The sequence below is a fragment of the Thalia democratica genome, chromosome 4 (genome assembly GCF_965202585.1).
Source record: "Thalia democratica chromosome 4, ktThaDemo2.hap1.1, whole genome shotgun sequence".
NCBI classification, from domain to species: domain Eukaryota; kingdom Metazoa; phylum Chordata; class Thaliacea; order Salpida; family Salpidae; genus Thalia; species Thalia democratica.
The window spans coordinates 61,174,312-61,246,400 of record NC_139168.1 but is presented as its reverse complement, the minus strand read 5'-3'; the positions used below and the strand labels follow the sequence as shown (position 1 = coordinate 61,246,400).

The 72,089-nt window shown below is 25.7% G+C and overlaps 4 protein-coding genes across 4 annotated transcripts in view; 2 read left to right on the top strand and 2 right to left on the bottom strand.

Annotated features, from left to right (window-relative positions):
* Positions 1 to 8,537, bottom strand: part of LOC145834475 (uncharacterized) — an 18,966-nt gene extending 10,429 nt beyond the window's left edge. The window contains exons 1-7 of the mRNA XM_082941913.1: positions 8,492 to 8,537; positions 6,614 to 6,800; positions 5,768 to 5,872; positions 4,503 to 4,647; positions 4,004 to 4,164; positions 2,711 to 2,802; positions 1,662 to 1,755 (exon numbers count right to left, since the gene is read on the bottom strand). Of these exons, the coding sequence (XP_082798039.1) occupies positions 1,662 to 1,755; positions 2,711 to 2,802; positions 4,004 to 4,164; positions 4,503 to 4,647; positions 5,768 to 5,872; positions 6,614 to 6,800; positions 8,492 to 8,509 (802 nt within the window). The 5' untranslated portion in view covers positions 8,510 to 8,537. The remainder of the gene's footprint in view (positions 1 to 1,661; positions 1,756 to 2,710; positions 2,803 to 4,003; positions 4,165 to 4,502; positions 4,648 to 5,767; positions 5,873 to 6,613; positions 6,801 to 8,491) is intronic.
* Positions 8,538 to 26,019: 17,482 nt separating this feature from the next.
* LOC145834564 (putative hydrolase LipZ) lies at positions 26,020 to 27,150 on the bottom strand. Its single transcript, XM_082942018.1, has one exon. The coding sequence runs from the start codon at positions 27,132 to 27,134 to the stop codon at positions 26,073 to 26,075; it is 1,062 nt and encodes a 353-aa protein (XP_082798144.1). The 5' UTR covers positions 27,135 to 27,150; the 3' UTR covers positions 26,020 to 26,072.
* Positions 27,151 to 34,415: 7,265 nt separating this feature from the next.
* On the top strand, positions 34,416 to 36,731 carry LOC145833740 (uncharacterized). The gene is made up of 2 exons (XM_082940899.1): positions 34,416 to 34,501; positions 34,996 to 36,731. The coding sequence occupies exon 2, from the start codon at positions 35,012 to 35,014 to the stop codon at positions 36,080 to 36,082; it is 1,071 nt and encodes a 356-aa protein (XP_082797025.1). The 5' UTR covers positions 34,416 to 34,501; positions 34,996 to 35,011; the 3' UTR covers positions 36,083 to 36,731.
* A 5,089-nt stretch (positions 36,732 to 41,820) lies between these two features.
* On the top strand, positions 41,821 to 65,307 carry LOC145833494 (uncharacterized). Its single transcript, XM_082940667.1, has 14 exons — positions 41,821 to 42,896; positions 50,744 to 50,943; positions 51,820 to 51,941; positions 52,283 to 52,387; positions 52,937 to 53,047; positions 53,717 to 53,926; positions 54,708 to 54,830; positions 57,093 to 57,218; positions 59,751 to 59,894; positions 61,791 to 61,950; positions 63,395 to 63,528; positions 64,129 to 64,289; positions 64,659 to 64,776; positions 65,049 to 65,307. The coding sequence occupies exons 1-14, from the start codon at positions 41,821 to 41,823 to the stop codon at positions 65,184 to 65,186; spliced, it is 2,928 nt and encodes a 975-aa protein (XP_082796793.1). The 3' UTR covers positions 65,187 to 65,307.
* Positions 65,308 to 72,089: the final 6,782 nt, after the last annotated feature.

Here is a 72,089-nt window from a genome sequence, read left to right as displayed (position 1 = left end):
TGTATTTAATTATACTAAGACTATTACTTAAATTTCAATAAATAAATTAAATTCATTTTGTAACGGAATATTACAAAGTTTTTGTTATAGTTGTTTCAAAAATAATACTAAATAGTTTATATTAGTAAAGTTATTTACTGTTAATATATGAGTTAAATATATTTTAGCTTGTTTTGTATTTATTTTATTCTTAAAAAGAGCTCTTGTAGTTCAAAATTTTAGTACATTTCTTTTGTGTTTGTTTAAGTGATTTATCTTGTTATACTTAAATATATTGGTATATGCATATATTTGCAGTTGCATATATAATAGTTAAAAATAAATAAAACAAATATTTTTTATTCTGGAAGCATGTAGATCTTAACTACTCTTAGAATTGGAAACAAATAAGTAAAGCTAAGTTAATTGTTCTAAGCAAAAGTTTATTCTATAACATCAAAACTGTTTATTTTTTCCTGTTAAATGTCATAGAGTATGTTGTTTTTATTTTAATGTTTGCTTTTTTTTTAATGTATTTAATTCAAAAAGTAGTAAAAAATTTTAATATTAAATAAGATATTTTTTGTTTTATAGCACCAAATAGACGAAGTAAATAACTGAAGTGTAACTAGATGACCAGAAGGTCTTTCTATACACCAGGTCCTTCGACCAAAACTTTTAAGCTTCGATTTTTTTATAGTGATAAATGCTTTTTATATATCACACAGTAGTACCAGTTATTTTAGAAACAGATTAATAGCTTATAATAACAAAACTTTAAACAAAAACAATAATACCAATGTAACTAAACAGTTATGCAACTTCCGAAAGGAAACAAGCAAAATAAACAACCAATGTGTACAACCACAATTGATTTTCTACTATGTATAGTGCACTATAAACCAAAACTAAATAAGACAGAATAATATCTAGTGTGACATTTTATAATATATTTTAAGAATTATGAACATTTAATATGCTACTTTTCTAGGTTCAATAAAGCTTATATAGTAAACTTTACTTTATGTAACAAAATTAAATGTTATTGAAAATAAATTGAAATATATTATGTCATGCAAATTAATTTTGTGAAATATTTTTAAGAACTTAAAAAAACATGTTAAATTTAAAAGAGTAATAAACTAAGTAGTACTCGCTACAAAGCAAACATCTTTACCTTGAATTTTTTTAATGAATTTTTATATGTGATTTGATATGGTAAAAAGAAAAGCTAAACTAAGGGAGAGACAAGTTATTAAGACGTATAAAAGATTATAAAGTTTTTTTTTGCAAGATTGTAAAATTATCTAAAAGTATTGATCGAATATCGCTTTTAATGTGTTTACTTAAGTTTTATCTAAATAAATTACTTAATTCAAATTAGTATTTATGAAGTAGGTCAACTCTATATACTATATAAAATTAAAAGTTTATAAAATAATAAGAGTTTTTTGTAATTATTTTTTAATACTATTAATATTAAACAAATATTTCTTAAGTTAAACACTTAAAAATTTATAGCTTTTACAAAGTATTTAATAAAAAAAGTTTGTATAATTTTCTATGATAAATTTTTAAATCAATTAGAAATATAATGATTATAAAAAAATCTTATACAAAATAATTAAAACTAAAAATGTGAAATATACTACTCCAATCAATATTTAAACTATTTAACTTACATTTTTGAACAATTGAATAAGCTGTTGACAAGAAAATACTTGGATAGTGTTCAAGCATTTTCAATGAATAAAGAAGAACTTTTATACGTGGTTTCTGTATTTAAAAGAATGGTAGTTTACAGAATATATTTCTGTTTTAGTTATATGTTTAACAAAACAACATAAAACTAAAAAATAAATTGAAAAACTGATTATTTATTGAGTTATAAAAAAAAAATTTAAAAACTTAACAAGCATTAACTGAGTTTGCAAAAATTTTAAGATTTCTAGTTTTGCAGCAAAAATTCAAATTAATGTTTAGTGTTAGACTAGGGGTTGTCAAAGTGCTGTTCGCAGTCCAAATATCACCCGAACAGTAAAAAAAAATCTGGCTAGAGACTTGCGTTATAGCTAAAAAAAAATTAACAGAAGCAGTAATTCTTATGATAAATGCTTACAAGTATGCGTTTTTTGCCTATGATTAAGCTATGTAGCCTTTTTTATGTCTATTTCATTACACAATCGCTTTTTAATGCACATTATGTAAACTTGATTGTATTATTTTGACAAATACTTGGGTCTACGAAATGTTTGTTAAATATGGCTTCTTCTTACAAAAAAATTGTCTACTCCTGAGTTAAACTTTAAGTTTATTTGTTATATTTAAAGTAAATGAAAAGTAATTTAATGATTTTTTTTGTTTATTTTTTAATACGTGACTTATACATAAGTTCTACATTTTAACTTTAAAATGAATACTGAAGGACATAAACTGCTACTCAGCATAAAAATTTTACTTATTAATTTAGTAGATATTAAAATTATCCATTTATAGCTATATACAATTAGTATTTTAGTTTATTTGAAGGGACTTAAACCATTTTTTTGTTTGAAATTGCTAATAGTTTTATAGCCTACTTAATAGTAATGATACATAACTGAATTTCGTGAAAATGCGTTCAAAATGTTTTAAAGTAAAAGTACAAAACATTAATATATTTTTAGGAGTTTTAATAACACCAAGATTAAACAAGATTTGAAAAAAAAACTTTTACAATATATAAACAAACCAAGTCTATGGACTGAATTAGTTCAGGAAAATTTTGACAGTGAAAGCTTAAATTTATGAGAATTTGGGAGAATCTCTCTGCTTTCTTATTTCCTGGTTATAAAATAAAAATACAACTCTTAATTAGTAGTAAAGCAATTATCGGTAAAAATATCAAATTTTAGTTGTTAACTGATTTAATAATTAATTTTGAACACTAATAAGGTGCTAGAAAAAAAAAATTACAATCTAAAATTTTGAAAACAAAGTAGTATAAAAACTCTTGTGATTTGATTGTTTCTTATAAAATCTACAATAACTTCTATTAAAATACAAAGGAATAAAAGCTTATAACAGGATTGCCAAAGGTTTTTGTAAGATTCTTTCAGGTTTTTAAAAAAACAAGTTTTTAGGTCCATTTTAAGTATGAAATGAAACTGTTCTAAATAGTATAACAAAATTGAAAAGATAATGTAACGTTACTCTAAATGTGTTTTTTATTGTAATAAATTTAAAAATATTAGATTTTTTAATATTTATGATATTATTTTTGTTTCAAATCGAAATTTCGTTACTATATATGTAAAATTGTTTAAAATATCAGATTTTTCCAGGATTTTTAAAGATTTTTGTTCGAAAACCCAGGCTTTTCCATGATTTCAGATTCTTTGTCAACTTCATGTTAAATTTGCAACGCTATAATTTAAAATTGAAATATTTACTATAAGTTGTTTTTATACATACTACTAATTATTAAGTATGATTACATATACAAGGTTCCCACTAAAAATAAAAAAAATAGTGAAATCCATAAAATATAGCAAATCTATTGAGAAATTATCAAAAAAAAAAAACAATTAACTTTAAAGGTTACGAAGATAATTTAAGGTACAAAAAGTAAAATATGTCATTAACTGTTTCAAGCACATTCATAGTATGAAATTTACGAAATTAGAGGGTTTTTGAGCTCTAAATTTAGTTAAAAAAGCAAATTTTAGATAAGTAACGTTTAATCTAGTAAAAAATATCCGCTAGGTGGCGTCATTGAATCACATTTTTATACTGTGATTGCAAACGTTTTGATTAAATAAAGATTATTAATGTTTTTAAGTGTTTTTTCACCATGTGGTGTCGCTGTTTAGGCTTTCTAATTTCAATCACCAAGCAAAAAAACGTAATTTCTAGGGATTTTTCATAATATTGCAAATTTAAAGGGATTTATATTGAAGTGGGAACCCTGCCTGATATAAGAATGAGTTAAAATTCATGAATTTAAACTTAATATTAGTAGAATTAAATAAGAAATTTATGAAACCTTCTACAAAGCTAAAAATTTCAAAACTGGCTTTAACGATCTTTTTCACAATTTTAGCTTCAGGAAAGTTTAAACCAATTTCTACAATGAGCCAATCAAAATAAGGGGGTTTAGTCTCAAACAGCTTAATAATATCATAGTCTTGATTATTGTCCTTTAACCTAAAAATAATTTATCAGTGTATCATTGAAATAAACTGTTTTAAAATATAATTTTATGAATAATTACTAAGTTAATGTTTAGCTCATTTTTATGTGAGTTTATCTTTTGTCAAAAAGTTAAATAACAAAACTAATTACCACAAAAATAGTAAAACATTAGATAACTAGAATTTAGATTTTGTAAATAGAAACTTACAGCTCATACTTTATGCTACATAAAATTGTTAGCTTTTGTACGAACATTGCTTGATACTCACTACTTTCTTTAATAAGATATACTATAACGTAAATTGATTTTTAATCTACGAAAAAAATATTCGGTTAAAAATAAAACTAACATTTTACCGACAATATTCATAAAAGTAGGTAACATAAGCATTTGTACAGCTTGTATATTGGTATAAAAAGCTTTGGCAGCTTGAATATGCTTCAACTTGTTTTCTAAGTCACTATTGCTTGAAGTTATAGACTCTACTATCGCTCCTTAACAAAAAAATTGACATAAATATTTCATTTATAAAAGGTGTTTTATATAATAAGTGCTGTAAGGACTTACTTTAATTATATTGTATTAAAACCAATATAAAAATTGAATACACAGTATAAGTTAAGTATTGAAAACCATCGCAAAAAATTATATAAATCAGAATACATATATGTAAAATTTTTTCAGAACAAAATTTTTAGAAATGTACTAATTATATATGTTTATATCTTTTTAATAACTTTTAGTTTTTTAAACAACGTAAAATCTATGAAAGGAATTCAGTTTTTAGGCTAAAGTCAAAAATTACTATTTTGTAGGGTTGCCAAAGGTTCTTGAGAAATTTATTTTAGCTTTTAAGAAGAACAAGTTTTTGGGTCTATTTTTAGCATAAAATTAAGTTTAAGGTAAAAAGTGTCTTAAATAGTATAACAAAATTGAAAAGATATTGTAAAGCTACCTAAAATGATTTATTTATATAAAAAATTGATAATAACAAAAAAATTTCACCCTCATGATAATTTTTTGTGTCAAATCGAAATTTCATTACTTAACATGTACGAAATTTTCAAAATTCCATTATTTTTCAGGATTCCAGGTTTTTGGCAACCCTGATACTAGTAGTACCTAAATCTTAAAAATAAAGATACAATTAATTACACTAAATATAAAAGCATATTAAAAGTTGACCACCTTAATATATATACAGGGTTGCCACTTGTTTTTTTAAATTTTTTTTCAGGTTTTCCAAATTTCTTCCAGGTTTTTAAAAATACACATTTTTGGGTCTATTTTTAGTTTTAAGTTAATTTCTATTTAAGAAACTGTGTTAAATAGTAAAAAAATATTGAAAAGATACTGTAAAGTTACTTTAAATGTGTTTTTTAATAAAAAAACTTTTGATGATGACAAAAAATCTTAATTATATGATAGATTTTTTGTGTCAAATCAAAATTTTACAACTAAAAATGTTGAAATTATTAAAAATTCCAGGTTTTTTGATCAAAATTCTAGGTTTTTCCAGGTTATTTTAGCCTAAATTGTCAAATTCCAGGTTTTTCCAGGTTTCCAGGTAAAGTGGCAACCCTGTATATATTTAAAATAGTTAATATAAACAACCAAGGGTGTCTAAGATCCATTCATGCAGAATTGCAAGCCATTTGCTATTTCCTCTTTTAATCAAGTCTAAAAACACCTTGTATACTTTTATGCTGATTTCATTATCTGGTCAGCAAAATATATAGATTTAATTTATATTTATATGAAAATTCACTACAAGTATCACAATATTGTTTAGTAAAAAGCATTCTAAACGAACTATACTTGGTTAATGTAAAGATTTTATCAGTTTAATTCAATACTTTTGAGAATTTTTAGGAAAACGACAAAAATCCCAAACAAAAAGTAAAGATGTAAATTTCAACAGAATAGTATACTTTCTTGTATACAACTAAATACACAATATTTAAAAATTAAGATATATGTAAAAAGTATAAAAAAACAGTAATATGTTTTATTAGGGTTAGAAAACTTAAGTTATTAGATAGTAACGCTAAATTCTTCCTTAAGTTTTCTAATGAACTATTAAGATATAAAGGTTTGTGTTTATACATAGTTTTTAAACGTCTTAAAAATGCCATCAAAACAAAATCAATTCATTTTAACTTATATTGTACTTTATTATTTTGGTTTGAAACTTTTACTATTTATTGGAAATAAAAAAATAGAATAAAAATATTAGAAACTTAATGATTAAATTATCTATAATAAATACAACTGTATAGATGTAAATACTTTTAAAAGTTAAAAGCAACTTTATATGATTTTAGATGCATTCAACTTTTTAATAGATTAATAAAATTTAGATAAAAAAAAAAAAATTAACAAATTGTAACAAATAGAAAATAAAATTTAGTAAAACAACACCAAGCTTATCTTAATTAGTTAAAAAAATTATTCACATACTTATTCTGTTTGTTTCATTGCTGCTGTTTTGATTGAACTCAAAAGCTAAATTCACAATTTCCACCATTACTTGTTTCAAGTGACAAAGGGAAACGTCAATGGCTGAAGGAACTGCTAAACATTCTAGAATTAGGTCGATATTATTTCTTCTGTTTCTTATTTTAAGAGAAAGTAACTTTTCCAACTTCTGAAATTGTTAAACATTTTAATGATTTTAAGCTTCTTAAATTAACATTAGTAAAGTTATTCTTTATGGTCAAAACAATAATTTAATCTAAATAAAAGTTCATCATTTTAAAAATACATCAAGTAAAATTTTAAGTAAAAATATGTTGTTATGTATTGCTCAAAAAAAAAAAACATAAATGCTTTGGCAGTAGACTTTTGAAAACTATTATTAGATAATTTTTTACTTATAAAAAATCTTATTAATAAATAAGCATACTACTGGTCAATACTTATGATTAGAATTGAAACATGGAATCTCAGATTCACAAGTATACAAAACAAAAGAGAATATGAATATTAATACATAAAGTTATAAAGTTATGCAATTTTGGAATACATCTAAACATTAAAGTAATTAATTTTTTTATGTAAGTAATAAATTTTATTTTTTTAAAATTTTTTATCTTAATTTTATTTTATTATTATTGTTATTACTATTTTGTTAGAACCCATTTAATAAAAACTGCTAAACTTTAATTCGTATTGAGCTTTAAATAACTAAAATTGAACAAATATTTAACCATAAAATTTATTTTCACACATAAAACTTTTAAAAATAATAACTGTGTACTTTTAAAATAATATTATAGCAAGTTGTAGAATTTTTTTTTAATCAAACTTATTAAAAGATAATTAAATCATTCTAAAAAAAATACTAGGTCTGTTTAAATTTATTTATATCCCTTTTCTAGAATAAAAAACTATTTTAAGTTCAAACTGTTATTGTTTAAAACTAATTATATTTAGAATATATGTTTGATAAATTGTCTGAAATGTATGCCTAAACCTTTTTTTAAATAGATTTATTATTCAAGCACAAAAAGTCTTTATAACTTCTAATTAATGTTTGTACTAATTACGCTTACTTTTTATCAAACTGCAACTAAGTAGTTTTTAACCTTAATTAAAGTTATTGAGTTTTTGACCCATGAACTAAGAATAAAATCCAGAAATTAATTAAAAAATTGAGCAAAAAAAAACTATTGATAACTGATAAAAGCTTAAGGTATAAGTTTTTTACAACATAAAGTGCATAGTAATTCTTTCGTGTTGGATACAAAATTTTTGGTTACATGACAATTCAAATTCCAACAATTAAAATTCTTAAAAAAATATTTAAAAGACTATATTTCAATAAGTAATACAAATTTGAAAAAATTAAAAAAATATATATGTAGATCTTACTTATATCTACAAGCTACCTTTTTATTTTTTGCAAAATCTGAAATACTTTTCATGATAGTTTAAAATTACTAACAATAACTATGTTTTTCACTATATTAAAGCCATATCTCAAAATATATTTAACGTTCTGCAAAACGAAAAAAAAAGGCTTGTAGATATAAACAGGACCTACATATGTATTTTTTATATTTGACAAATATGCATTACTTTTTTAGTTATGGCCCTTTTAATTTTTTTAAAGAATTTGAACTGTCAGAATTTTAATTGTCCAAATTTGAATAGTCGTGCACCCAAAAATTTCTAAAGTGTTTAGTTCTATTAGTTTAAAGTATATGCTACTAACTTTTTTTATATTTATGGGAATGAATAATTTTAGCTTACATAGTAGTTTATTTTCCAAGCAACCATGAATGAACAAATTAAGGCCAACAAATTAATCTGTTAAAGAATTAAATATCTACTTACCTCAACTTCATAGTCCATTTTTGATTGTTTATTTATTTAATATTAATCTAGAGTAGAAATTAATAAAAAAAAAATTAGAAAAAAATAAACAAAAGATATACAAGTTAAAACTTATTTATAAAAACCTAAGATATGTTAATTGATTTTATAGTGTAAGATAGATAATTTATGTATAAACTTATAGTTTGTACACAATGTTATTAAGTATAAATATATATTTTCAACTTTAATATAGCTCAGAGTGGGTCTAAATATGGGAAAAACTATATTATTTTTTTAAATAGTAATCAGAAAACCAAGATTCTAATGAATTAATAGATTAAAAATGTTTACAACTGAAGTTATGCCAGTTGTTGTGCAGCTATTTAAAAAGTTTTTGCCTCAAACAAAGTTTAAATATCTATAAAATAACAAAGTTAATCAAAAAGTAAAAAATAAGTTTACCTAAACATAGATTTTTTTTTGTTTTGAAAAATATACTTCAAAGATTTGCAAATGTTAATTAGCAATCTAACAACTTTCTATAGTTTTTCCTAATACAGTAAACAAATTTATTTATTTACACCTGGTTAATTTTAAAAAACTGTTAAAATTCAGACCTGTGAACAATGTAAAGTTGTATATTTATGAACTTTGATTTTAAAAATTCTAAAAGTATTAAACAGAAAATTGTCTGATGCACATATTTTTTATTGTAGTAATGTTTTTGTATTTCATGTCCAGCATTCTTTGAAAACACCCTAGAGAATTTTTATGTCAATAAGTTTCTGAGAAAAGTAAAGCAAGTTTTAACTCATTATCAAAACCTTATATTTAACATAAGATCTACAAGCGTTTACAACACGAAAATAACTATGATATTAGTTTAACTTGAAAAATTGTTAAGTTTCAAATATGCAATTTTCAAATATAGAAAAACCATAAAACAAATACAGAAACAAAGCATTTTAAGTCTAATAACTTGTGTTCTAAAAGGTTTTTTTTTTCATTTAGTTTAAAAAGATAATCTAAAATAATCTTTAGCTACATTTAGTTTTAAAAAGATCAAAAATATTTACAAAAAAATAGATAAACTTTTAAGTCCACATTTCTAGTTCAGTGTCAGTTGGGTCCATGGTGAAGGTTTCACTGAGTTTTATTTTTTTACCGCATATTGTGTTATTTTCCACTCTTAACACACAAAAAAAAGAGAGATAATAATTAATAATTATCCTTTTTATAGAAGAGTAAAAACAAAGTAAAAAACTGAAGAACTATATACAAGTTGAAAAATGTTTTTTTTATTTTATTTAAAGATAAGCGTAAATTAATAAATGTAGAACTATCATTTTAGTTTTAGGGTAATTAAGTTTTAGTTAATATTTTACAATTATACCTTTTAGTTGTTAAAATAATTTTTTTTTTCAAGTCAAAGTTCAATGATGTATTAAAATTTAAAGTAACACTTTTTTGTTAAACTCTTACTATATAAATCTTCTGATAAAACATTTAAAATTTTTGGAAACTGAAGAAAATTAAAAATAAAAATTCCTAAACTTTACTTTGAGTTAAAACCAAAAGAATACAGCTTATTAATAAAAAAACAATTATTGCAGTTTCCTTTCATCAAATCAAAAAAGTCAATCTGAGTGACTGAAAACTAACCTGAACTATATCAAACTAACCAGGTTAGTAACCTGAATCATGCTGAGTTTTTGAAAAACTTTGAAAAAGAAAATAAAAGAGGGTTGCCACTCTTTGAATCAAAAAATTATCCTGAGTGACTAAAAACTGTCCAGAGTCATCCTGAGTTTTTAAAAATACTTAATTTTTTTTTAGTTTTCCAAAACTAATAAAAATCAAGTTTTTAAACAAAATCAGCTATAAAATAACAAAAATTTGAAACTAAATCTCTTTCAAAGTTTAGAAAAAATCAGTTCTGAAATATTTAAAAAAATTAAATAACTATACTGAGTTTTTTAAAATAAAAAAACAAAACTGTCCTAGTTAGCCTGAGATTCAAAAAAAGGATTCAAAATATCCTTAGTAGTCCTGAGATTTTAAAAATATCTTGAGTTACCCTGAGTGTGTAGCAACCTGATTAATATCTAAAATTTAAACTGTAGTAACATCAAAATTTAAATATCTTTATAAAAGAAGTAAAAAAACACAATTTACACAAAAAATTTTAAAGTGATAAAAATAATAGGAGATATGAAAAAAACTATAAAATTTGCATAAGTTTTGCAAAAAGACTTTAAAGAGTCAGCTGAATTAAAAAAAGTTCATACTAGCCTGACTTGACTAGAGTTTTCAAAAACTTCTAATTAGCCTGAGTAGGTAGCAATCCTGAATTGTACTAATGCATTAAACTAAATATTAACTAGATACTACATAGTGAGAAAAATGTAGCCGTAGTTACTTTATCCAGAATTACTTTATATACTGAGTTTATAAAAAAATATAAAAACAAAATGAAAACCCAAAAACTGAAAAAAGTACAAAGTTGACTAAGATTAAGTACCTAAAAATATTATTATAAAAACAAAAACGCTTTACATCTAGAAAAAAATACATAATTAAAATTGATAAAAATAACTTGAATTTTAAGAAAAAATACAAACTAGCCTGAACTTTGCAAAACAACTTTAAACAACATAAGTCAGCATGAGTTTGAAAAAAACCTCAAAAGGTTTAAACTAGTCTGATATTGTGGCAAATATGTAAAAAATAAACTTAAGTTTAATTTTTCATATAATATTAATGTACTATTTTAGTTTAAAATGAAGATAGTAATAAAATTATAAAAGAAATAATCTTTATTAATTATCATTTTCAGAAAAATAAGTTAAATCAAAACATTAAATAAAAATTGGAATTATCAAAAAATTGAAAACAGTGTAGTGTTACTAAGAAGTATTAATTAACTAATATAAGAAACTACAATTCACAAATAATATACCATTTTATATGTATGTAAGTATAAAATTATAACTTAAAATTCAATTTATTACTTAAATGTTCTACTGAAAGTATTTTTCAAGTATGGTTGTAACAAAAGTAGTTTAAAAAAAGTAGAGTATTTAAATTTTCTGAGAGAGGTAACTTTTTTTACAAGTGTAATATTGTTATTAGTTAAATTAACATTTTAATATAGTAGCTTTTATACTTTTTTGTATATATGTCAGCAAGGGGTTTTAATCTTGCAAGGTTCAACTTAGAGAGTTTTAAAACCTGTCATAAGGACCCCTAAGCAATCAGGCCACCCTTAATTTAGCAACAAACTAAAGCACAATGACCCAATTAAAAAATATATATACTACAAGTTAAGATTTTCCATTTGTTTTGGGATACCATAATTTTCCATAGTTATTTATGATTACCAACATAATAATTTATGAAATAACAGAACTAGAACTTTTCTAACCTATTTTCTAGAAATTATATCAAGTTAATATTTCAGAGCTTTTATTTTCAAAATATTTATTGTTTATTGAACGACAAAACGCGCTCAAAAATGTTGATCTAAGGACCTAGGGTACAAAGTTTTGGTACGAACTGTATCAATTATAGTTCATTTTACATTTTCAATTTTAGACCCTTACCCAAATTATTACACAAATATCAACTCATAAACTAGTCTTAAAATTCACTCAAAGTGCATTCTAACTGCATTCTTAGAAGTGGCTTATATTCTGAAATAACCTAATTAGAATTTTTCTAACCTATTTTTTAGAAATTATATCAAGTAAATATTTCAGAGTTTTTATTTTCAAAATATTTATCGTTTATTGAACGACAAAAAGCGCTCAAAAATGTTGATCTAAGGACCTAGGGTTTGAAATTTTGGTTATCAAGTCATACACCAAAGATACAGTTTAATGGCATGTCCAGGACTAGGCTGATTTATAACAAGTTTGTTTTTTCAAAACTCTTATTGATTTGTGTATTTAATTTTGTATGATTAATATAACTTAACTTTTTGATTTCTTCTCACCAGGTTTAATGATGATATTTAGGATAGTTCATGTAAGGTGTTAAAAAAACTACAATAATAAAACTAGATATTCAAAAATATTTATCCGATGTAAGTAGTAGGTTTGGTTATTTCCCTCTTGTAAAAATAAAATTTATTGTGTTAACTCAAAATCAGCAGCCCCCAAATCAAAAAATATATTTAGTTTGCTTAAGAAAAAATTAAAAAGTAAATATTTAGTTTCGTTAAGTATACTTGCTTAGATAAAAATTAGTTATAAACTTGTTCAAATGTCTTATTAAGAACAAAATACATTGAAAATTAAGAACTGGCATAAAACAGAAAATTAAATACAGTTGCCTAAAAGTCCAACAACCTGTCACAAACTTAGCATACATTAAATAACAGAAAAATAGTGACTTTAATAATAAATAAACATAGAGTTTAGTAAAGCTGTTTACTATTGTTTTGAATCAACAAAATTAATTGAACATCTAAAATATTATCACCACTTTATCACTTTTTTGTGAACCAATCATTAAGGTTACTTTGCTTAAAAGTAGAGTTGCTTTAAATCAGGGTTTCCCAAAGTGGGCGATATCGCCCCCCTGGGGGCGATTTTAATAGGTTTGGGGGCGAAATTTTGAAAAGGGGCGAAAGGGGGGGGGGGGAGCGATAACTAGTAAGGGGGCGAGTGGGGGGCGATTTTATAATTTTGGACTGTCATAAAATTTTTACTCTCTATTTTGTTAATTTACTAATTTTAGGTTGCCATTAAATATTTGACCCTGAGATAAAACTTAAACAAAAACAGTCCATTCTTTTTACGTAAAATATAGATTTGATTCAGAACATGTAGATAAGAATGTAAAGTTTTTCAGAAAACATCAAGATGAGAAAACAAAACAGTTTAAAATCACAAACATGTTCTATTAAAGAAATCTACACAAAATATTGAAGATGGACAATTAGCTTCTTATTATCTTTCTGTCATAATTCCTAAACAAGGACTGCCTCACGGCTTACACCATTTGGGAAACAACGTTTATTCCTGTCTTAATAACAGTTCTGGAAAAAGTCATTCTTTATAAAAACACCAGTAGTGTTTGACGTTCCATTCCTCTAAGCAACAACATTGTGAAAAGACGTATAGATGAAATATCAGAATAAGTTGAACAAAAATTAGTTCGAATGATGCGCAATCTTTTTTTTTTTGATGCAGGTTGACAAGTCCACTTTGCAGGAAAATGATTTGTCTTTTTCTTGTTTGCGTGCGTTTAATAGTTATGTTACATTATACAAAGAACTAGCGTTCTCCCAACTAATGGAAACTATAGCACAGGAAGGTTTGTGTTTGCAAAATGAAAAAATATTTTGAAGTAGTTAAATACCTTCAAAACATCTTATAGCAATTGCAACAGATGGTGTTCTGTCTATGATAGGAAAGTATCGTGAATTAATCACATATTATAAAGAGTTAAACCCTGATATGAATACTATTTATTGCGATATACATCGCCAACATTTAGTTGCAAAAATTTAAGCGTCCGTTTAAATGACTCATTAAACTTTATTATAAAAGCTGCCGAAAAAATAAAAAGGCATGCTTTACAAAGTCGTCTACTTAAACAGCTGTGCAATAACAATGATAAGATTTTTGTTAACTTGATAATGTATACAGAAGTAAAATGTTTGTCAAAAAGAAGCTGTTTAGAAAGTTTTTAGCTGTTTTTAATACAGTTATTGATTTTTTTTTTCTGAAAAGGATAAGCTATTGACAGAAAATCTTCATAAAAGAAAAATAGACATTGCTTACTTGACAGACTTGTATGGTAAGACCAACAAACTGTACAAAACTTTACAAGGGAAAAATTTGAATCTTGTAAAAGACAAAAGTAAGATAACCAGTTTCAGAAACCAACTTGAACTGTATGGAAAAAAGTTCAAAAATAATCAGTTTTCAGAATTTGCAAGTTTAAAAAACTTAAAAATTCAAATAAGTGCAGGTGAAGTAGAATAACTTTCATCTCATCTGGAACAGCTTAAATGTAATATTTATAAACGGTATACTGACGTTTTTCAATTAAACGTCCCAAAGTTGATTGTGGATCCCTTAAAAGCAGATCTTTTTGAAGTAAATGTTGACTTACAGGAAACTTTCTCAGACTAACAAACTGACCTTGAACTTAAAGTGAAACTTTTCCAAAGAACGATAAGAAATCTTTTGTACTCAACAAAAACTAAGGCAAAAGTATCCAATAATTTGGGAGAAAGATTATTTGAATGATTTAGAACCAGATATAAAAAAAAACTTGCAATCAGTCATGAAGCTCATCCTTCACATTAGATTAGACTTCAGTTGCAGACATTATTTTCTGTAAGGTCCTCAATTATAGTTAATTTTTTAAAAGATTTCTTATTTAAGCTGGTTTGTATTCTATTTAATGTAGTATTTCTATAATAAAAATTTTACAATTTATTTGTTCTACAACAGGTTTGCTTAATGCCAAATGAATATTAATTACGGTAGACTTCCTCTTAAGTTCGCAATTTTTACCAAAAAAAAAGTACAAACTTATAATTTTTTAAATTTAACTTAAAAAAAGTATACCACTCACTAAGTATTAATAATGAAAATTTTTATTATACTTGATAGCTTACGTAGATCAACCTTTTTTAATGAATGATTATTTTATGTTTTAGTGGATTTTACGTTTATTCATAACATTATTGCATTATAAAATATTTAAACTTGCCATTTTTGAAAAAAGTTATAATGCATTTTTGAGCTTGCACTTTTTGATGTTGTTTAAAGTGCAAATTCAAGCTGTATTTGTTGAGTAGTTTATGTTTTAAATTTATTAATAGTTATGTTTTGACTTGGTTAATTTTGTAGTTTATATTTGTCGTTTTACATTACACTAAAAGTTTTTTTTAGTAAAGAGAATAAAATATTTGTTTAAAAGATATTTATTTAACATATTTTTGTTATTGCTTGTTAAATCTGTATAAGTAAAAAAAAAAATTGTAAACCATTAAAGTTTTTATTTCAAAAAGGATTTTTTGACTTTAAAAGAGAATAGATTTAAGATCTCTATTTGAAATGACTTAACTATTTCACTAAAAAGATTCTTAAAGTCAGTTATATTTTCTAATTTGATTTATTATTGTTAACAAAACTGTTTATTAAGGAACTTTAAACTATTAGTACAACTGGTTTTGTTTTTGACAATTAAAAAGTGTTGTTTATTTTAATATTTTAACCCTAGCTTTTAATTTTTACTTTTTTCATCTGTTAAAATATTATAAGCTGATAGCTAGAAAACAAATTCTTTTTAGAACAGAATTAAATAAGCCATCGAAAAGACTGCTACAGTTACAAAAAAATGTTAATCTTTAATTTTTTTTTAAAGAAAATAAAATATTGTTAGGATTAAGGTTTAGTTTCTTAAAGGTTATTCCAATTCAAATACTGTTTCATGGTATTCTACTTCGAAACATAGAGTTTAAAAAGTTGTTTTTTTTTAACTTAACAACTAACTGGTTTATAATATCTTTTAGCATTAAAATTAATAATTTTTCTGCATTAAAAGGAGCTATCGATAAAACCACTTTTCATGTGAGATAATCAACCAGTCGGTCAAACTTTCTAACAATAGATCAGCAATGATGTTTTAACATTTATTTCATTTTTTGTAAAATAAGCTGTTCATTTTTTTTTAGTTTTTTAATCTATGGTAAAGTAATTTTAGAATATGCCTATTTCAAAATAATTTAAGTATGTTGTGCGACTTAAATAAAATATTTAGCATTCACTTCTAGATGTCCGAAATTTGTTATATAAGAGATTATTATAATGTCAGGTCTCAGTTAATATTTTAGATGGGTTAAGTACCGTCCAGTACAGATCCAGTCAAATTTTGACCCGCTAAGTAACTTGAAAACTACTTGTGCAAAACAAATAAAACTTAGCTTTTTGATACTTAATACTTTGAAATACGCTTTCAACTTGGTTTTTAGTTCACAATAGTACTTTCTAGATCACAATAATATAACTATTATTATAGATAACATTGTTGTTTTTACGATATAGATAAATTTGGCCAAAAACTTAAGTAATAAAAAGGTCTTTCGGTATTGTTATTGTTTATTGAACGACAAAAAGCCTTTAAAATATTTGCTCCTAGGATCTAATGCACGAAAAAACAATTTAATTATCGAGTCGCACACCACTTGGATAACTTTATATTTTTTGTTCAGTAGACAGGTGACTAACTACAATATCATAGATTATTTGCTTTAATATTATATGTTTTGGTTTTAAGAAAACAAATAGAGAGATCTCAACTACTGGAGGAGAAATAATGAATTAATTTTTTTAAGAATTATTTTACAAACTAAGTTACGGTCAAAGACTTCGTCAGTACTTAAATAAATCTAAAAAGATATCTTTTTATTCCTTTAGAATTATTTCATACATGAGTAATTGATAGAGAAATAATTATTATATAGTTTTAAAGATTACCTCCTATTTAAAAAAAAGCCTATTTTACAAAGAAATCGAATTCAAAAAGTTGGTTTTATTTTATTAGTTTTTAATAATACAGCACTAGTATTCTTATTATTTAATAAACTCTTTTTTTATTATTTATTACTTTAAGTTAACATACTTATTTTGAGATGAAGAAAAATATTTTATAATATAGTTTTTTCTTTAAATTTCTAACTTTAAAACTTTATTTAAGCTTTACTCACAATGCTTAAAACCCTAACAGGTTTTCAGTATTCTTTAATTATTTTACTTAAACTTGTAAAGTTGTATAACTAGTAAACGTACATTTAGTAAATGTTCTTTGTTAAATCAGGCTTAACTTAAAAAATTAAATATAAAAAATTATATTTTAAACAAAGCTGGAAAATTGGATTAAACTTAGAAAGTATTTATGCTAAGCAAGTTTGCTAAAGAATTACAACTTATTACCGTTTTAAATATGACAAATTAAAAAAAAATGTTTTAAACCTTTTAAGGCAAATTTAATACATTTCAAAAAACAACAGCAAAATATTAAGATGCAACATTTGAGATGCAACATCTATACAAAAAAAGTTAATTTACTTAAATTCGATAACTACATAAACTTATCAACAAGATTTTTTGTGAGTAAGCCAAAAAAAAAAACGAATTTTTGCTCAATGTTTGTAGTTGTAATTTCAGTTTTACTGACCTAAAAACTAAATTAACTTTTTTTTTAAACTTAGACAAATATTTTTTTATAATATAAATCTTTTTTTAAATTGAGTTAACTGTTTAAAATGATAAGTTAAACACAGTTTAATTATTTCAAACTATTAAAAAAACTTTAAAAGGAAAAATTAGAAACATTTTAAAGTGATTAAGTCTACCATTACAAAATTATTCTATGAATTAGTTTTTTCATTAGTCAGCTAAACTACTACTTTTTTCAAGTTTCATTAATTTTGACCTAAGTTTTAAAAAAGTAGTTTGTAAGACAAATAAACTATACTTTTACTACTAAATTGTATTTTTTAGTTAAATTGTCATAAACCTAAAGAGAAGTATATTACTGAAATTTGAAAATGAACTGAAATGTTGTTACTGTCTATCAAAACTGTGTGTAATCTTTTTATAAGATCTTAGACTAATTAATTTGCTTTATAACTAATTTTAAAATAAGTTTTAAATAACCAAGGAAGTAAAAGTGAATTGTGCGTTCTATCGAGTTATGATTTTTTTTGTTGATTGCTTTATTAAAAAAGACCTAGCTTAATCACATTACATTAAGTATAAAGAAAGTAAAAAAACTTTAACAAATAGTTTTACGATAACAGTTTTTGTGCATGTCAAAATTTGAAATATATTTTGTAATCACATTTTTCTTACTATTTAGCTTATAAAAGAACGAAACTGTTTATTCATCAAGTTTTGAAATATAAGCGATGTGTAAATATAAAAACGGATTATTTTTCTGTGTTATGTGTTATTTTTTTTTCATGGTTTGTTTTTATACAATGAAGAAAAACTATCTAGTATCTTCTAATTTTTACAGATTCTTTAAAAAGACGGAGAAATCTCGTAAATTTTATAAATTTTTGATAATTTTAAATAGTTGTTTTAATTTTGAAAAAGGTCTTGTTTGTCTGGTTCGTAACGTCCCATTAACTCCTATATATCATGCATTATTGAAGACTTTAATAAAAAGAAAGCCTAAGTGTTTTATACATGTTAATTTTTAAATACATTATGACTAAAATTATTTTTGCTACAACTTACTTTATATATAAAATAACTTTGCATTATTTTATCACAAGTAAAAATAGATATAAGAAGTATTTGTTTTTATGTGTCATTATTTTTCATCTTTATCATAAACTTTTTAGAATATATTTACAAAGTGAAACATGAGTTTTGCTTTTAAATGAATTCAGCGTTGAAAGAAAACCAATCGCGTGACTTAATTGTTAAATTTGTGAGAACCTAATAAAAAAAGTAGTAAATATTGAGAATAAGTAAGAATAAGTTAACGCCCTAAGTCTTTATGATAGTATTTTTGTAACATGTAGCATTATAGTATTTTTTACCAGCGTTTTTTAATCTATAGTACGTATTCTAAATCTTAAAAAACTACTAATTAAATAAAGTTATAAATTTATTAGATATTTTTAGCTGTGTTATATGTCGACACTATAAGTATTGAGACGAATTTAATTAAATAGAAAAAGACGTGTTAATGTATGTTTCTTTTAAATTATATTGTTTTAAAATCAGCAACTCCAATGTTTAACTTTTTAAACAGTCGTCACACCAAAAGACTTCGCATGAAAAGGAAGCATAATTTAACTTATTTTTTAAGCATGTTAACGTTCATATATCTTTAACTTTTATAAATTGTTAATTTTAAAATAAAATTTTAAAACCATATAAAACTTATTTCAGAATAAAAAAAAAGTAATACTATCGTAAAACAGTATATGAAAAACTATTAACCACATCACTTGCGAAATATTCAACTGAAAGTTATTTTTAGTTTATTAAAACAACGTGTGTTTAATTAGGTATAAGCTTATGTAAGTTTGTTTTAAAATTCAACAAAAGCTAAGTTGATACGTAATTTAGTCTTTTTAAGAAAAAATATAAGGATTTTTTAGATTAAAACTTCAAAATTTTAATAAAAGTTTTATGTTAATCTAAGCTAAAATAAACTTTACCATAAAGCTTATACTTTTATTAGTATTAATTTTATAAAAAAAGCTTTCTTCATGAAGAAACATAAAAAAACTATTAACCGTTTATATATTACTGAAAATAAGTTATTTTCTATCAGGCAATTGTCAAAAAAGATATTTTCTACTTTTTTCATATATCTAAATAAAAATCTGAAATCAAATATTTATAACACTTAAAAAACAATTGCTAAATTATATGTTTTTAAGTAGTTTAATAAGATATAATTGTTAATTTATAGTATTTAAATTATCTGACTCTTTCAGTAATAAACATTCTTTATGTTTAAACTTAAAATTAATAGGTACTCTAGCAAAAGTATCATAAAACGTATGAGTGAGTTAAAAGAAAAATCACAGCCCACTGCAGTTTGTATTGTCAGCTACGATGATGAAAATGACAGCTTCTATTTCCATGAAAAGGCATTAAAATCTGTTATCAAAGAAAATAAAGTTGAAAATTTGCCAGTTGTAGTGATTTCCGTATGCGGAGCTTTCAGAACCGGCAAGTCGTTCTTGCTAAGCTGCTTCGTTCGCATGCTAAGTTCAGTTTCAGAGGACTGGTTAGGTAATGACAACAAACCTCTGAGTTTAGATGCATTTAAATGGAAAGGAGGTTGCATCAAAGAAACTTACAGAATTCTTGTTTGCAACAAAGTTTTCAGACTAAAAGTTTCCGAGGAAAAAGAAGTTGCAGTAGTTTTAATGGACTGTGAAGGTACGTTTGATTCAGTATCTACCAAGAAAGAAAGCTTGACATTTTTTTCTCTATGTACCCTGTTAAGTAGCATGCAAATTTATAACTTAAAAAATCAGATAGAGCGAGATGACTTACAGCATTTGAACATGTTTAACACATATTCTAGGTTAAACAAAAAGGCGTTCGAAGGAAAACCATTTCAAAACATCACATTTTTGATAAGAGACTGGTCTTGCTCGGAACAATACTACTACGGTGCGGATGGCGGAAATAAGTACTTAAAAGAACAGTGGCTTACAGAGAAGACCAAGAAAAATACAGATCTAAACAAATTAAGAGAAACGCTTAAGTCGTGCTATGAGAAAATGAGCTGTTATTTGCTGCCACACCCCGGAGAGAAACTAAGCAGCACTTTAAATTTTAGTGGAAATGTCAATGCAATAAACGCCAATTTCAGATATGAGCTCAAGTTGTTTATTGATAGCATGTTAAATGAAGAAAATGTTCAAATCAAAAAAATTAATGGAACTGAACTAAAATGCAATGAATTTGTTCAATTATTTGGAGACTATGTTAAAGCGTATAATAAAACAAATATTTCCTATACAAGTACTCCTGCCGAAGCATTATCGGAGTTTTATTATCGCAATAACGTCGAAAATTTTTTGCTTGTTTACAAAAACTTCATAAGAAGTAAGTGTAAATTAGAAATCGGTAGTGCAGACGATTTAATGAACCATTACAATGCTGGTAAAACAAAAGCTTTTGAACAGTTTAAAAATACCAAAACTATTGACGACCGTTGTAAAATGAAGTATAAAGAAATACTAACGGAAAGTATTGATAATGATCTAACTATACTTAAAGACAAACTCTTTGCTGAAAAAAGTATTCATAAAAATAAACTGTTTGAGGCAGATAAAGAGTGCAATTGTAAAGAAGCAGAGCTTTTTTTGTTATACAAAACTACGATGACGTCAGTTTGTAAATTAAAAGTAGTCGACGAAACATCTTTGCTAAACAATCATTTAGAGCAAAACAAAAAAGGTTTTTAGAAAATGTAAAAATTAAAGATGAAAACTACATATTTAAAGTCGATGAAAGTATTCTAACAAAAACTAAAATGTTTTATAAAGACAAGCTTAAGTATAGAACAGAAGATCATTTTAAGTTTTTAAAGTCCGCTTTCAAAGTAGAAGCTGCTCAAAAAGAAAATATCAAAATAAAAGCTGAAAATCGTTGTCGAGACAGGGCAGATTTTTGTCTAGCAAAATTTAAATCACAATTGTTAGAATGTTTAAGTGACGAAAACTTCGACATAGAAAACCCAGGAGAGTTTAACTTAGATGACTTTAAAAGTTCGGCTATTGATAACTTCGTGCTTAAAACTGCAGAAGACACTATTGAAAAACCAGAATTTATGTTTAAAAGCTCTACATTTTCTACTGTTGAAACCGAAAAAAGAATACACGAAAAACTAGCTAAGAATATTGAGAGTCACTATACGTATTTTAAAACAAAGGCTAGCAAAAAAAATCAAAAACTTATACAAATGTATTCAGCACAAGCATTTTATGATAAAAATGTTGAAATGTCTTTTAAAGAGTATGACCAAAAATTAATTGGAATGTTTAAACAGATACAAAGCCTTGAAAAACTTGAAGAGACTCACAATGAAACAAAAATAGATGTAATTGAGTACTACGAATTGCAAAATGAAGCCTATCACATAAATCTCAACAATTTTGGTAACAGTTATAACAAGTTGTTAAATGAAGAGTACAAAAACTTTCAAAGTCAAAGAAAACTTCGCTTGTTAGAAAGACTAGACAATCGAAACTTGTCGAACAAAACACAATTACATTTGGAGCTGACTCTCTGTGAGAAGCTAGGGCACGAAATAAAGCAGTTTTATTCAGAAAAATCTGATAAACTGAGCAAAGAGTATGAAACGTCTATGTCGAACAAAGTTAGTAACTTCAGCCACAAAAAATTTTGGCGCTTCTTTTCACTTGGATGGAGTAGCCAAACACAAAATCAAGCTGCAGAAATTGACAAGTTTCATTCCGACAAAAAGTCTGAAGCTATGATAAAGTTTAACAATGAAAACTTTGGGCTTGAAAACAAGATCAATTTTCAATTTGGTGTTGGTCGAACCTTGAGAAAAATAGAAGAAGATGTTAAAAATGAAAACTATAAAGATTTTAACAAAAAAATTGAGAAAAGCTGGATAAGTGTACGAAAAATATGGAAAAGGAAAAATCAGTTTTTTTGAAGGACACTAGTGTATAGTTTAAATGTATGATCGACGAAAAAGTATTTGATTTAGTCTTATCTTTTTTTATATTTCTTTTCATTTTTTTATTAGAAATAACATTAGTTTTATGAAAATATTTCTAAGTATACCTTAAACTAATTTTATTTCGAACTTTTTTAATGATCTAACAAAAACATAATCTGTAATAAGAAAGTACAAAACTTTGATAATTTTTTATTTTGAACCTTAATTATCATACGAAAGCATTATTAAGTTGTTCAACACTTCATTTATATTAAGAAGTTTTAAACAAGAACTTTTTGCTATGTTAATATCAATAAATTCTATTGTGATTTTCGCCTATTTTCTAAAATTTTGAACTATTATTTTGTTAATGTTATTGTGTAAATATAAAAATAAATGCTTTTTTAAATTTTGTGGTAAGTATGTTAATAATAAATTTCATTATTAAATAAATATTGTAAATTCAAAATAAAGTTTTTAGCAAGGTAATTTAATTCCCTATTTAATTTCAAAAACTTTATTGAAAGAAATACTTTAAAAACTAGAAATTTTTTTTTCTTTAGTTATTAAAATATTCATACTTTATTTAAAAACAACAGAAATTTAAGTTAAACTTTTAAACTTAACTAAATAAGTAAACTTAAATTATTTATTTTCTGTAAAGTTGTTTGTAGTTGGTAAAATTTAATACCAAACAAAATTAAAAACTGAATAATTTTTTAATCTGAAAGTAATTAAATTATATTCAGTACATTAATTGAAAAATAAAAACAGGCAATTATTTTATTTGTGATTTTAAAGTACATTGTAGCTTTCAGCTTAGCAGAACTAATTTTGTTTTTATGCAGTCATTATTTAAGTTTATAAATAATTACAAAAAAAATGAATTAATTTATATTGCTGCAAATTAAAAAAAAGAAGGTGTGAAACTTAATTACAATTGTAGCGTCTAAATAATATATTGAATGACTAAGTATTTATTTTTAGTTTATGCCTTTCTGATAATGTATACGTTAAACATTCAAAAGTATTTTTTACGATTGAGCTATGAAATTGAATGAAGCTCTGAAGACTAGACAATAGCTAAATAATATAAAAAAGCTTTATTAACCATTTTATTATGCTAAGATATTTTCGAATATAATAGCTTCTTTTGTCTTGGACATTTTAAAATATTAAGTTTCCTTTTCAATAGGTGTAAAATGAACTACTAAGAAAAAATTCTACACTTGAAAGTGTTGTCAGAAAATAGTCAACAGAACTAGCTTTAATTAATTGAGTTCATATTTTTACTTTGATTTTGAATAATCTTTTTAGTTGAATTAAAAATATAATTTTTATTCTTCATTAAAAGTTTTTAAGATTAATACTGAAAAATTTGTAATAAAATATCTAATGACTTTTAAATTTTTTAGACTTTTGTTTTCTGACCAAAAATTTTCTTGTTTTTTTATTATTCTAATAGATGAAATACTAAATATTTACTCTAGTTTATAAAAGTTAAGTTAGTATTCTGTCAATTTTTTTTAACTTTAAATATGCCTTATGATTAAAAAAGTTTTTTAGTAACATAAACATATACCTCTTCAGTTTATTAAAAATGTTATTTATTGAACGATAAAAAAACGCTCAAGATGAGTGGTCCTAGAAGCTGGTGTACGAAAAAACCCTTAAGTTATCGAGTCGTACACCACTTGGATACAGTTTAACGTCATGTCCAAGAATAGTATGAACACCAAACTATATATATGTTATAATTTTATTTACATAAAGCCAACCTATCGTCAGTATTTAACTGGAAGAACGAAAAACGGAACTCAAAGTTTTTATTGTGTGATACTTTAAGATGTAATATTTTTTATGTATACAAAATAGTTCACAACGTTTAAAAGAAAAGTTTTAATAGACTTAATTTAAGTAGTTAGAACAAACTATGTTGACGCACATTTTGTACTCTTTTGACGTAGTTTTTATTCAAATGCAACTGATGTTGACCAAAATTTACTTCAAATTATTTAATGGTAGTTTCTAAAAAAAAAAACTAAAGAAAATTAAGATTTTAAACATACATTTAAACATATTTATGCCAAAATACATTCAAAATAATTGGTTAATGCGTATAAATTTTTTAAAATTTTCATCTTTTTTAATGGCTTATTGTTTTGTCAACTAAATAAAACTAATGTACATAAAAATTTCATTTGAATTAAAAAAAAATTCTAAATATTTTTTTAAATAAATATCTTGCTCTTCAAACATTTTGAAGCTAATTACATACTCTATGTGCAAATTGTCATTAAAAAATGGTAAATAATAATCTATAGTTGTTTTATACTAACTAAATTTTTTTTTAGTTTTGGTTGTTAATTTTCTTGACTCAGTTCTTATTTAAAAACACCTATATCAGCTGTTCTAACCTTTTTTACATGTTTTACTCTTTTTTGGAAGGTTATTCCTAAATTTACCCCCAATCTACAAAATAGCGTTCAACTTTGAGGTAAAAACTAGATTTTTTAAACTTTTTTATTAAACATATAAAATCGTAAAGTTTAAAGAATTTATCTAACTTTAAATAAATTAAAGTTGAATACTAACTTATAAACTAAAAAGAATTTAATATAAATTAAATTACATAACTTTTAATAAAGAAAATTTACCCCCTAAAACAAAGGAATTTACCCCAGGTTAAGAATTGCTAATCTATATACTTGTTTATTTTAAAGTTATGTCAGGTACTTGCACTAGTTATTTTTCTAGATTATATTGCTGCATTTAATTCAGCGATTAATTAAAATTTTGTTAGAATAATACTTACTTAGATCATACGTTTTGCTTTCATAAAATATAAAACTTTTAAAGTTTTTATAAAGCCTTTGTCTGTTTTTGACATAAGTTATTAAAAAATCTTAAACTTAAAAAACCTGACTTTTTTCTACTTCTTTGTAAAATATTTTAAAAGTTATATATAATTTTTTAAACAGAAAAGCACACATTTAAATTAAATAAAAATCTTTGAAGCTATACTTTTTTTCGTAATGATATAATTTATAAAAATATAAAGTTGTTGAAAATTTAAATTTTTCATATAAGAATTCTAGACTTTTCCAGCCTTTTGAACTTAATTTTGTTGATTTGATTTTAAAGTGTTTTTATATATTTTGGTAAAAAACAACAGCTTAAGTCTCTTGACAAAATTGTAAAAAACAGTTGTTTTAAGTTTTTAAATAATTTTATAATGAAAAAAGATGTACAAACGTCTAATAAAAGTTTATAAAGACTTCTTTTCTTTTCTACCGAAGTACTGTAAGTTAAAACCAAACAACAAAATCAACAAAAAAAAAAAGCGGAGTAAGTTAGATATATTAGCACAATTCTAAATTTTTAGGATTATAAAAAAGTTTACTTATTTTAATTCAAGTAAATTTGAAACATGATTTAACCATCCTTCGGGGTTTTCAATCATTAAAAAGTGTCCTGCGCCCTCAAGTGTTCTGAATTTAACATTTTTGCCCTTCAAAACTTCCGAAACTACGTACTTTGCAGTGGCAAGGGGATTCACCGGGTCCTCGTCGCCCCAAACAATTCCCAGCCGCATGTCGGTCGTTCCGAGGCAACCGTACCACTTTCGCTCGCGTTCGGGACGCTCGTTGAGGTAGAATATCAACTTGTTCATGATCTTCGTGCCCCCTTTGAAGTCGTTCAGCGCCATCATGCTGTTGACTGCTTCTGTTTTTCTATTGGTTGCGAAATCCCGGGCAAACACGGTGGCCAGCTGCCGCGGGAAGGTGAACCGGGAAAGTCCCAGCAAGTTGCTGAGTGCGTTGAAGTAGGAGCCGAGCAGCTTGTGAGAAAGAAGCTTCTGGCTCAACCGGAAGTTTATTCGTTCGTAGTTGATTCCGCCGTTGATTAGTATCAACTGTTTGAGTTCAACTTTTGTGTTGAAATATTCCGGCATAATTTTTCTTGCCGACCGCGACATTATTTCCATGGCAACAGAGTCGCCCATGTCGTGACTGACGACGTGGAGGTCACCCGCAATCTCCAGTCTCCTCCAGAGCTGCAACGTCACTTCTGCGGCTTCCGTCAGCGAGTACGTAAAGTTGCGCGGCTTGTCGGAAAACCCGAAGCCCAAGTGGTCGTGCGCTATTACGTCATAACCGAGTTGATACAAACCGTCTATGACGTCTTTGTAGTCGTAGCTGGAAGAAGGAAATCCGTGAATTAACGCGACTGTTTTGTCAGTTCTTGATGGTTTGTTTTGCTTTTTATGGACGTAGAAGACCTTGTGGCCGTTTATTTCGACAAAACTGCCGCTGTTGTGCCATGAACGGATTTTTTTTGGTAATTTTCTTATGTCGTTGTTTATTTTGTCTTCTGTGATGGTGTCATAAGGTTCGTAAATGATGGGTGTTACTAATACAGCTGCAAGAAGCCACAAAGTTGAGGTTGCGAAAGTTTTTAACATTAAAACTATATTAAAGACTTCTAAAAAAGTTCATCATAGTCCTTTTGTAAGACTTTTGTTAACGCTGTTTTAATTTTTAGGTCCAACTTTTTTTTACTCACTCTTGGTTTAAATTTAATAAAGTAATAATATATTTAAACAATTCAAAAATTAAATATAAATAATATAATTAAAACTAAGGCTAGGGTTTAGTTTATCTTATATTATATATATTAGTCAGAAATGTACGAAGGGTCATTTTTGCACGTCGTAACTTTTAAAAAAGCAGTCACTTTCGCCCGAAGATTCATTTTTGCACGAGTTGTCAGTTGAACGATATAAGCTTGCTTTCTTAAATTTTTTAAAGTTTTTTAAAAGATTTATTTTATCTTTGTTACACAAAAGTCAACCGTGCAAAATTGTCATTCATCAAAAAGTGACATGAAAAATTGACGACTTGTGCAAAAGGACTCCGTAATAAGAGTTGCTTTGTCCAAAAGAGACGCTGTTCAAAAGTGACGCTCCATGCATTTGTTACTCTTTTCCCCAATATTAATGTGTAAAAAGAATATAATTTGCATCAATAAGTACTATCTAAATTTAAAACTATAGTTAGTATTTTTGAAAATTCTGTAAAATTGTTTTCACACATTTTACTTAACACTTAATTTATATAATATAAAAGTTTTAGTTGTTGAAATAAGTGGTATTCCATTGAAGCAAAAAAAAAGTCGTAGATATAACTTCTTAATTGCATAAAAATAAAACTAGTATGTACTGTACAATGTACGTACATATATATTTACTAATTGTTTTTATTTTTAATTATATTAAGAACTTGTTTCACCGAAAAAAAGCGAAATTATTTGAGTTAAAAAAATTAATTAAGTTCGACATAAATTACTCTTGTCTAAATACTATTATAAAAATTTTATGAAAAATTTTTTAACTAGTTCCTTGTCAAAACTTTTTTAACCATTAAAAATCAACTATTGTTATAAAACTTTTAAATTAAAAGTTTAATTTCAACTATGTATGAAATTTAAATGAGATCACTTACAATATTTTATAAACCTATAGTTGTTTAGTTTCGTTTAGTATCTTAAAAAGCATTTAACGTTTAAAAAAGTACAATAAAAGTTAAAAAAAGTAAGTTAAAGTTTAAAAGATTTTTTTTATACTGCATCTTAAAAATAAAACTTTTTTAACCAAAAATTTTATTATTATCAATCAGCTGAAAGATTTGATTAAGTATGAAACTACAAAAACTTTTTTAAGTATAGATATTTAAATTATAGTTTGAAAAAGTACAACTTTTGTTTTAATATTTTTTAAGCGATTAAGGTTTTAACGTAGAAACTATTTTCTTTCAATTTTTACTTACCTTAGAACGTATAGGCTAAAGTAAAATTATTTCTAAGTATGTATATCCTACAAACTACTTTGCACTAATTACTAGTTAGCTTTACAAGAAATCATAATTATTTTTTATAAAAAAAAAAACTTTTATTACTTCTAGTATCTTTAAGCTACAACTATACAAAGCAAAAATGCCGTGAATAAAACCTTAAAGAAAAATCTAATTGCTTTTAAATAGGCAGTTTAACTACTTAAGTACTTAACTACAATTGAAACTTTAAAGTAATTGGCACAAAAGTGTTTGTATAAGAACGTTGCAACTTCAATTAAAGTCATTATTATTTTTATTTTAACCTTTTTATTGCAAAAAATTATGTAAAATATTTAGCATAATCTTTACTATAATGTTTACATAGTAAAACAAATTGTTTGCTCTTTTGCTTTTGCAAAGTTTATTCTAGTTATAGTTACAAAAGAAACAACATCGTCAAGCGTATAAAATTATTCAGTTATAAAATGTCTAAACATAAAAGTCTATATTCTATTGCTTTGATTTTGAAACATTAAAACAATTATAGAAGTTGGTTTGAAAAATATATTGTAAATAATTTGTGATTAAAATTTCAGTGTTTTACAATCAATAAAGAATATTTAATATAACTAATTTGGCTAAATAACAGAACAAAGATATATCTGTAATTTTACTAAAAACTAGACTTTGCAAAAATAAATTAAATAGTACTAATACTAAATAATATTAATAGTTTATTCTTTTTACTCTCATATAATAATAAAAACTTAAACTGAACTTCTTTATTCAAGATATTTTACTGATAATTATTTTAAGTTTTAGCTATTTTTTTCTGTTTACAACACAAAATCTCCAAAATGAAAATATATTTTTATTAAGCATTAAATGCTAGTAAACTACAAAGACATTTAATAAATTATTTTCGTTTATCATTTAATTTTTATTACAATTTCTATATAAAAAATTAAAATTTTAAATGTTTTTTTTTTACTATAAGAAATAAAACTGTTGTGATAAACACAGGTAAAATAAATATACAAGATAATTTTTTTTTAATTTTTGTAAAAGCTTTGTAACGACAGTGCAAAATTCCTTGCATTGTCATTGTTTTGAGTTAGTTATGCTTGAATGCACGAGCCAATGAGAATCATCTGATGTAATGTTTTAAACCAAATACTGATGCAACGGGACGTCAAGGCGTGACAGGCAGTTTCATGTAAGCAGTTAGTTAGTTTGGTGTGCAGCTGGAAGCAACAACATATTTAAACTGATTTGTGAATTTTGATTGTTAGTATTGTTTTAAAGTGAATATTTCAACTGGTGTTTTATTGTTTGAACATTTAAGCCAGGTTTATATTTTAATAGTTTGTTAAACCTTTTAAAGTTTATTGTTTACTAAAAGTTTTATTAAATTTTTAGTTTATTGTTTTAAGTCTTTTGATAGATTAAAATAACTTCCAGTTTTTGTATATGCTTGTATTTCTTGTTGTGTTTTATATAAAAGATTCATCACTCAAAACTGTCTTGTCTGATTTATATAAAGTAGCCTAGAGTAGCATTAAGTAGTCTATAGTTATTATGTCCAACTATAATAGTATAAATGAGAAGTATGAACAAAAAGGTCAGGTTGACTATCTGCCCACAGTAAGTCACCCTGACCCAACTGAGGCTTTAGATGTTGGGCCACCAATATCGGTAGCCCACAGCTTAAAGCATTTTAGATTAAATGTTTATTTTACATAAAATATTTCAGAACTTGTATATAACAATTAGTTACAGTTTAGTTTTTTACATATTTTAACTTGTGAAACACAGGCTTAATCTTTATTAAATAACAATTACAGAAAAGAAGTGCTGGTATTCGAAGCGGCTTGCCTGTAGCTTGACGATGAACTTCTCACACGTTTCCTTGTTTGCTTGCTACTCAAGCAGCATGTCAGCATTATTTTGTGGGAATTCTCAAAACAGAGCATCACAGACACGATGTTGACGAACAGACTCATGTCGTATATTGTTCTTGTCAAGGAGAGCGGCGATTTGTCGGGCAGCAGAGCAGTACAGCCGGCAACCGCCATCACATCGCTCAGAACGCAGATCAAAGTGCTCACGCAGGTCAGTTTGATGGTTTTGTAAATTCTTTCCTCCTTTTTTTGGGACCTTATCGCACCTTTGCGCTTGAACGACGCCCTCGAACTTTTTCTGTGCACCCTGAGCGGGTGTACGAACAGTGCGAACAAAATTGCTTGGGATACAACCAACGTAGCTGCAGTAATGTAGTTTGCCAAATTATTTTCAGACTCGTCAGGGCGCTGAATGCACCCGTAAGACGACATCTCATACGAAACCGGAATGGTCTTTATAAAGCAGGAGCTACTGCCTCCGAAAGCAGCACTGCAAAAAGATTGCTGAAAAACTTGACGGTTTTTGTGTAGATGTTTCGCAGCGACGGCTGCAAGTAAAGCGTTTTCTGGCGGTACCAGAAAAAAGTGTACACGGGAAAGGAACAAAACGAGAAGAGTACGACCGACAAGTCGAAAGCGGTCTCGCACATTCTGTTTCCTTGCAAGCCCTCCTTGTAAGTCAGGTAGATGATTATCAAAGTTTCCGTTACTGCTAACCGGAAAACGAGAAAAAATGGACACAGTGCGGCAAGGGCAATAAAAACTGAGGACTTTTTTTCCTTTTTGTTTTTTATTTTCCATTTTTTCTTTTTTAATCCGTATAATATTATTGTGATATAAGTCCACAGTGTACCAAACAAGTAAATGAAGTTGAATATTTGAGCAAATAACCAAGATTTTTCGAAAAGAACAGGAACTTGTAGTCCACCAGTGCTATTAAGTTTACTATTGTTGTACATTGTATTTTATAGTATGTTTCTTTTGAAAATTACTTTTAACTATCTTTTTTTTTTCTTAATTTTAATAACTGGAATAAAAGGAGTAGAAGCAAGTTTCTAACAATAATTTTAAAACAATTTGCAATTAAGTTACAAGAAATTAAAATTTACTTAATATGAGTGTAACATAAATAGTTATAATTGAGTTTAAGTAAACACATTAATATATTACAAAAATAAACCATAATAAAACAAGTTTTATAGTTCTTTTGATCTAAAAGTTCTACCCTGATTGATATATGCGTAACTTATAAATTATTGATTATAAAAGACTGTTTGTAGGTATGTTTAGTAGGCAACAGTTTTTTTTACCTATTCTTTTAAGTAATTTTCTAAAAATCACTTTAAGTAAACAGTAAAAACGAATTTATATTTTGTACTTTTAAAATTACGTTCTTAAGTTTTATCAAACAGTTAACGCTATCTAAAAAACTGTTTAAATACATTTACAGCTATAAAATACAAGGAAAACTTTTAATAAATTTTACGCAGATTTTAATAAAAAAACTATTACGTATCTAGTGATGCATTGTAGTTTAACTTCCTTAATGTTGTTAGATAATTATTCAAATTACATTAATTCAAACTGTAATAGTTTAACTTTAATCTACGATTACTAAGCTTCTGAATAATACAGTCTTACGGCTAAAAGTAAGACCGTTTAAATAAATAGCTTTAGTTTAAAACTTAAATTAAGAAAATTCTAATTACACCAGTTTTAATTAGAAATATCAAATAAATTAAACGTTATTGATCAATTACAACAAGAGCTATATTTAAATTATAAGTAACTATAAAAAATTAGCGGATTTGTACATTTTTTTTTACTTGTCAGATTTTTTATTGTGTTGTCAAAACTAATAAACTGATCGACCCAGAAATTTTATCATGTTACTATTTAGGTTATTACTAACACATGAAAAGAGTTATCAGAAACTATACAGTAAATAAAAAAAATATATACTAATTCAGTTTATTAGGTGCTTTGCACTCTATTTAGATTAACATAATTGTTTTAATACTATATCTTCTATTTTATTATAAAAAACATTACAACTTTATCTACTTCTGTAACAAACTTGATAAATTAAAATCATCAAAGTTTAAAATGTCTATTTGACTATCATTCAAAAAGTGGTCTTTTTTGTACCTGCTTCAATTACTTGTAAAGTTATATTGACTGTATCATTTGATTAATCAAGTTTTGTTTGTTGTTAAAATGAATTTTATTGTTACATAGCTTTAAACTATAAAATGTGTTTTATACTCTATACTAAAACTTATCAAAGTATTTAATTTGCCAAGCACAGTAAAGTTAAAAAAGACTTAACCTGAACATGATAACTTTTATATTGAATACGAAACAAGTAATTTTTGTAAGTTTATGTAAAGTTTTGTAACATGAACTTAAATAAAATTAGTTTTCTGAGAAATTTATAGTTATCAAATATAAAAACAATTTAAATTATTCTAATGTTACTTTTCATTTTCTTAACGTTTGGTTATATTAAGTTGTTTAAATTGAAAAAAAAACATATATTGAATTAATATCTACTCAAGATTTTTAAATTTAATTTTATTTTTAACAATTACTAGCTTTAAAAATGTTAAATATCAAGAAATCCTATTTTAAATCTTAAAGTTTTCTCTCAGACTTACTAAACTTAATATAATTGCACACAAAAGTCTAGAAAGCAAAGTTTTTCAATTATAAAGTTGAAACAAAAGCAATTAATTGGTTTTAAATCGTTGCTGTAAGCTACGAGCCTGAAGCAAATGTTGGAAGAATATTTACTTAAAGTTAAAAAGTTTTAAATTGCAGTAGTTGTTCGTAAAATTTTTCCGTTTGGTAAAATTATATTAGGTTTTGTGAATATGATGATTTTTTTGGCACAAATTTAAATTATTTTTATGCTATAGCTAAAATATTATAAGATTTTAAAGCAAACAACATCGCTAAATACAAATAACTGAAAATTAGCCTTAAGTACACTGTTACCTACTGCACTAATACAACATTTTAAATAGAAATACAATTAAATAGTTGTTTTGAAACCAAAAACCAACTAATGAAAGTAGGCTAAATTAAAGATAAAATACTAGTTATATAAATTCATAAGTTTTAAAGCATATTGTTTTTATCTACACTCTAGTGCACCGTACTACCATCAAAACAATTTACACGACATTCTGAAACCTAGTTCCGGCTTTATTAGCCTTCATCAGTCAGGCATAGTCACAATGAACCATTGTAATTTTTATGTTCTCTAAAAAGTATATAAACACTTAAGTTTTAAAATGATTTAAAAAATAAGCTTATTACAACTCAATCATTTATTTAAAAAAATCTTTTTAGTATCTACTTCAAGTTGGAAAATAAAAATTCTTTTGTAGTAATCATCTTTAATATAAATTGTAAAATATAAATTATACTATGAAATTTTTTTACATAAAACTAGTTTTAAAGTATGTTGAAGTTAAATAAATAGTTGTTTATATATTTATAAAAATCAAAGTTTTTATAATTTCGAATTTAGACTTAACTACCTTAATATTCTAATATTAAACCGTAGTATTATTAGTTTGATATTACTACAGATGCACTACAACTTTTATAATTAAAATATAAATGGGTATTTGTCATACAAAAGTGTTTTATTTTTACGTGATGATTTTTAAATATATAAACTATATGCGCAAAAATAAGGAAGTCACCTAATGAGAAAAATATGTGTTACGAAAACTACTGCATGAAAATATCTACGACAGACAGGAAATAATAAAAATTTCAATGAAATATCACATTTTATAATATGGAATAACTTTCATTTAAATATTTGCGTGGTAGTATATTGCGTTCCAGTTTGAATTAAAAAAAAAGCAACTTATAAATTTATATAAAGCTAAAACACTGAACTAAAACATTATTTTTATATATAGAATAGTATATTATGTATATTCTGAAACTGTTTAAAATTGTATAAAAATTAATATTTATACTACTTAAGCAAACTAATTATTTTTTGTACACAGTTTTTCATAATAATAAAAGACGGTTAAAAAGAATAAACATAGTATTTTCAGGATAAATGTTATCAGGTGAGTTTTAAAGACTAAGGGTATATTTGTTAGCATTAATAATATGCATAAGAACATCATTTTTTAATAAAGAAAGCTGTTTATTTAAACAAAAGATAGTAACAATCAAAAAAAATAAAAGATGATTGAAAGTTAAAAAATTGATTTTTAGTGGAATTTTATATTTTTTAGTCTTTTTTAAGTGCTTAGAATCTAAGTCTAATAATAGCAAAGTTTTATAGGATCATCTAAACAAACACGCTTAATTTAAAATTTTAGTTTGAATAGTATAGATTGAACATGTTACTATACCTACACTTTTATATACTTAGTTAGTTTCAAATAGCCTTGCTAAGTCTAAATCACTTAGAGTATTTTTATTTTTACTAAAGTGTTTGAACATTATAGACAACTTCATAAAAGCATTATAACAAATATCTAATCGTGCTTCCAACATAACACAGCTTTAGCTATTTCTAAACAAACTATTCATTATTGATAAAATTCCTCTTTAGCATGATAAAATGAATTATGGAAAACAACAAAACTTGGAATAGTTCTGAGAATCTAAATACAAGCAACATAAACTTCGGCTTGAATAGAAACTTTACCGGGCCCGCATTCTTCAAAAGGTCCTGGTTGTTCGCCCAGATCTTCAACGCTCTCTTCATCCTCGGGACAGTATGGAACTTGCTCGCTTTCGTCACCTACGCCACTCGCAACGACAAGTGGAAGCGCGGCGACAAGAAGAAAAGAAAGAACTCCAACTTGCTGCTTTTGGCCACCCTGTGCCCGTGCACTTTGCTCCTGAGGCTGCTGGGCACGCTGGCGCTCATACTGGTGGGCCAGACTGGAGGGTTCGACCCGCATGGTGACAGGATGTGCGAGGTGGTGTTCGATTTTTCCATTGTCATGTTCTCCTTCTCGACGCTTCCCGTCTACACGTTCCTCTGGTACAGGCAGAAGATGCTCTACTCGCAAGCGTCCCTGAAGAGGCTCAACACGAAAACGGTCAAGTTTTTCAGCAACGTTTTCGTGGTGCTGCTATTTTTGGGGGGAGGCAGCGCCTGCTTTGTGAAAACCATCCCCGTTGCCTACCAGAATTCTAATTTCGGCTGCGTTGAAAGGATGGGAAGAAAAGCGAACCACTTGGCGAACTACATCACAGCCTTCACTCTGATAATATCGCAAGCCATTTTGTTCGGCCTCTTTATTCACCCGCTCAGGCAGCACGGCAAAGGAGCAAAGGCCTCGTTGAAAAGATCCGCCTCGGTCACAACAAAGAAGAAAAAGAAGGAGGAGAGAGTCTTTCAAGCGATCAAGTCAGCTTTCGTCAGCTCCGTGATTTGCGTCCTCAGCGACGTCGTGGCCGTTGTCATGTCGACGGTGATTTTGCCGAAAACGACCCCGTTAAGTTTGACCAGGACCATCTACGACATGAGCCTCTTCGTCAACCTGATTTCAGTCATGTTCTGTTTCGAGAACGCCAGCGAAATACTCTTTGTTTTGTGCAGGAAGGGCAAACCTGCGAGGAAGCGCGTCGACACGGCCGCCAGCTACAAGTCTGTCGCAACTGCTAACACTTCGACTTCGTTTATTTGAAGTTTGGATGAAAATTAATAATTAAACGGCTCAAGTAAATACTATATCTTGGTAAATCTTTTTCGTGAACATGCAAGCTGTGTTAAATGACATTTAGGTTTAATGAAAGTATTTGACTTTTAAAAACTTTGATGTAAAAAATATCAAAGCTTGTTTAAGTAAATAAATATTTTATACAGTGTAAAACGCAAATGTCCTACTATGAAAATGTTTTATATTTGGTAATGGTTAATTTATAATAACAATTATATTATATCATTTAATTCATAACTGCGACTACTGCAAAGTTGCATGACTAACTTAATACATATGCATCAAAATGAAACACAATCTGATTTTAGTTTCTTGTTTGGTGATAGCTTTTCTTCTAAAGTGTTTAAAATTTCTCCAAAAACAAAAACATTGTATCGTGAAATAATTTTTAAGTGTAATACAAAGTTTTTAAAACTATTATCTCGTTACTAATGTCAATATTTAAAATGTACATCAAACTTTGAATATATTAAAAGTTTTTTTCCTGAGCAAATAAATACAGTTTAAAAAATTTAACTTTTTAAGTTGGTGTATACTTAAAGTTATATAAGCATAATTTAAAACATTCGATCGGATCATGCCTACTAATTACTATTTTGTACAAATGTGTTTAATTACTAACTAAAAAAAAAAAATTATGAAAAACTACTGATGTTATTGGTTACATAACTTTTCCAATAATTAAAATTCTTATAAAAAGTTTTAAGGATTCATATCTTAAAAAACAGTTAAAATTTAAAAATAAAAAAATTAGAAGATCAAGCATATAAAACGATTATAATAAAAAATATAAAACAGTTGAAAGAGAAAGCTCATAAGTACTATAAATAGCTTTGTTTTGGTTGATAACAGTGGCGTCGCGTGGTATTTTTCTTAGGTGGTGCAGAAAAAAAAAATCCGAGTTGCCCGTGCTTTAATTGCCTCTACTCGAGTTGTCTCTGCTCGAATTGCCTCTGCTTGAGTTGCTTCCGCTCGAGTCGCCTCTGCTTGAGTCGCTTCTGCTCGAGTTTTTCCTGCTCAAGTTGCTTCTGCTCGAGTTTTCCCTGCTCGAGTTTTCTCTGCTCGAGTTGTCTCTGCTCGAATTGCTTCTGCTCGAGTTGTCTCTGCTTAGCTTTGTTTTAATTTTTTTTTACAATAGCTTGTGGAATGATACTTAAGCCTGTACTGTTTTAGGGAATTTTCAACTTAGCTTACTTACCGCAAGATATTGATTTTGCGGTAGTTGTTGAGAAAATTTTGCTTTTTTGAGTTCATTTGCGGCAGTCAGCTAAGAGTTTGCGTCAGTGTAGTGAGAATAATGGTCGTTGTCTAAATTAGAGTTTTATAAGAGATTTTGTTCTAAAAAATAACTAAAACGTTATAGATACTTTATTTTTTCTTACATAATTTTAAGATGGTGCAATTGCGGCAGTGCAACACCTCACGCGACGCCTCTGGTTGAAAATAGTTCACAATAACTCAGAATTAACAAAGTATAGATATTTTTTTTGAATTAATATTTTAAATTAATTTTAACGTGATTGCAGTTTAAAATAAACCCTAAAACAGAAAAATATACGTTACAAATAGGGAAGTAAACTTTTTAAGACGTATACATATTTCTTAATATTGTAAGTGATTATTATTTTTTATTAGAAGTTTTACAAAAAAATCTTTTACAAGCAAATAAGTTTTAGTTATATTACCTTAACTTAAAGCAAAGTAAGTGCTTATAAGAGCACAACAACTTTTTAATAATTTTTGTAAAAATATATTTTGATATTTTTTAATTCCTAAAATATATACTAACGTATTTAACTTTGAAGTTAAAAAACAACTAAATTGTACAAAATTATAGACACATTAAAAAATTCTTACACGAGCGTCATTCTAATTACGGTATAACTTTTTTAAAGTTCTTTAGTTTTCACGCTTACTAGCATCCTAATTTTATTTTACAATAATGTATTATACCTCATCTTTTAGCTGAAAGTATCTGGTTTCTGAATTTTTTGTATTGGGTTAGTTTGAATGTTGGTGAAGCCCATAAAAAAAACAATTCATTATGACTTTTTTTCCGAATTTTTCTGAAAATTTGTTGATAAACCAAAAGTTTTTACTTGATATTTTTTTATACGTATAAAACAACATTCTGCACATTTCTTAGGTACAATTTTTTATTAAACAAACAATTTATAAAGAAATCTTCGATTTAATGTTTTCATTATATTATGGTATACGTCAATAAATATTGTTAAAAAAATGTTCAAAAGTTACCACAAAACTAATTGATCTGCATTATGCCCATGAACAGCTTTTTTTTTAAACAAAGTACTTTTTGAAACTTGGAGCAATGAATTTTTTCTTTTTAAAAGTAAAACAATTCCATTAAAATTAATATTTAGTTTTTAAATTGTTTTTAACCTTGTTGATAAATTAATCTTTATTTATTAATAAACTGAAAGTATATAATACAACTTTCACAGTTTTTACTTAAGTTCTTTAGATTTTAAGTATTAGATTCTGAGTAAGGTCAGTTAATAAAATCAATAATAACATCATAATTGCTTTAAAAATTTGCTAATTGTTATATTTTATTATATATTAAAGTTCTACATTTTATTTCTCCTAAATCACTGAAAACTAATATGGTCATTTTCACTATTGGTGTTGATTTAGAATTCACTTCTATCTAAAATTAGAGTTCTAATTTTGATAATATTTAGAAATTTCACTTAATGATTTTATGTAAAGTCATAATAAATTTAGTTTAAACTTGAAATGTAACTTGGAAAAAAACTTTTTAGTTTTAGACTTTGTAGTATTTGAGCATTTCAAAAAGACAAACAAACGTTATTTTATCGTTTAACTCAAAGACCAGATAAAGTGTTGAAATATAAGTCATGGTCAATCTTTGGTGAAGAAAAGTACTAGAACCTGAAACTTAATAAAAATCGATTGCTAAAAAGCGTGCAGTAATGTGCTTTCATTAACCTAGTTTTAAAATGGTGTATTTTAGATTATAATAATACTGCTGCATATAAAATAATTTTCTCGTGGTTTTTTTTATCTTGTGCTTACTTCTTGTAATTTTAACGTTCAGCATTTATAATAAAAAAACACAGATAAGCATGTTTGCATGTGTAAAGCTTCTGATTCAAAAACGTGTTCTATAAAACTCCAAAAAAATTTCTGAAAGACTCATTCTTTAAATATCAACTTTACACGGTTTGCACAGCCTGTAGAAAACACGCTTAAAGTGGATTCTAGTATAGAAACAGATTTTAATTTCTGTCTGACTAAAAAGAACATATGTAGTACTTTAAACTTCATTGTATATATAAAATGCTAATTGATAAAATATACTAGTTTGTAAAGTGAATGATACAACTTAAATATTGTTCTTTAAATTAATATTTTTATAGCATATAACTAGTTTAACTTGAATATTAGTTTGTAATTTTTTAATTACTACTACTAAGCTACTGAATAACTTTTTCAAATTATATGTGTTTAAAGCTACGGACAAACTTATTCAAAAAAGCAAAAAAAAAAAATTGATAGCCGAAAGTACACCAAGTCCTTGGGCCAAACTTTTTAAGGATTTTTTGTTGTTAAATAAACTTGTTAATTTTGTTATTAAAGTTTTCAAAGTTTTTTTTAATATATACCAAAAAATGCTTTTAAGAAGTTATATTAGTGATTCTTTATCAGTTTTAAAACTACAAACAAAGTATATACTTTTAATCGGGTACAAATAAAATAACACTCTCTAATTTTTGTAACAGTTCAATAACAGTTTCAACAATTTTTGTACTCGTTCTAAAAATGTTCTCTAATTCTATATATATTTTTGTTTTAGGCTAAGACTGTACTTTCATTTTTATTTTATTAGGCAAGTTTGTTAGTACATTTTGAACAAAGCTTTTTAAAGTAAACACATTACTTAATCAGTTTTTGTTTTATTTTAATTTCTTTCATTTTATTGATTGTTTTATTTCTTAAGGTTTGAGAGCGTAGATTATAATTTTTTTTCTAAGTCGTAAGTTGTAAAATCATGTGGTATACGCCTCGATAACCGAAAGGACTCTTCGTACATCAGGTCTTTAGACCAAACTTTTTGAGCGTTTTTTTTTCGTTCGACAAACAATTTACTTTAACATAATATGAGTTTCAAACATTGTAATGTTAGATTAGAATCAAAAAAATAACATGACAAAAGTTTTTATATGCTTTTTTTTTGAGCTACACTGTTTTGTTTTCCCCTTAAAACATTAGTTTTATTTCGTCATTTTTTTATACTACCTTGCCGGGATGATGAAAGTTATTTTAGATCATTTAAATTTAGTTACAGGCTATATTAATGTTCAATGTTGTGTTTTGAGCATCAGCTAACAATATTTTGAAGTTTGAAGGTTTAAGACTCTTCAGAGCAAATCATTAGTTTTTATTGAGCAGCTTTTGTGACGGATTTTTTGAAGTTGTGTTCTTCAGCTTCACTCCTGTTGAATAAAAAAAATTTAAACTGTACAGTTTGTTTAACAATAACTTTTATTTAAAGTTGTATTTTGAAATCAAAAATAACATCTGTATTAGTGATTTAAGTAAATTGTACTGTGTTTTTAAAATTTTGTTTTATCATGAGTAAGCAATTATTTAAGATGATAACAAAGGTTATGAAAGGATAAAAAATATATAAAACAAACAATATTCGTTGTACAACAAGAGAATATACTTAAGATTTAAATTACCCTATTTTTGAAGGTATAAAAAGTATATTTACTGAATAAAACAGTTTGAAAACTTGTTATACTATACAAATGATCTATCAGTTATTATTTATTTACCGGTCTAACCAATGAACGGATTTTCAAAATACAAAGCTGTAATAAAAATAATAGTTTAAAAAATTACTCTAGTTGCAATAACTAGTTGAATAGCTAATTATTAATGATGAATTGAAAAGTTATTAATATAAATGTTACAAACAGTTTAACAGACACATCTCAATTACTGTTTATTTTATAGACAAGCTTTTTCATACTTAAAACAAACCAATTATTTTAGAAAACTTTGAACAATACTAAAAATATATCTAAAACTTTTTTTACTATATCTATCTAAAACAGGGGTCGGTAAATTCCGGGCCCAATGCAGCCCTCAAGTTCATATCTGCGTCCCCTGAGGTACTTTTAAGCTAAAAACAAACGTTTTCAAAACAACATAAAAATAATGTTTTGTAATAAAAACTTACAATTAAGCTCTTAACTAAATAAATATGTTGTAATAGAGCTCTAACATTGATTTTTTCTAAACCGTTAGTTTAAAATAGTATTTTGCTACTAACTACTATAAGTATTTTTAGTTACTGCGGCCCTTGAAGACTTTTTTCTGTAGAGCGCGGCCAGCGAGCAATTTTTAAAAGAAAATTCGGCCGGCTAGTTACAAAAGGCTGCCGACCTTTGCATTAGAAGGTAGTAAACTAAGTAGATTTGGATTTTACCATCGGAGGTTGATTTTATTATGACGTGTCCGGAATTAATTCAATTTTGGTTATTTCTAAGTGTAATTTGCATATTTTATTTCTATGGTTATGTTAAAGTTTTAAAATTAAAACTAAACGAATAATATTTATGTACTAAATTTTAAATAAAGCAAGATAAAACAGGTATACAAATCTTAATCGGTAGTAAAAGTGTTTGAAATAGTAATATTTTTACTTCAAGATGTTAATTAAAAATAAGCAGCTGTACCTGATTTTGTACTTATACGTCACTAACTTGTGTTTCCAATGGGTTGCATGCGTTAGTGTTTCGCTATCCGGTAAAGACTTTGTGTTTAGACTGCCTCAGAACGGAGCTAAAAAATCAAGATCAATAAAAATATCGTGTTTCATAGATGGCACATTCGATGAAAAAATGTATAAAAACCAAAAAACGTGGTTTGGGCCAGATAGGCAACTATTGGCAAATGGCAACGTCTCATACTCCGACAGTGTGAAGGTCATAGACTTGGATTCAAATTTGCTAATGGCAATTGATTTGAGCGACTTGGACGAAAAAGACGCGGGAAGATACGAATGCAAACTTTTCAACGCTTCTTCATACGCAACCCTTCACATTTACAGCTCTCCTCAAATTTCCACCAAAGCTGCTGCCACCGAAGCTTACGAAGGGTTCCCCACCGAGGTGGCTCGTTGTCATGCCAATCTCTCGTACCCCCATGCCCAGATCTGGTTCGAAAATAAGTTTGGCGACTTTGTTGAAACGACGGAGGAAATGCAGTTCGAGCGAGTCGGCTTCGAAAGAGTCAACGTGACCCGAAAGTTTAGCAGAGTATTCAGAAGCCGTTTAGACGGAAAAGAGTCTTTCTACTGCGTTGTGTCTCATCCCACTTTTTCGCGACCTAAAAGAACTTTGCTACCCGCTTTCAAGCTGAAAAGCTTCGATGAAATAATTAAAATATCAGGCAAGAACGGAGTTGAAGTTTCCGAAACAATATTGAGAGTCGGAAAAGACGAAATGGATGTTTTCTTAAACTGCCGAGGTCATGGACCGTTTAGAGGTTTGAATGTGTCATGGTTTTCTGATGAACCCAACGAAGCCGGAAATGGGTTTTTGCACACGGAACAACTGGTTTCCACCTCAGCTGAACTAAAAGTTCCGTTTTCAGAAGTTTTTACGGACGGCTCGTACAGATGCGTGATTGAAAATGCAAGCAAGTTGAAGGCTCAAAGGAGAATTTTCGTCAAACATCAAGAAAAAGATAAAAGTCCTGAAAACGAAAGTACTGAAAGAAAAAGGCTACTAAGTGGAAGTATAGTATTAATCGTTTGTGCAGTTTTAATCACCACATTTTTGACTTTTTCTATTATATGGATATTTTTAACTAAAACGACGAGAAGAAAAAGAAAGTACGTGGTAATAAAAAAATGAAGAACAATTGCGACGCATGAACTTGAATTGATCTTGAAAATTAACAAAGATTGTTTGTTAATTTTACGAAGGAAAGTTTTAAACTATAAGTTGCTTTTGCAAACTATAATTTGAAAATTGAAAGAACGATTTACAAAAAAATTTACAATTCTATGAATAATTACTTTGATAATAAAAATAATTACACTCAAAGTTTTTGTCTAGTTAATAACTAAGCTGTTTTTGTACTCGTCGCTAAAAAAGAAAAAAAAGTAAAGTTAAAGTAGGTTTGAGAAAAGTTATTTTTTCTTACGTGACTTAAAGTCTTCTTAATGACCTTATTTTAGTAAATAGCTGTATTACTAGTAAAACGAACATTTCTTTTAAAATGCTGATTTCAATCTAGCTTATGATATTGTAATTAGATAATATTTTAGTTTTAACTTTTTTGATCAACAAAACGTTACATTTAGATTCTATTTGAATAAGTCGTTTATTTTATTTCATTGAAAATGTCTAAAATTGATGAAAGCTTTGTAAATCATAGTTCGGTTTGTATTTCACTTGACAGATTGTTTATGAGCTATAGCCTTTTTGATTCAATACGTTACAAAACAAATAAAACTATAAAAATCATTTTGGGCTTTATTTTCGGTTTTTAAGGTATTCAAAAATGAAAAATTTCTGAAGTTTCAATCAACAGCTTTAAAAAAATAATGTACGCTACAAGAAAAATTTTTTTTTTTTACATATTTATTGTTTGAGATCAGAGCTTCCGAAAGTGGGTCATATAGCCCCCTTGGAGGCCATAAACTGCAAAGGACCAAATAGGGGGAGAGCGTGACTAGTAAAGGGGGCATAGGGGTCATAAGACCATAATTTGAAATTAGACTAGGTATTCTGGAACTGATGATGAAAAGCAAACAAAAAAGGTCTCAGGAACATTTAATGGTAGTTTTAAAACTTACATCAGAAGTGACGGGAAAATTTGAAAGTTTAACTAGATCTGGGCTTTAAAGTGGTTTATTTTTAAAATTAGGGGACTATAAACTGCAAAGGGGTAAGGGCATAAAGCCACTGTTTAAAACTAACGCTAGATTTTCTGGAGTTGGTAATGAGGAGTAAAAAAAAGTTTTAAGGTAAACTTTTGAGGGGGCCATTGCTTTTTTTTTTTCAAAGGGAGTCTTGTGAAAAAAAAATTGGAAAACCTTGTCTTAGACTATGTAATCATTAACTAAAAAAAATCTAAACGCAAGTATTTTTTATAATTATACTTCAAAGATGCTTGATAAAAAAAAGTACATATATATGTTATATTTGAAGTAAAATTTTCATTCTTTGACAAGTTAACAAAAAAGATGTAGCTTTTAAAGTATTAAGCGAACATAAGAATTGCAGAGCTACTATCTAACTAAAAAAAAACTAAACAATAGTTTTGTGAAACTTGAAACAACGTATTTAAAAACAAATCAATTTTTTATATAAAATATTGGTGTATAGTTTTTAACTTAAGTCTGCTTATTAATTTTCGTTAAAATTGTTTCTTGAAATTTAAATGAAAAAACCTTTCACTTTTAGTTGAAATTCAAAGAAAAACACTACTAATATTAAAAATGTCTAGTTCTGTATAGTTTTATTAGTATGAAATAGCAAAAGTTTCATCATACAAAAATTATGTGAGTTTTATAATTTTTATTCAAATGATATTTAACTTACTTTAAGATTTTACCTCATTTTTAAATAAAACTCTTAAATGAACTTATTTATCATATTATACTTTCAAATAATGCGTTAATATTTTTAATATTTCTTCATAGGTGTAAATATCCCTTATGCTCAATATTTTTGAATAGTACTTTTTAAAATTGATGCAGCATTAATGAGCAAAAACTTTTACATACTTTATAGTTGACGTCGGTAGAATTTCTCAATAACAAACTAAATTCTGTATAAAAACTTATCGTTGGACGTCGTATTTTGAACATTAATGTTATTAAATTATTGTTCAACGGCAACATTGTAACATATAAATATTGAACATTTAAAAACACATACTACTATGTACAAAAGGATACGTACTTTAAAAGGTACGCATTTGCATTATGTCTCAAAAAAAGTTATAATATTTAAGGAAACGAATAAACTTAAACAGGCAAAAACGTTATTTTAATAAAATAATATTTGCAAATTAACAGGATTATAGTTTGAAAAAATCATGCAATTCATGTTTCTATAAAAATTAGTTAGGTATTACCTATTATTTTGTAAAAGTTGTTTCAAAACTGTAAGGTACGCACTTTTACCTGTGATCAAGTCAAGGTGCGTATCTTATCGATGTTCATGCTGTAAGTTCATAGCATTTAACATTCTTAGATAATAAAATAAAGGTTGGTTCAATAAAGTTAATTTAGTTAAGAATTAATTTGCAAGCCGAAACTGCCCAACATATGATTTAGTTTTACGACCTTTGTAGTACTAAAATTACAATGACCCGCTAGCATCCAAAGTCGACTTTACGTGAATTATGAACAGGAAGTAAGAAGTTGTAAGTATGAAATAATTCCGCAAAACAAGACAAACTACAAAGTAGAGTAATAACAGAAAATAAAATATAAATAATCTTGTTCATTCGTATTCTTGTTCGATCAATTACAATTAATTATATATATTAAACAGCTAGTTTTCTAACCTTACGTAGTCTTTGGCTGAAAAGAGAATTATATTTGATGCAAATTTTAAAATGTTTTTACAACTTTGTATCGTAGCTCTTTAGGTAGCACCTTAAAAAAAATCACACTTGTAAAGTAAAATATTTTTTTATCCTCGTACATTGTTGAAGTTTAGTTTTGTATTTTTGCTAACATTCATATTAAAAGTTTAACTAGTACTGAAAAATATTTTTATGTTGTTTTTAACAGTACAAAGAAAGTTTTAAGTCCTACATTGGTTTACTTACAAGCAAAAAAAATTAAAACGTTTATTTTGTTTATAAGTCTTAACGTAAAGAATAGTGAAATTAGAAAAGATAATGTTGAAATAAACCACAAAGTACTTTTAGTAAACTTTTGATGTTGTTTAACTTATTAATCTTAAATTTATTTTGGTGTTAAGTAATGATAAAGCTGTGGAAAATTTTAAACTGAACTTCATTGTTCATGCAAACTTATTCTTTTAATTAAAGGTTATTGAAAAAAATTCAGTTGGCCTAACATTAACTGGTATCCATAACCATTTACAGCTTGACTAAGCGAGTTTAATTTAAAATAAGTCATATTGAAAACTTTTTAAATATTCTCATAAAATTTCTTATATCACTCGTTACAAAATTGTGTATTTTTTTAAGTTGAAATAGTTAAGCATTATACTTTTAATATAAAAAAGCTACTGCTCTAAATATTCAAGAAGTATTTAGTAAAATTTATTTATATACTTTTACTGTTTGTAAAATGTTACAAATTTAACCTCAGTAAAGAGTTTTAAAACGGTTATTCGTAACATTTATAACCGGGTAGCTGTCAAACTTGCACGAGGGGATAAAATTGCACGAAGATAAAATTGCATCAAGATATTTTTACACAAAGGGTTTATTTTTCACGAAGACTTTTTGGCACGAGCAGAAAATTTTGCACGGAGACATTTTTGCACGGGTGAAGTTTTTATTTTTATTTTTTCAAGTTTTCTTTTTTTATCTACCACTGTTGCTCCTAACCTTTACCCTCAGTCGGTAAGTTATTTATTTTATTAGTTTTTTTTTTATTAAATTTTTTTTTGTTATTATTTTTTTCACTATCACTGTTACCCCTAACCCTTACCCTCGGTTAGTAACTTTTTTTAATTTTATTAAATTACTATTTATTTATATACTTTTTAATTTCTGTATTTTTTTACTCTCGTGAAAAAATGTAACTTGTGCAAAATTGACCCTTGGGGTAAAATCGTCTTAGTGCAATTTTGTTCCATCGCGCAATTTTGTGCCCTCTTGCAAATTTTGTCTCCGTGCAATTTAGACCCGTTCCCTTATAACCATATACTATAGATAAAAATAATAATTTGCACAACACTTTTTTTTTATTAATAACTTGTTTAAGACAGAGACGTATATGCTAGTTCAATAAAGAAAAGTACTGTGCAAATCATTATCATCATATAGTCCAGCAAATTCGCTTTGCTATGATCTCTATTCTAAATTAATGATCCAATATCAAGTAATTTTGAATACTCTTACTAAAGATATATATAAAAAAAACTAACTAAGTACTGGTACTTAAGGTTTAACTTAAAACAATCAAACCATCTCCAGAATAACTATTCTCTTATACTTTATTATTTCCAGTTATAACTGTGTATTTATAAATGATACGTTTTATTGTTAAATTTTGTTTAAAGTGCCTGATGTTTTTTAAACGGAGCCGAGCAACATATAGTTAGTATAAAACATACACTAGTTTTACATATGTTTCACATTCATGCTTATACTTTAAAAAAAAAAAAGAACATTAGAATACTTAAAATAAAATTTATCAACTGTAGTTTTTAAGGAACTTTTTTTTTAGTTTTAGTATTTTTAATAAATTAATTAAAATAAATTATTTTGTTGAATTTAACTAATTTAAACCAATTTTCAAACTTTCAGCAACTTTAAACCTTATTTTAGTACAAAACTCAATGAAAATAGTATAAAAAGAGAAGATACAAAAAGTAAAAAAAGAAGCTTTGTCGCAAAAACCAGTAAGGCGTTCAGTAGTGTTTTAATAATTTACTATCAAAAACTAATCAAACAGCAGAGTGCTGTTATGTGCAAGATTGAATTAAACCGCTTGTTTTTAGTATTTAAAGTTTTTTTTTTTTGCTTTAAATTTTGCAAAATAGTCAGAAGTTACAAAAGAATATGTTGATATTTTAAACATTTATTTTAAAATTAAAAGTAGTTTGATTTAGTTTAGTAAATAAATTATGAAATCTATGTTCAGTTCAGTTTACTCTTAATTCTTGTTTTTTATATACATCTTGGTTTATTTACTTAAGTTTTACATACTGTTTTACTCAGATTTTGTAAAACTAGTTGTATTTATAAAAACAAAAATAGACAAGTATAATTTTGGTACAAAAATTGTATATTTTACTTTGATATGAAAACTATTTTAAACCTAGTTTTGAAGTTTTTTAGTTAAATTTTTAAGTTTCTTTTAAATGGCTTATCTTTTAAAAAACATTTTTATTTTATGGCATCGATTTAGTCTAATTCTTCAAAACAAAAGACATCTAATCATTAAAAAAAGGTTGTTTATTTAAAAACTTAATTTAAAATATCTAAAAGATCTTTAAGTAATAAGAGTTATATCTACTTCCTGTTGGTAGTTTTCATACAGTTACAAATTTATTACTGTTTATTAAAACATGAAGGATTTATTTTTTAAACATTAAGCTTAAAAATACTAATATTTATAAAAAAACATATAAAAATAAAAAAAATTAAAAAAAAGTTTACATTAGAAAAGTATTTTTTTTAGACTAAAAAAAAGTTTAATCGATTAAGTGGCTTAAATAGGTGTAAAAAATTATGTTTAGAACTTAAAGTGTATTTAAAACAACAACATTTAAATAAGTATATACTATTATTCAACGACAAAAAAGTGCTTAAAGTAGTTGCTCCTAGGACTTAATAAAAATTATTTGTATTTTATTTGTATTAGAAGAAAAATTTACTTTTATAGCTTACTTAAGGCATTTGATTTTTTTAAAAACTCTAACTATCTTAAACCTAAAATGTATGCTAAAACAGTTACAACTGAATAATTACTATTATAATTTTTTCATAACTAAGAAAAATAAAAACCTAACAAATCGACAATTTGTTTTTAAAGGGTTTTATAACTAAATTTTATTTACATGATGTGCTTAATTTGAAAACACTTGTCTACGACCTTTTTCGTTTTTCTCGGTGGAATTGAAATCAATTTATGCCTGACCAGCTTTGTTAGGCTTTTGTTTGTAAATAACTATTATAAGTAGAACTGTTTTATTAAATAATTCTTAAGTTGAGCATGTAGTCTTTACACTTGTAAAAAATGTTTTTATACTTGATACTTTAAAAAAATATAATTAAATCTTAAGAAGATTAAAAAATAGAAGTTTGATAATGTTTTATATAAAATAAAGAGTTGTAATAATAATATTAATTAAACCTTACCCGAACTTTAAACTTTTACTTTTTAATTTTATTGTTTATTAATTGCAATTTCTTTAAAAAATATGTTCTTATCAGCCTGTAATTAGGTAGATTCTTTAGAAAAAAAAATTCAAAACTTAGCAATATTGAAAGCTGTAAACATCGAGATCGTAACATGCTAGTAAACAATATATAAATCTTTTACAATAATAAAATATGCGTTTTTTTATGTAGCATTAAAATTAGAAAAATTTAATTGTTAATTGATGGTGTTTGTATAGTATTTAAAAATGGAATGTTTTGAAGCGTTTAGTGAATAAATATTTGTATTTATACTCAAAATTTTTATTTCAAGAACCATTATTTAATTATCGAATACTATAAAGTTAATGTTGTTTTCTTAAACTTATTACGGTTGTTTCAAAAGGCAAAACTAATCTAAAAGTTTAAAAGTATGCTTATATTTATCTTTAAGTAAAAAAGCTAAAAGTTTTTATTTGGGTATTAAATTAAGCTAACTTGTTTTGTTAAGATTTATCATTTATAGTATTTAAAGTACATATATTTAAGGGTTAGCTGCAATAGTAAAGTTTGTAATTTTTTCATTAATAATATTATCTAAATTAGATAAGCTTACAGTATATAATAACATTTAAAACCTCTATATCTAATTAATTTTTACTTTTCTGATAATAAAACCAAATATATTACTTATAAAAAACTTTAAACATTTATCAATATGAAATATTTTTCTTGGTGATTAATTAGAAACGTAGGTGTCGTTATAACTTAAATTATTATATTTATCTTTATTTTATTATATTTAAAAAATAAAATTTGAATTAGTTAGAAAAGTTTGAGTCATTTTGGTATTCTATAGTAAAATATTTTTATTAAAATAAATTACTATAAGTAACTATAACTGTTCAAAATATTGGTTTAATTGTTTGCTAACAAAAGATCCTAGTTAAGTAACTTCACTGGGATATAAATAAAAACAAATTATACAGTAATCTTCCTTTATTCTACCAACATATGTTTCTGTGTGTCAACGAATCAACACACTTCAACTGGGTTGTTAATGGGAAGTTATCTTTCCCATTAACAACCCAGTTAAAGTGTGTTGATTCGTTGACACACAGAAACATATGTTGGTAGATAAAGGAAGATAACTGTATAATTTGTTTTTATTTATAAGTAACTATATGTTTTTTAAGAAAACATGTGAACAGATAAGTTTGTGTTTGATTGTTACATACACAAATATTTTATTGATCCTAAAAGCAGTTATTTAGAACTTTCTATAGAGTATATGCGTACCTTATTTTTTTCAGTACAACTTCATTGTTTACACTGCGAGAAAAAGAATAATCAAAAATAAAATCTTCTTTGTGACTAATACAAATAAACATATCAAATTGCATAAAACTTTGTTTTTGATTGTAATGAAACTGTAATAGAATTCTTACTTATATCAAACTAAAAACAATATTTTTCTTTTAAATATTAAAAAAAAATCATATAGAATTAAATAGCCATGAGCTTACAACAACACACCCAACTCAGTACACCAAGAACATTAAAATTAGACAACACTGCAAGACAATTTTCAAACAAAGCAACATCAATAAAAACCACAAAACTGAAGACTCCAACCTCAACGTTGAAACAGTCAACTCTCAAGTCTCCAGGGAGTCACAAAAAGAGAAATTTCAATTCCGTCTGCAGGTTTCCCCGGCCAAATATTGAGCTTGAAGATGGACTAGGTATTTTAGTTCAGATTTTTACATTAAATACTTATATAATTCGATTTAAAGGTTTGACATTTATAATATACATATTTTTGAACATTATTTTATAAGATAAAACATTTTTAAGTTATTAATACAGTGCTTTATATTATTTAGTTTATAAAGTACCTATAAATATTAATTTTAATGTTTTAGTTTTAACTACTTTTGGTTAAAATGTACAGTTTAAGTTTAAATTATGTACTAAATTTACATTAAAAGATTAAATTTTCTTTTCTCTTTCAAATATTTTCAGCTTTGTTTAGTTCTGCTCTTTTTCAAAAACTTATTTTTCCCTTATGTCACTTTTGTAAATAATTAATAGTAATTTTTTTCATACATGCTGCCTTTTAAAAGTTAAAACTATCTAACTAGGGTCACCTTTAAAAGCTTATGTGAATAAGCTTTATTTTAAATTGATTACTACAAATTAAATGTTTATTTACTAGTAGTAGTATGAATATAACTTGATTTATATTGTTAAGGCATTTTTAAGTTCATTTTTAAGCTACAATTTTTTTAGATTTATTATACATAACTGTAATGTTTTGAAGCTAGTTTATGCCATGTTGATATTTTTTTAATGAATATTGATTTTATTGTAAACAACATTAAATATAAAATATTTTTTTACTTCAACAGTTTTATTGAATAAATTTATTAAATTAAATGATAGTTTTCTGCGCAATAACAAAATATTGATTTAAATTTTATAAACTGGCAATTAAGGCTTTTTTAAAACAGTTTCTATATTTTTTTTCTGTCAAAGATAAACAAAATATTAAACAAACCATATTTATCAGATAGTATTAGTTTAATATTAAACATTTACTAGTTTTGTATCTTTTACAGTGAGTCAACTCTCTGTTAATGATGTTATTAGTAACTGCATTGCAACCAATGGAGCAGTTTCAAATCTAGGTAACAATGGAAGTGTTAACAATGTGAATCCTCTCAGACCTGCTGCTAGCCAGGTATAAATTTTAATACTTATAAGTGTTTATAACAACTTAAAATTGTACATCTTCTCATATAATATATATTTTTAGATTAGAAATAGACATTTTTACTTTTTTGTTTTGCTACAACACCATTTTATAAAATTTAGTAAAACTAAATACATTTTAGAATCCAAAAAGTTGTTTGTTTATTAGGTTAAACGTTGATCCAGTGTTACAAAAACTTAATATATTATTGAGGTATGCTAAAATTTAATTCATAAATTAAACTTAACAATTTTGATAATTTTCGAAAACTTTGTACAAACTTTTTGAATAACAAAAAGTTGTTATCTATATGTTCTTACACAAAGCAGATGTATCACCGATGTTACAGCAATTCAGCACTGAATCCAATATGGATGGTATACAACAGTGTTGACAAAAAACATGAAGGGGAAGTAAATATGCTCGCTTTGCAGGTTGACAAGCTATTTGTATCATTTGTGCTTAAGGTCATTTGTGCTAATTATAATTTTCACGTAGTAGGAATTCAAAACAAAAAATGTATTTTTTATTTTAATAGTATTAAAAGGTCTATTTAAGGTAATAGTTAAACATATCGATTGTAATGTACATCATTATTTTAAGTTACAAGTATTTTGTAATTTTTGTTCACAATTTGTAAAATGTATTTTATCTTTAAATTGTTTTTTAAGTTGTTGATAAGTAATAATATTTTAAAACAATGGTTGAATTTTTTATATTTAAACTAACTAGTTTTTAGTTTTATGCTTATACCAAGTTTTGAATTAATGTATAGTTTTTTTATAATTTTTTTATTTTTCTACAGTATTTTTTTTGAAAATTAAAGGAACATCAAGTTTTAGTTCCATTAAATATTATGAGAATTTACCAAGTAAATTTAATTTAACTCAAAAACATCATTGTATATTACACTGTTGACTAGAAAAATGTTTAGGTTTTATAGGTTTATCATTTAAAAATATATTTTTTTTAAATTTTTTCAGCCTTTAGTCCAGCAAATTTCGTCCTTTACACTTCCAGACAAACAATTTTCATCAAATTTCAACAAAAAAAGTGGAAAAATTAGCTTTAACAAATTTAGAAGCTATGTTACTGTAAGTTACCTTGTTTTTTTGTATTTAGATAAATTTCTTTGTTTTAAAAAAACCTTGTTTAAATGAAGTTAGTCAAATAGAAAAAAATAAAGTAATTAAATGTAATTTTTTGTTTTTATTAATATTAATTGTGTTTAATTTTTTTTATTTTTTAAGTTCAATAATTATAAAAGATATAATATTGTTATAATTCTTTAAGCTTTAGTTAAACTTAGTTTTGAAGTTTAAATAAAAAAATTGAATAAAAGTTTTGCTTTGCAATAAGTTTTTTAGTTGTTGTTTTTTTGAAGTTTTAAATAAAACTTTTTTATCAAGAAAATGTTTTAATTTTGCATAAGAAATATCATTTAAAAACTACTACATTTTTACTATAAATAATACTCACTTTAAAGATGTATAATATGTTTTAAGTCAAGTAACAGTTATTTTTTAAATATTTAAGTGTACAATCCTTTTGACTTATAACTTGCATCATTTAAACTCCCTTAATTAGTCTCTAGTTTTACAAAAATCAACTAAATGAAATTTTTTTAGAAAAAAAAGTAAAAAAGGTTATAAAGTGGTGTTTATTTTTAATATTAAAAAAAGCCATATTAACAGTAGTAAACAACAAATTACTAATAACTTTTTGTTGTTATGTTAGATAATAAATAAAGCTTTACATCACAGGACAACTTGGACAAATGTCGAGTTGACGAGGGCAGAATTGCAATGACGTGTTGGAATTTGTGCAAGCAAAACTACCTCCACTCGCCCTACGTAGACGAGCACCTCCCACTGGTCACTGACACCCGAATATGCACCTTGTTTTGGCTCTTCTGCGTCTTCTGTCGCCTTTCCGAACCTGGAATATATCCTCCCGTGATCGACTACGAAGAGGTATTTACTTAAATAATTAAAAAGTATGTGCATCCAATGTTTATTGAAGTATACTTTTTAACTCAAATTTTTTGACTTTGAAGTAAAGTAATTTATAAAAAGTGTACGACTTCATGAAATTTATCTTTTTAAAACTAGAATTGTTTGTAACATTGTTGTTATTCATAAAGTTTTTGAACTAACTTTTTTACATAAACACCACAGTATAAAGCTATTGTATGTAAAAGATATACATTTCTATGTAGATTTAAAATCTTTAAGTTATAGATGAAACAGAAGGAAACATAATAAAAGTTATATGATATTTACTTTTGATGATTAAATACATAAGTTTTTAGTTCTCTTACAAAATAATAAAATTTTAAGTATAAAACCTAATAACTAAATTTTGCAACAATTTGCATGGTTTCAAAATTATCTTAATAATATCACGCTTTAGTTGCGATTTTGTAATTACAGCATGTATCATATAACGATTGAAACATAATTTCCAAATTAATTAAAATGTTTATAAAAATTTATTATATATACAAAAAATATTTGTCTGCATACTGTGTTAGACATGGTTAAAAATTATATTGTGTAGTTTTTTACATGTTCTGAAAGTAAAATATTTATATCAAAAAACAAAGCCATATACTAGACTGAATTAAATGAATTGAAAATCTACATCGACTCTTATGTAGAGTTTACCTTTAAAAAAAAACTAGTTTGTACTATCTTAATTTAAATAATTCAATATAAAACGACACGTTGTTCAAATTAACACATTATGACGTAGGCGGAGTTACTGATGCGTAAGATGATGTGCTGTTTAGGAGTATCGTGGAGTAATTCGGATCATACTAACGATGATTCCCAGTCAGCACTCACCGATGATTACGATACTACTAAACTTCTACTTGTTAGTATTCTTGTGAAAATTCTTAAGAAAAGTGAAAGTAAACTTTATTTTTTTATAATTTATTTAAAAAAAACTGTATATATTTTTCTTGCTAATTTTTATTTTACTTTAGATTAAATTGTTGCTTGAACATTTTTTGATACTACTAAAATAAAAAATTATTTTTTTTTTTTTTTTTTGAATTCAACATAGTTTGTAACTTGCTGCTTTTTATCACCAAAATAGTTACAATGTTACATTGGTTTAATGTAAATAGGTGAAAACTAAATCATTAATTATTCTATATCTTAACTAATTTCAATTTTCGAATATTTTTTTCAAGCTATCTGAGTTAAGAAAAAAATATTTGTACTTAATCTTATTTTAATAATTTTATAGAAACTAAATACAAATTAGTTGATAGGTTTGTTAAAGTTAAAACATAAAGCATATTTTTAAATTGTTTATAATAACTTTAAATTTTGTTTAGAGATTTGTTAAACTTATAGTTTTTACTACTAGTTGAAAATTTTAAGTCCTGTATATTGCCTATTTGTTAATGTAAGTTATTTTACATTAGTTTATTGCTGCAGTTTGAATTAAACTAAAATATAAAATGCTTTAATTAATTTCCATTCAATTTTACTTTTTTAAACTGCGTAGGTTTGAATTGTTTATAAAAAGCATTATTATAAACACTTCAAAATATATTTCAAACTTATATACATAATTCTTATCTCAACAAAATACCATTGGTTAAAAAGTACTTTTATCTAAACACTATTTAAATTAATTAACAAAGTGTACAACTTCTAGTTAAAATAAACTTTAAAGATATATTAAAATTAAAATGTTAATTCAAAACTTTTAAAACTTAAAATAGATTTACTTTGTTTGCACTTAAAAAAAAATTCACTTTTCACTTTAAGTTTTTTATTAAAATTAGTTCTAAATCAGGTTTACATGCTTAAATTTAATGTAAACATTTAATTGACTTTTGTTATTGCTTGTGCTTACTTTAAGAACTACTTTTTAAAGCTTTATATTAATTATTATTTATAAGAAAAAGTGGCCATAAATGCCAGTATTGCACTGATAAAAGCCATCAGTTTTGCGATAGAAGTTACTGATAAAAGCTGTTTGACATTAGCTGCTGTGATATTTACTCAGCTAATGTTTATGCCTGCGTTTTTTCTTCACTTTATCTGTTTACATTCAAACTGTATAGATTTTTTTAAATAATTTCTTTTCACACGGAATATCTATAAGATAAACTTATTTGCTAAAATTTGTTTGACATTAGTTTGACTTAAACTGTATATTAGTTTTCAGCCATAATGTTAATATATTTTACATTTTTAGGCAAATCGTTTGTAGAAACTAAATTAGTCGTTATAGCAAAATTATTTCTTATTATTTCAAAGAATTTCAAAATAAAAGGAAATTTGTGTAGCTAATTGGTATTGGTACAATTTATATAAACTCAAGAGCTCTTGTACCAAATTAATCGGAAATTTTTTGAATGCTAATCTCTTGTTATAGATTATTACCGTAATATCAAAAATGTACTATGTTTATAGTAATATGATATTTTTAAAATAATTTTTTTTTTATTCTTATGAATTTTTGCAGATAAATCTTACTAAATTGGTAAACTTTTTGAATTGTAAAACCTAAATTTACAAATAGTAAACATAAAGAATTTTCAAAAACAATTTGTTTTTAAATTGACTATTCAACTTTATATCTTACTTAGTTTGGTGTTAAATGTAATGTACTGTCTTTTTATTGTAACATTTCTATGAAGTATTGTAAATTTTTTTACCATAACTTCGCAAATGTTTTTGTTTTTCATGCATAATTAAACGTAATTTTACGAACTTATAAAAGCAAAGATAAGTTAAACTTCCATTTTATTTTTTAAAATTATATACTACATTTTTTTAACAAAAAATACTTTGAAATATACAATTACAATTCGAATTAAACAATAAAATATTAGTGTTGCTTTTATCGAACAAAAGCTATAATTTATGTAAAATATTCTATAGTATTGTTTCAAAAGTTTAATAACTTTATAAACAATCGAATAAAAATGAAAGTTTTTGTATAAATTCATCTTATTAGTATCATTACAACTTGCATGTTGTAATTTTTTTTTCTGAAGTAAATAAGCTTCCACATTTTTGCTTAAAAATAATTTAAAAAATTCTTATTTAATTACCGTACAGATCAAAAATAGTTTGATTATCTTAAAATTATCATATATTTTCAAACTATCAGGTTACATTCCAGCAGTTATTGTCCATCATACCTGATATGGCGGGAAATGAAATGGTCCAATCAGAAAACTTCTACTACGCCATCAAGTGGATTTGTTTGACAGAATTCAAAGACGTCCTGAAAGCTGTCAGTTTTGAATTGTTGTCTGATTTAATATAAACTTAGATTAGTTTATTGATAATGTTTAAAAGTTAAACTAATTTCTTATTAATCCAAAAAAAAACAATTACATTCGATATACTGCCTATAAACTGATACCAATGACTGCATTTGGTTAAAAGTAAGATTTTGTTTAATTTACAACGAACCGATAAATTATTCAATCAACATCCATTAGCGAAAATTTAAATAATGAGGCGATGTGACACCTCTAAAATTACTTACTAACAAAATCTCCTTTACTTTGAAAGACTAAGTCACTGCAAAAGTAGTTAGTTCATCAGTTTTTTATGCCGAAATATTTCGTATTGATTTACTGATTTACAATGTTCTTTATTTTCTACATCTATCAATAATGATGCCTGACATATGTCGCTATAATTTTGCGTTAAAATTGCATTGCAGTTTATTGTATTGAAAGCTGTTGAACTCTTATTTTCATTTCTATACTAGTTTTTAATGTTTTATTTTTTATGTTTTTTTTAGTATGGTAAGTTGCGATAAAGCTATACTTGATTTTAATTTGAATTTTTTTTTGTTTAGTTAAGAGCTTATAGTTTGTAAATTCAGTTTTATTCTTTTTTGAATTAATTTATTTTATATAATTAAGTAGTTACTTATGCGATAATAGATTAATTTTTCAATTTTATCTTATATCAATTCTAATAGAAAATTTACTGTTCATCATTGAAAGTAAAGCTACTTAATTCGTCAAATGTTTATTAAAAATGAATTCAACTCATACATAACGCATATGTACTTTTCTTTTACGAGAGAAAAAATTCTCCATGAATATAATTAAATTTAAAATTAGTTTTACTTTTATTAAATAGAATTAAATAATTTTAAATTAATAAACTATATTATAAATCATTTAGTACCAGGAACTGTTTTGTGCCCAGATGTGCAACAAAAAATACTGAAAAAAAATTAAATATTAAACTAAATTATTTAAAAGTTATTGAGTTCAATCTATTTTTCTAAGTTTTTACTTATAACCTAATTTAAGTTACAAATTAGACCAATACACTCGTTATTAACAAATTTAAATTTAAATATTTTTCAAATACAGTTAAAGTAATTCCTACATATTTGTTAATTTTAACACTTTGGCGCCAATTAAACAAAACTACAAGCTGTTATTAGGGATGGCACACTATAAGTTAAAAGGCACTTCAAATACTCTCTACATGAACGTATTTTTTTGTCCTGGCCTTACACAAATTTATAATTTTTTATTTATTTAATTATTTTTTATTGTGGTCATTGTTACTTAAGTATTTATTTGAGTTTTCTTAAATAGTTTTCAGTAATTTATAAATTTACGCATCACTTTGTTTATACTTAATTGTCTAAACAAAATTTAATTAAGAGCTTGCAAATTAAGTTGTTTCACACAATTAAACAAACGAAATTTAAAAAATTTGTTGCATATGCTAAATTTGAGATTTAAAAAGCTGAACATTAATATGTTAATTTTTTTATTTATTTAAATATTTAATTTAATATTAATTTTAAACGAAGTGATACATTTTCGATATGAAATAAAATCTATATTAAATCTATATAAAGTTTTAAACTTATTACAAGTTATATTTAAAAACGTGTTGTAATATAAAAAATACTGTACCATTTAAAAATAATATATTTTTAGTGTACATGACTTACTATCACACCTTATCATTCTTTAAAAACGAATTTTAAAATGTCAACTAATCTAAAACTTTATTAACTTTTTTTTTTGCTTAAGCTAATGTAGGTAGAATTTTAACTTCAAATTTATCGAAAATTAAAAAAAAAAGGTTATATCTCATACAGCTGTTAAAATAACTCAATTTAAGTTAATGTGTTCTTTTAATTTTTAGTTTTTAAATGTTAAAAATGTATAATAACTTTAAAATAAATAATTGAAAAAAAAAAAAAAGGAAAAGCGTTAGACTTAAGGAAAAATATTTTTAGTCTATTGAAAATTAACTAGAATAAAAATCAAAACAGTAGCACTAAATTGTTAAGAAAATTCTTTAAACATAGTAAATAAAGATATCAACTTATTGCTAAAAAAAAACAACTTGCAATATTTTAGGATTTGATTTTTTAAACAATGTTTCACTCAAAAAAAAGAGTTATTAATAAATTAAATTTAAAAATAAAATCTTATTCAATTTGAATAGCATTAAGTTGTTGATATATTATGTTTTTCTTGGTTCGACTTTTTAAAATAAAGAAATTTTCATTTAGACAAGTACTTCTTAGGTACACACTTCCTGTTAAGTACGTATTTTGGGCTGTGTTCAAAATGCGTATTTAAGAGGAAGATTACTGTATTCTAAACTACTAAATTAATAGTAACTTAGTTCGTTGTTAATAAACTGTTATAGTAAAAGGGTAGCTTACGATTAAAATTCTGTTCCAAATACTAGTTATTAGCAATGAAAAAATATTTGTTAATCAATTAACTTAACTATGAGTATAAAAAAGTAAAGCAATTTAATTATACAGGGTTGGATGCAAGTGAGGAAAAGTAAACAGGAGTGGAGAAGAAGGTGGGTTGTTCTTGAGGGTAATTACCTAATATGCTACTCTTCGAAACAGAATTTAGTTATGAAGAACAAAATTTTGCTGACAAAAAATATGAATGTTGAGGTTTACATTGTTTTCGCTTACTTGATCATATTTGTTTTTAACTTTTGGACACTGAATAACAAAATATATTTTTACTACAATATAACTAGTTTGTGTTTAAAAATTTTTGTTTCAAGTGCTTCATACTTAAATGAAAAAGCAGAGCCTAACATAATTGAAGAAATATTTTAAACACTGTTTTACAATAGTTTCAGGCTTAATTTTATCAACAAAACTATCTTTAAAAACAGTTAAAAGTAAGGTGCAAGGCAAAAATTTTTACAAAAATTTTCAGTATTAAGTAAATAAACTTAAAGTTAATTTAATTTGTATCTTAAATTGCTAAAATTGTATTATTATCAAACTTTTGTTTTTATTTAGGGTTGCCAAAAAACTTAAAAACTGGAATAACCTGAAAACACCTGGAATTTGACAATTTAGACTAAAAAATCTAGAAAAACCTGGAATTTGATAAATTTTGAAGAAGAAAAAACCTGGAGTTTTTAACAATTATAACATATTAAATAGTAAAATTTCGATTTGACACAAAAAATATATCCTATAGTTAAAGTTTTTCGTCATCATCAACATTTTTATATTAAAAAACACATTTAAAATAGCTTAACAGTATCTTTTCAATATTTTTATACTACTTAACACTGTTTCTTATCTTACACTTAACTTTAAACTAAAAATAGACCCAAAAATGTATACTTTTAAAAACCTAGAGGAGATTTTGTAAACCTGGAGAAAATTTGCCGAAAACATTTGGCAACCCTGTTAATGTTGTTTGCCTAAGTTTTTTGTTGTTGTTCTGTTCAAAATAAAATTTGTATTAAAATTTATAAGTGAATTGCCAAGGACTAATTATGATATATGAGTGAACACTAACAGTCTTCATTAGTTTTTATTACTTTTTAAGAAATTAATTTGTTTTATATTTGATAATACAGTCTTTTTTAAACATAACTGAATTTAACTTTCAGCTCGATAACTAGTTATAACACTTATAAATAATTTATAAACAAACTCTTGCATTGAACTAAGTTTTTTCATTGTTTTTGAATATGGTTTGTTAAAATAAAACCTTAAACGATCGTAAAGCAACATTTGTTTTTTATCATAAAGTATTTTGTATTATATGTTATTGTTAGTACATATATAAAGAAAAAAGTTAATTACCAAAATTTATAACAATGACGAAAAAACGTTAAATTATTATTGTAATATAGCTTATTGTAAGTGCACAGAAAAATATATAGTTTCTATGGATGTTTGCATATTTTCATTAAAACTGATTACGCCGACTGTAAATAAAATTCAAAAAGCTGATGTGTAACTACAATTTAATAATGTGTTTAAAAATATTTTAAAGGTTTTCTCAGTTAGTTTCTGTTTTTTCAATTCTTTTTCATTTAAAGTTTTTATATAATTTTCGGGTACATTATCTTTACTGTTTTTTTATGTTTAGTTAATTATTTAAAGTTTATTTTTTCATAGAACCATTTAAATAATTTTTAAACTTACGCAATAAAAATAATAAATAATGTCAGTATGTATTAGTATGTTTTTAATTATTTTAAATTTTATTGTTACTAGTATATGTAAAACATATTAATTTGCAAAACACTGCTTTGAATAGAAAAAATAAGGTAATATTTAGTTTATATAAGCAGTTATTAAACTACGAAGTTTTTTAAAAGTTCATTTGTAATAAAAATATTTAATGTTTTAACAATCTATAAAAATTTTACATTGTTTAAAATCCTCATGAAAAGCCGTATGCTCTTTTAGATAAAAATACAATATTAAATTTTAACAATAATTTGAATTCATATCATAATTAAAGTATCAAGTTAAGGTTAATATAGTCTATTAATCTTTATGTAGAAACTCTTAAATGTAATACAATTCCAGTCACTGCCACCGACCAACGATAAAAAGTACCAACTGAGGGTTGTGGTGAAAGATGACGACCTGACAATTTCGAGAGAAGAACAATTTCTGGTGGCAAACGAGAGAGACATGAGAGAATGGCTTCATCTGATCAACATGTGCATAAAACTTCACAGCACCGGTACGTTTAAATATACATTTGTAGTAGCTGTTGTTAGACTTTAGTTTTTTTGTATATATATTTTTTATTTATGTCTTTCTTAGTGTACTATACAACCATTATCGTTATGGTTACTTATATCGTTAAAATTAACATTAAATTTAAAAATCAATATCTTTTAGATATAATTTTGATAAACTTTATTGTTTAATTATAAATTAATAATTGAAATAAGTAGTTATTTAAATATTTTTAATTTTTGCTAGTGTCACCAGTGTTCACATAGTTTTTGGATTGTTTGAATTAAATCGTTTTTAATATTCTTTTCAGTTTTAACTTTATTTTTAATTTTTGTAAACTAAATATGATTGGGAAGTTTTTGTGTTTCTGAATTTACATTTTAAAGTGAAAAAGGTAAAGTTTTATAAGTTTGTGTTTAGTTTAATATAGCTTATTTAGATTTTTAAAAAATGTAGTAAAGTTTTATTAGAAAACATATCGATAATTTGTTTAGTCATGAAACTTAATTATCTTATATGATTATTGCTTGTTCTTTTTTTTTTTAATATGTTTATTGAACTTCAAAATTCTTATACTTTTAATTTGTAGCTAAACACTTAAAAATAAAAAATATATTTAAGGAAAAAAAAATCAAAGTTGATTAAAGAATAAATTTCAAATTTAGTTTTACTTTGCTCTGCATTACTAAAGTTTACTTTTTCAATCAAAATCAATGAAGTGAAATTTTCATCCTGGATAGCTTTTATTAACTTGGCTCGTTAAGGCATTTTCTACAATTTTAAATTATGGTTGTATAAGTTTATTTTAAAAGTTTGTTCGTAAAGTAATTAAGAATTAGTAATATTTTAATTTATGTTTTATTTTATAAATAGCTTATTTAGTTAATTTTTTTTTTAGTTTTTATATATCTATTGTAATTAAAACATAAAATATCTCTTATATACAAATTATACTACAAATAAACTTTATTTAAATTAAAATTTAATCAAATTAATAGTTTTCAGCTCTATTTTTGTTTATACTTCATATAAATATTTTAAAGAATAAGCTTTTTAGCAAGAAATAATTTGTTTTTATATGTATTAGTATTTAATACTTTTAGCAACTTGAGTTGTTCTTCTTTTTTAGTATAATTAACATATACAAATAAAACGAACTATTTTATTTAATAATGCAGCCTTACGAGGTAGTTAGATAAAAACACTTTGATAACAAATTCGTGCAAGTGTTTATAAACAAAATTAGTTAAATAAGTTTGTTTTTGACTTATAACAGCAGCTTATTGTGATAATGAGTTTTATAACCGAGTATTAAAAGTTTTTTTACATAAAATAATTTCTTAAGTAACTCGATTTATAAAACTGCTTCAAGACTATTGCTTTCAAAATTATTACATTGTTTTAATTTATTACAGATGATAGTTATAAAGTCAAAAACTTTTCAGGAATGACGGCGAAATATGCGGAGATCGCGGAAAGAAGGTACGAAAGACACAGGAGGAGGCAGAGCTTGAAGTCGGTGAGTGAGAAGAGAAAGGAAGTTAACAATGTGAGAAACTGCCTGCACAGAATCAGACAAGTCAGTTGATGTTATAAATTATTAAATTGAAGTTTGTATTTTGTTGTCACACACCCACGCTAAGTTACTTTTAAAACTAAGACAACTCCGGCTAAGTGAACCTTTTGAAAAATCAAACTAGATCAGGGTTTCCAAAGTGGGAAATATCTCCTCTTTAGGGGCGTTTTTTTAGAAAGGCGGCGAAAAGTAAATGGCAAATTAATAAGTAAAGGGGAGTTTACTTTTTAATATCCGCCAAGAGGGAGTTGATGAAAATGAATCTGAAAAACCCTGGACTAGATTATACTTGAAAAGTTGAATTTTCCGCTGCTTTATAATTGAGAATAAATTCAGCTAGGTAAGTTTTTCAGCTAGGCAGCTTTATTTTTGTTTCAAAGCGAACTAACTCTGTAAATATAGTAAGTTTTATTACAGTATACTTTTTATCATGATACAAAGGTACAAAAAACAATTATGTTAAGTTTACAATTCAGCATTTTTATACAAATAAAACATAAGTACTAACGCTGTAATACTTTATCTAATGTAGAATCTCAAAAGCATTGAAATTATAGTCTTGATTACTAATGTCATATTTGACTAGTTATATGTTCAATTCAGGAGCGAATTGAGCTGAGCACAACGGTTGGGGAAAATAGAAGAAAAATGCATCAACAGTTGGATATTTTAAACAGAATGAACAAAGTGTACGATGAAATACATCAAATCCACAAAAATGACTTCAACCTGCAAATTGCTAAAGGCAAACTTCTTGTTGACAAGTTTGCTAATTAGTTGTAATATATGATAAAGTATATTATAATTAGACTAATTTTTTAACTTTAAAATAGTTTTAGTGTTCACCTAAGTCCTAAATGTGTGAAATTGCTCATTTTTATGTCTGAAAACTAAAATGAGTTTGTTATTTAAAACTAACGGGGTATTTAGAAAAGTCTCATTATACAGTTTTTAAATACATTTGTATAAACTTAATGAACACAAATTATATTTTTCAAACTTGTTAATTACACGAGAGTTTTATTACTACTTATAAATGTGTTTAAACTTGGCAGTAAACTTTTTTCTAGCAAGCATATATAAAAAACAAAAAACTTAAAAAAAAAAAAAAAGATAGTAAAAAAATCAAATAGATTTGAACAAACGCCTGCTGATGATATTTCCACGATCTGCCAACTAATCAGTGATTGTGACGTAAAACTTAGTAGTGATGTCATAAAACAAAGAACTGCACTTGAAGAACAATTGAAAGTTGGTGTGCATCTATTTTTTATGTTTTATGTTAATATATTACTATTTTAATGTAATTTGTATTTTTATTGTGTAAAATCTTGAAAAAGCTACGTAAGACCCTTAAAAAAAATAAACTGTTAATCACTCCCTGAAACATTTTTTTTCAAGTGTATTTCACATATGATGAAACACCATTAAAAAGCAAAATCTTAACTAGAAGTTTCTGTTCTTATACACAACCAATAGAATTTATTTTAAACACATGTGTTTACTTTTTTAACCTCAAACAGCATTTGAGATCCACTCAATCTTCCATTCCAAAACCGGAAAAAATCAAATTTGCCCACGAAAATTTTAACCACACGGTAGCACCGTCGAGAAGCGACAGTTGCTATGACACTTTAGAGTCTTCAGAAAATTCTCGCTGAAAAGAATGCCTCTTCTGCTTAAAGTGCTGCTGTTTTGAACACTTTTGATAAAGTGAAACATTGCAATTGAGTTTTATAATTTTTTTTTGTTAACAAAACTTGTCGAATAAACTAATTAAAACCTAGCTTAAATTTTTATAATCATAGTTCTTATTTTTGGCGTATTTTATAATTTTAACATTAATCATGCTGAAAATAGTCGAACTTTTTCTTTTCTTTAAAATTACACTTTAAACTTAATTGCCTACATTTTTGTCATTGCTGCAATAAACTTGATGTGAAACTTTTTTTTTTTCAAGTAGCCTTGTATTAGTATTACAATTATAAAATTGTCAATATTTTTAAATTAAATTTTTTTTATTTGCAAACAGTTGATATGCAAGGACTTCGGCTATAAAACAATTTTAAGTTAGTCTTGGGTGTCTCATGTTGAACTTTTTTAATAAACCCATGTCTATTTTGTTCTTTTTTAAAACCAAGTTCAAGCTTTACTTAGTTTATAAAAAAAAAGTTTTGTATAGTTGTTAACCAAGTAGTTATAACATTATACGTAGATTAAAACATCCTTAAAATAATAGATATATCTCAAAAATAGTATTTTTTTATAAAGTTAAATTAATAAAACTAACCGCACCTAGAATACACCGAGTTCATTACTAGTATTATAAAAAGAGACTAAAATTATTTAGTTAACTTAAAAAACAATAATATATTAATTTTATTTGTGACGCAAAAACTATGTAATTAATTACAGTATACATAAACAACAATTACAAACACAGTGATGCAACGAAGTTGTTAATTTAATGTATTGTTGTTCTTAGTTTGTTTTGGTTTTTTGAAGTATTGTTTTGTCATTTTTTCAGACTTTTGTATAAGGTTGCGGTCATTTGCAAGCTTCTCCCACTCATCAGTGCTGACGTTCAAGTCTCAGACAAGTTGCGTCTTTTAATGATCAACTAGCTGTAGAACAGAGACTTTTGCATTCGCTCGTCACCAATTTATTACCAAGACTGCGGTGGCTATGGTTAGACTACATAGTGGTAAGACTAGTACGTCTCAGCACTTTATTTTGTTTCCTTCTAAATATACGACGGAGGCAAGTGTTGATTTTTTCTTTTGACTTTCGACAAGGTCCACGTTTTACTACCAAGGTTACCAAAAAACCTGAGTTTGACAATTTAGGCTATAAACCTGGAATTTGATAAGTTTTGAAAAAAAAAAATTTAACATGTCAAGTAGTAAATTCGATTTGGCAGACTAAATATATCCTATAGTTAATTTTTTTTTGTGTTCATCAAAGTTTTTTTTTTACTTAAAAAACACATTTCAAGTAGCTTTACGGTATCTTTTTAATGTTTTTGTACTATTTAGTATAGTTTATTACCTTAAACTTAACTTTAAACTGAAAACAGAATCAAAGATATGTACTTTTAAATACATGGAGGAAATTTTGAAAACCTGGAGAAAGTTTGCCAAGAACATCATAGAGCAGAGTACTGCATATAAAGACACGATGAATCTTAAACTTTGCGTAATCACTAAAGTTTTTATTATCTCAAACTCTTGCGAGTCAGACGAGTAAAAATGCTTGACGCCTTACAAACTTGAGTATTGGTTTCTTTGTCCTATGGTGAGTTTGACGCAACAAAAGATGTATATGACATTTTCAATGTCCTTGCCATTGATCTTGGTTGATATAAGAATACCTGATCTTTGGCTTAGGACTTTTGGCAGCATCATCTGCAAAGAGAAAATTTTTGTGAAGCTCTTTAGTCTTGCTCTCGACGTGCAACGTTGTTTAGGCGACCATCAGTTCACGTATGGAGCTATATTCCTATAATTTAGGATTTAAAAGCACACCTTAACAACTTTGACAAGAAAGTCTTAAAGAGTGTTAGAGCAAGTACACAACCTTGCTTTAATTGAAACACTACCATCATCTTAGTTTTACCACGAGAGCAGCAAACAGTTAATTTAAATACTTTGTTTACATATCACATTAGTATTTTACGTTCGTCAAAACACATTAAGTCTACAAGCACTCGATACCTTTATGCTTAATCAAAACTAATCTCATTTTGACCTTTATACAGGCTCTTTTTATGCACTAGAAATTACGCATGAGTTATATTGAAACGTTTGCTTTACTAGTTTTCTAACAAAAATTATTTTCAACTAAATCGGAAAAAAATTTTTGGAATCAATTTTTTGCTGCGTAGGACCATTTAAATAAACAACCTCTTTTGTGTTGATAATAAGTAAACTAACAATTAAAGCTTTTTTTTCTAGAATACAAAACTAATGAGTGTGAAAAAATTTCTGTTAATGTTTCAGTTATGGATTTTTAAACTAAAAGTTATCAAACTGCTATACTTTATAAGTAAAAGGAAGTTGAGCCTATAGTATTTTGCCTGCCATTAATGATAATGATTAAAGTTTTAAAGATTTTTTTAAACAAGTTTATAACAAAACAAAATCACTGTATACGGTTTTTCTGTAGAATACAGGTTTAAATATATTCAAACAATTGAAATTTTTTAGAATAAATATCAATAAAACGTAGCTTATTTAGATTAAATAAAGCTAGTTTAGAATATCCTGTAGAGCCAAGTCCAGTTAAAAACTTAAACTAAAAAAATAACAATTCAAAAAAAATTCTAAAATAAAAAAATACTAAGTTCAGATTGAAAGTTTTAAACTTTAGAATGTTTATATTTTTAGTTTTATTATATTTTTGAACATGGTAGTTTATGTAATTTGATTGTAAAAATCTCCAAACTAACAGCAGTTTGTTTTATTCGTAAAAAGTAAGTGAAGAAAACAAAAAGTTTGTTTTAGCTTGCATATCAGAAAGACTTTTAAATTTATTAATACTAGAAATATGTTTAATTCATTCAAAAATATTAAGAAATTAAATCTCAAAAATTTAGAAAAAAGACCTGGAGATGTATAAATAGACCTTTCGGTTATTGAGCTACACACTACTTAAACAAACTATGAATAAAAAAAATTGTTACCTATTAATCAATGTTTTCCAGCTAAACACTTTTATATCTGCAGTAAAAATTGTATTTGCTTATTTAACGATAGTTTTAGTAGTGTGTAGCTCAATAAATTGTTGGTAAAAATTGCAAGTTGACAAAAATAATTTGTTACTTAAAGAACAATTTTTTATATAAAGTTTTTTTTAATATGTTTAGCTTTTTTGTTGTACAGATTTTTACAAAAGTTATCAATTTGCTAAAAATATTATTTCAGTGGAAATATCTTAAACTTTCCGTACATATTTTATTTTCTGGACATATCGTAGTAGATTTTTCAATCACGAATGATAATAGATCAAAACCTTTATCATAGTGTCTGTAATTATTTATGCTTAATTCTATTGGTTACTTAATACTTTTAATTTGTCTTTGGAGTCTGCGTTTATTTTCTTCCATGTTTTTTTTTCGTTAACTTTCAGTGGCTTACAAGTAACTTCTTAACATCCCTATGATGTCTCTGGTGGTTCCCGAGTTTGTGTTTATTAGTAATGAGCTAACTGTACAACTTATCGTTCGGTTTTTATTTCTCGGGCATTACATAGTCAGAGTCGTCTTTTTCGACTAAAAATCCTTAATGTAGTCGGTAGACCACATCTTGACAGCACAAATGTATTTGGTATTCCTTCATCTAAGATATCTAAGCAGCTTTCCCAATAAGTGCATATGTAAGACAATATTCTCTCTATAGCAGTATTGAGCATATAGATACGACTAAAAACGTTAGTAGTAAATCCAAACGAATTTTGTTTGACTCTAAGGCTTTGTTCACGTAAATAAAAAACTTAAGAAACAAGATTAAACTAATCTATGTTTTTCTTTATACTGTGCACCATTTACTACTTTAAAAATTTTGGTTTTGTTTGTATCTATATATGATTTTATGTTGTAAAATGTGTTTTTTAAAACTGGTACAGCTCACTCAATTTTTAATAACACTATTAATTAAATATTTTGAAATTTTGAAAAAACAAACTTACAAACTTCTTTTTTTTTCAAAAAAAACCTTTAACATCAATTATATTTCGTAAAATAGACTTTGATTTGTTATTTTTAACTCTATGTTTTCTTAAATCTGCACCTTAACAGTAGTGTGAATAAATTAAGAGTGAAAGAAGCACGGCCCGTGGGCCCGCTACGTTTTTAAGCTTAAACTAACATGTAAATATCAAATAAAATTGACTTTCTTAATAACAATGATTATCAGATCCTTTTAATTTTATTTATAGTTCACAGTAGTGCTTTTTAAAGTAATGATCTACCGAATCCAAGATTCCGACTCGGATTCGGATCCAGAATCCTAATTTCAAAGTAAGACTCGGATTCAGATCCGACCGAATCCTAATTTTAGAACAAGATTCGGATTCGGCCGGATCCAAAATTTTAGATCCGGTTGACCACTTCAAACTTTTGCATTTCATTTTGATATACAATTGAGAAATCAAAGTTGAGAAGGCTTTTATAAATGCGAAAAAGCATTGTTTTATTTACTCTACCGGATCCAAAATCATTAACTAGTTTTACATTTCATTTAAATTTTGACATACAATTGAGAAAAATTAAAAAAAAAATTAGTTAATGATTTTACGCTTGGGTAGATAAAAATTTCACATCTATAAAAGCCTTCTTAACTTTGATTTAGAGTTTTGCACACAGTATTAAAACTATAATAAATTATTTTTGATAGACTCTTAAATGAAATTAAGTACATAGTTAGAGCGTTTAATCTCAGCTTTTTTGATAACCGCTCATACTTATTAATCATTCGTTTAATTTTTTTAATGTTTGCTTGTGAACCTATTTAGGTTCAAAAAACATTTTTACTTTTTACCTACGAGAATGAAAAAAATAAATATACTTGTAAGTAATTTATTTCATTTTAGTAAGGTTTTCCCCAGGTCACCTCAGTTTAGTGAAATCTTATCTGCATAGCTCAGGCCTAACGAGGGTTTTTTTCTAAGCATCTCTATTAAGGTTATCTCAAAAATTTAATGATATATATTTTGTGACTAAATTTATGGAGTTTTTCGTAGGGAGGTCTAGTTCACAAGGGTAGGAGTCAAATATGCACAAAGGGACACTTTTGCACGAAAAAATTTTTGCGAGGGTTGAATTTTTTTTATTATTACAAACTTTTTTTTTTAATTCTTACTATCACTGTTACCCCTAACCGTTATTCTCAGTTGTAAGCTTTTATTTAATTTTTGTTTTTTTGTTAACTTATCTTTTATTTTTATTTTTCTGATATTTTTATTAACTCTCGTGCAAAAATGATCCTTCGTGCAAAAGTGACCCTCCGAACAAAAGTGTCTTCGTGCATATTTGACCCGTTTGAAGTTTACATATACCATGTAATTATTAAAACTTTAAAGTATCTTTTGTTTGGACAATATAGTTTTCAGTCTCATTTTAGATGTAATTGATTATTTATTTAATTGTGTCATAAATAATTTGTGACAAGGATTAATAGGATTTTTATAATTTACTTTTCTTCAATTTTTAAACAATTTATCATGATATTGTGTCTTTTTTGGAAAGCCTATAATTGAAATAAAAATCTCAGTTATAATAAGGTTTGTTTTTTTTGACAAATGAATCATATATTTTTTAACCACGCATTAGTTAAATGAAAATGTTGAGCTAAGAAATCGTGTTTTGCATTGCCAGGAAATGGAGGGTGAGCACACTAGCCAAAACATTTGTAATTACATTCAGGATATGCTTAGTAATTGGAATATTACATTGGAACGTGTTCACTTTTTTTTTTTGCGAGACAATGCAAGAAACATAAATTAAGCAATATCATTGTTAAAAACCTCGTCAGTACCTTGTTTTATCTATACGATTCAGCTAGTAATTAATAATTCGTTGTTTTAGGACGATCGTATAAAACTGCTATTAGCAAAGGTACGAAAATTAGTTTGCCCTTTCAGCCATTCTTCTAAAGCTAGCGAATTGCTAAAATAAATCCAGATAGATTTTGACCACGCACAAACAAAACAAAACGCCTTGCTTCTTGTTCAAGAGTTAGATACAAGGTCAAACTCATCATATCTTATGCTAGAGAGACTGAAAAAGCTAAAATCAAGTGTCCGGTACTATGTGGCTAACTATAAAAACGATCAAGATTCGCTTATTACAGCTGAAGAATAGCAACTGGTTAATCACATTAATCTACTGTCCGAACCATTTTTTTTGTAACGAAAAATTTAGTAAAAACAATGCAGCGTGATCCCGCATGTAAGATCACTGACGAAGTTTGTTAACTTTTGTGAAAATTCAAAAGAAATATCATATGTTTGTAAAACTTTAGCAAAAAACTTAGGAAAGGCTTGCGAAAGAAGGTTCTATACTAATCCACGATATCGACTTTCCGCTTTCTCTTCTTACCTCAAAAATACTGATAAAGATCAGCTAAAATTAAATGTTAAAATGCATATCTGTTTTGAGGCTGATAAAAGTGATGATTCTCCTATATTGCCACCAGAGAAACCAAAACTACAACCCTATGTAAATTTTAATCCTAAAAAGTTTTTAACTCACTATTCTTTGTTTAAAATAGAATCAAACACAGCTACACAAGAGGACGAGCAACAGGATTCTATTGACGAATAAATTGAAGTGGAAATAAAATTCTTTTTTGCTACAGAAAATTTAAATGCAAAAACTGAAGAGAATTAAGTCTTAACTGGTGGAACTTGAACTAGACAAAATACCCACACTTTCCCATCAAGGAAATATCTTGATGCACCATCATCTTCTGTGTATTCTGAAAAATTATTTATAGAAGCTGATAATTTGTACGAGCAAAAGCGTAATCGATTGCTTCTAAAGACCGGCAAAAAACTTTTATTTCTTC

Bases quoted from the DNA above. Each gene is read 5' to 3' on its own strand.
- LOC145834564 (XM_082942018.1), bottom strand. From the start codon at position 27,134: ATGTTAAAAACTTTCGCAACCTCAACTTTGTGGCTTCTTGCAGCTGTA.
- LOC145833740 (XM_082940899.1), top strand. From the start codon at position 35,012: ATGGAAAACAACAAAACTTGGAATAGTTCTGAGAATCTAAATACAAGC.
- LOC145833494 (XM_082940667.1), top strand. From the start codon at position 41,821: ATGTTAATTAAAAATAAGCAGCTGTACCTGATTTTGTACTTATACGTC. The intron at 54,831-57,092 runs GTTAGTATTCTT...TCAAACTATCAG, and splicing joins ATACTACTAAACTTCTACTT to GTTACATTCCAGCAGTTATT. The intron at 64,290-64,658 runs GTTTGCTAATTA...AAAATCAAATAG, and splicing joins GGCAAACTTCTTGTTGACAA to ATTTGAACAAACGCCTGCTG.